Genomic DNA, 72,089 nt, shown 5'->3' on the forward strand with positions numbered 1-72,089 from the left:
GGGACAAGTACCATTCGCAGTCAGGATGGGTCTTTACCCTTAATGGAGGAGCAGTAACTTGGAAAAGTTCCAAACATGAAACTGTAGCTGATTCAACGTGTGAATCAGAGTATATTGCTGCGAGCGAAGCGTCAAAGGAGGCAATTTGGTTGAAGAACTTCATTAGCGATCTTGGAGCTGTGTCTGCCATAAAGGAGCCCATGGAAATTTTCTATGATAATGAAGGAGGGGTTTCCTTGACCAAGGAACCGAGGGATCATGGTAGATCTCGGCATATCGATAGAAAATATCACTTTATTAGGCATCGAGTAGAAGAAGGACACCTCATGGTGTCACACCCCCGAACCAGACGGCGGAAACGTCCGGGGGCTGTCGTGACTCAATTGATTACCATAACATTGAATATATATGAAACATAACAACATTCGTCACCATTCATCAACATAGTACAACCAGTAGTGTTTACATATCATACATTGTTTAAACATTACATTCCCCAAAAATTTAAGTTGTTCAATTCATACAAAAATAAACCGCAACCGTCACTGGATATGATTTCCCTTGATTCACTGGCTCCCTGAGAATACAAGTATTTTGAAAAACGTCAACATATGAAATGTTGGTGAGTTCATAAGTAGTGTTTGAAATCGAATTTTTGTATTGTTTGAAGAACCACCAGAAAATCCGATATTTTCTGAAAAGATAAGTTTCCGAAAACGTTTGTGAAGATCCATAAGTATGCTTGTTTGTTTCTATACTTGTAAAAAAAATGTTCGTTTAGAATGTATGCATTTCAAATTTGTAAGTATTGAAAACCCTAGGAAAACCCGATGTTCTCCTGGTTCCTTGAATTACGTGATGTTACATTGAAACCATTGCATAGCGTATAGTGTCAGTCCCAGGCGACGTTGGAAGGTTTTCGAGCAGGATTATTTACTACAAACCCGCGTTACACAAACGCCCAGTTTATAGTTATACTAACGACTCCGAAGGCGTCGACAGTACTAATCGCGTTATCCAATCGCCCTGACTAGGTGTAGTCCCACATCCGAAGAGAAAGAGGTCACGAAGACCCCGGTAACTCCATTAGCCGGTTGGGGATAAAATGTACGAGGGGTCCCCGACCCGCCTCGCATGAAATGTAGACTTTACTAGCAATACCAAAGGACCCTTGGGGACCGGTGGTATACAAGCCATTGAAAGTCCATTTACGTTGTGTCGGATCGGTAAAACCCAACACACCGTAAAAAAAATGTCTTCGGGCCTTAAGATCAGGTCATTGGGCTAGCTAGGCTCAACGAACAAGATTTTACACTTGTGGGGCCCAAAGGTGGTGCGTAGACGTCTGTGCACACTCGCATGTATATGTATTACCAAACGTTACTTGTATGAATCGTAGTGTCGTAGTGTTAGTAGTTGTGGATTTCTATTGGCTCGAGACCGAGCCAATTCGTTTAACAACGACTTTTGGGTATTGTAATGTATTGTATTTCGTCGATAGTCGCGGTGCCATTATTTGATCAAATTGTGTACATTGAACTAGCCTTGAAATATTCCTGTTTTCAGCCCCTCATTATTTGTAAAATTTACATTTTCAACCCTTTTTATTAAATACTTCCCGGTTTGGTCCTTAAACTATTTTTCTTGACATTTTAACACCAAAAATTATTGAAATTAATATTTTGCAGCATATTTTTCATAGAAAACAGTTTAAGTCCTTGAAAATGCAGTTTTCTCGGTTTTAATCCCTTCTTTTCGCAACTTTGACAATTTTGGCCCAAATTGGAAAATTTTTGCAACTTTGGTCCTTTTTAAATTTAAAAAGCATTTTAAACCTTTGAAAAGGATTTGGAACACTTATAGTCTGCTGTTTTACAGAAAGTTACAGTTTTGGCCCTCCAAAACAGAAAAATTCGCATAATGGGCCTTATTGGGCCGAAATTTTTATTTTTAGCCCATTAAGCTTGGAATTTATGTTTTTAATCCCCTAAATGAGTATATTTCCAGAAATTTATTTATGGAAACTGTTTTGGCACACTTCATCCATCAGAATCTGTGAAATGTCAATTTGGGCCCTTATTTTTGCATTTTTCACATTTTAGGCCCAAAATTTTGTGTTTTTAACCCAAAGAAAATTATTACTAAACCACTTAGCCATTTTTCTTGAAACACTTTGTGTTTAGAAATATATTTGAAGCTAAAATCATTTAACACAAGATATGTCTCGGTTTTGATGGGTTTTAATGCTAGATCCAACATAAAAACACATAAAAGCATACATATAAGCATGGAAATCATACAAGGCATACAAAACACATATAGATCTACACTTTCACTTGTATTCCCCCCCCCCCCCCCCCCACAAAACTCATAAAAACAGAAAATAGGGGGTATGAAGCTCACCTTGGGGTGTTGATTCGGTTTTGCAAGGAAAAAAATGGAAGGAAAATGAAGTGTTTTTGGCCTTAGCTCCCTTTGAAGAAGATCTCGAGTTTTGAGATGGTTCTTAGATGAAGAATTTTGTGGAGATTTCCTCTTGAATGCTTCCTAGAACTCGAGATTTTGGAGAGGGAAGAAGAAGAAGCCTTGAGTGAATTTTAGAGAGAGTTTGTGAGTGTTTTGTGTGTGTGTGGTGTTGCTCTCGGCCGAAACAAGGAGAGAGGAGAGAAAAAGAAGTGATCTTGATATGATGTTTGCTTGGAAACATGAGTTATATGCATGGAAGTCCAACATGTAAAGGTGAGGTGGCAACCCAAGGTCAACTCTCCCTTTTCCTTGGGCTTGGGCCGAGAATGGGGAGGGAAGAAGGAAAAATTGGGCTTTTTGCCCCTAAGCCCAACATTAGGGGTAGTTTAGGGTATTTATTGGCCTTATAAATTAAAATTGTGATTTTTATGCTTTATTAAGCTAGGTTAGTTTAAATTATGGATCAAAGCTTGTGATTTATTTCATTCTAGGCCCAATATGACCTAAAATGTTGAAATAAATTAGTGTGGGTCCAATTAGAGCCCAATTAGGGTCCTAAGCCCATGATAGTCCAATTGGAAGCTTATTGGTCCATTTGGATCCAAATAGGAAGTCCTAGTCCAAAATGGACTTAACAAGAACTTCTAGGGTCTCCAATTGTTTGGTGACTACTTGTAGTGCTTGTATATTGTATTTGATTGAAGTTTTTGATTCACATTAGGTTGAATGTATAGATTACATGACACAAAATTTCCAGTTGTGACACATGGTTAAGAGGATATCATCAGAAGATAACCCAGCAGATCCGCTTACGAAGGGACTGAGCAGGGTTAAGCATTTGCAGCATGCTAGGAGTATTGGGCTGAAGGATGATATTAGTTTAGATTAGATAGTATTAGAAACATGAAATAGATAAATGTAATTGGCATTTGATGATTAAATAAAAGAGTATTGTTTATAGGTAAAGTTGTTGTCTTATGTTAATTGCTTAGTTATTGTTTCACTTTGCATGTTTTGACTTCCATAATAATTGAGTTTATTAAGAATAATCGAATTATTCAAAATGTCCACAATCATTCATATGTTGGAAGTAGGTATGAATGAAGATTGTCGTGAATTGGTCTGTAGATTGTCTAAATGGTATTAGACATAGCAAAGGTTTGCTACAACGTTCATGAGTGCTTATGAACAAGGTTTGAGCATTGGAATAAACGTGCGCTTGCTGGAATCACTTTGGGGTGATCGCAAGACGATAATATCATATGGTCTTAAAACCTAGATATATAGTTTATTATTTACTAATTGGTTGTACATTGATAATGCGAAACCGCATCAGTAAATTGATGTCATAAAACGCATTGTTGTGTATAGTTGGTTACTCGATAAGTAAATGCATATAAGTCGAAGTTTATCTGTTACTTTTACCCTAAGAGGGTAAAAGCGATATCACGGCCGCTCGATGATTTGATTTGACTTATGTGTCGGGCCCGGTTAGGACTGAATAGATGTGTTCAATTAAGTTCTATGTCGAATAAATCTGAGATCGAGAAAATATTTGCTGGACGACAAGTCTAATAATCGTTTGCACGATATCAAAACAAAGGATTGTACGATCCCTTATCTAAAGGACAGGTTACTGATAAGATCAGAGTTGACAGCGTCTTTGAGAGCTACGATTGCTGATCGGATTGTGTTTGCGTTTATAGTTACTAGACTTATCCAAGTGGGAGACTGTTGGATTAGTTTCTAAGGCTATAACTATATTTGGTAAGTATTTGACCCGATTATGCATGGTCATTTTGGGTTGCCTTCACCATAGCAACTTGACAACGTGATTTACATAGAGAGAAGAAATATTATTGTTAATATATTATGATAATAATATATTAAAGGAATAATAATATTAATTTGATTAATATAAGTCATAAATTAATTATGGAATTAATTTGGTGACTTAAAGAGATTAATTGAAGAAAGGGGTATAAACTGTCAAATGTGTGATAGTTGTATTTTGAGCTAAGAATCCTTATGGATAATGGGTTGGATGATTTTAGGGATGTGGATCACCTAGAAATCGTCCAAGGCCTTATCTAGAAGAGGATTTGGATTACTTTGAGGCTAAGTTATCCAATTAGGGTTTTAGGGTGAAACCCTAGGAGCTCACAGTATAAATAGACCCATAGGGTTGAGGAAATCGGCCACTCTTGTGATTGGAGTAACCCTAGAGCCGATTTTCCCCTCCCTCGCCTCTCTCAAATCATCTTCTTGCTAGTTGGTGTTTGTAAACCATTAGAGGAGTGACATTTATGACTCTAAGCTCCAAGAAGAAGAAGGTTTCAAGCAAGTAACTCAAGGTATTATTCTAGATCTGTTTTCATATGTTTTAATTGTTAGTTTACATTAGATCTAGCCATGAAAGTCTTGGATATATTGCATGTTCAATTAGTGAAACCTAGATCCAAGCTATAGGGTTGTATGTGCCCATAGGGAAAGTTCTTATGTTAAAAACCCATCAAAAAGTTGTTGAAATACACTTATAAGATGACACAATTTCTAGGATCTTCAAATTTTGGGAGTTATGCCCCATAAATGATTGTTTTTGCAAACTATTAGGGGGTATTTCATAAATATTTGATATTAATATTTGCGGTAAGAAAATACACCAATGAAGCCTTTGTGACAGAAAATTTTGCATGTCATAAAGTTGTTGTTATAAACTCACACAAGCCAAAGATACATATATAACTCACAACCACGCTTTTCTGAGAATTTAAATCACACAGTCTTTTATAAAGAAAAAGGGGTTGTTTGCCAGCTTTGATAATATTGGGTCATTTTGATAAATATTTCAAAGCAGATTGATTCCAATAAACGAAACGAAATATCTAATTACAACTATAACTATTATTATTATTTATTTAGTAAATAATGATTTTCACGATTTGCTCAAAGATCGGTTAGTATTCTAGTCAGACAAAATCTTCACAGTACATATATTAATACAATATTGTACACTTTAAGTCCTATAAGAGTTATAACTAAAGTCTCCTGGTGGGACAACGGGAATTTGTGTATAGATCTATACGGGGTTGACACCCCGCACCTTCGTTGTTCGCTACAGCTAGACTGGCCAGTCTAGGGTGACAAATCTCTTGAACAAAACTGACGCCTGAAGAACATCATAACAGACACTCCATCATATTAGTATGGTTATAACGACTCACTAGAATACATCAGAAACGTATTTATACACATTTCACCTTCGGTTGAAAATCAACTATTTTTTACTACCTCAATGAGACTTTTCCACACAAGTGTTATGTTTTTTTTTTACCAAAACTACTTTTTTACACATCAGAAAATATAGGATTTTATAGGGAAACGATTTTTACGATTTCGAAAATGATGATTTAAGACATACATGCAACTATACTCGATTTGAAACAAGAATTACAACTATTTGATAAGAAAATATTGGATTTTCTGGATTTCTAATCTATCATCAAAGTTTTTATATGCAAATGCTTATAAGCTCATCAACAAATAATTTATGTTGACGCTTTCCAAACGACTTGTATTCTCAGGAAATCAATAAGCAGATTATGGATCGCGGACTCAAGATTATTTTGCTATATTTTGGATATTTGCTTACTGATGTTTCTTTTGTGTACACTTGAAAACATAAACATGATGTAAAACAATGTAAGCTTGTAATATTAATGTATGATGTATGGGTTTGCTATGTTTCAATTATATACAGTTGTTGAAACATACTAATATTAATGTATGTATTAATGTAAGAGTTATTGTAATATTAATATTAATATTAATATTAATGTAAGAGTTATTTTAATATTAATGTATGATGATGTAATATTAATGTAAGTTGTGATTTAGGGCAATGGGGTAGTACGTTGGGTGTACGTTGTGTATGGTGAGCATACTAGAGCGGAGTCTAGTATGTTGGGCGTACACCTTGTACGCATGACGTACGTGGAGAAACTCCAAACCCTAATTTTTATGGTTTAGTCCATATATAAACACCATTATAGCCTCCTTTGTCATTCTCTCATCACCCCCATTTGAGAATTTGACCCTCTAGCAAACCCTAAGTGAAAAGAGTGTTCTCAGCTCATTTGTGTACCTTTTTGGTGTTCTTAAAGAAGGAGATGTTAGCGTAAGTATCTTGAAGCTTGGAAGCAACTTAGATCTAGGATCTTACACTTGATAAGAACCTCGTGGAGGTAAAAAGTACATAACTTGATCACTCCATCTTTTAGATTTATCCATTTCTTCATTCATGGCACTTTTGGTCCAAAATATGGTGATTCTTGAGCATGGCATGTTCTTTATCAAATAAGTTATCCTTTCAGACCTTATGGGGGAGGGGGTTTAGGTTATAAAAATGTGATCTTGATGGTTGGTTTTCCTCCATGCATGTTATACAAGGTCTTAAGGCGTTAACATGTTGGATTTTTGTGTATTAAGCATTTAATGGACATGCAAAGTCATAAAGTTGGCAACTTTATGACTCTTAGTGGTATTTTTGTTGGATTAGTGTCTAAGACCGTAACTATATTTGGTATGTACTTGACCCGGTTGTGCATGGTCCTTTTGGGTTGCCTTCACCAAAGCAACTTGACAAGGTAATTTATGGAGAGAGGGAGGATATTATGATTTATTGATATATTATTTAATTAATATTAGTCATAAATTAATTAGGAAGTAATTGGTGGCTAAAATAGATTAATTAAATAAAGGGGTTTAAATTGTCAAATGTGTGATAGTTGGATTTTGGGCTGGGAAACCTAATGGACCAAGGGGGGAACGAAATTATGATTAGAGTCCATCAAAATTTCGTCCATAGGCCCTATTCCAGAAGGTTCCATGGGTTGCTTGGTGATTAAGCTGTCCATTAGGGTTTTCACTGAAACCCTAGCAGCCAACAGTATAAATAAGACCCATGGCCTTCAAAATTTCGGTACTTGCTTCCAAGAGAACCCTAGGGCCGAAATTTAGAGCCTCCTCCCTCTCTCATAATATCCTTCTTGCTTCTTGGTGTTTGTAAGCCATTAGAGGAGTTACACTTGTGACTCTAAGCTCAACAAAGAAGAAAGATCAAGCATTCTTAAAGAGGTAATCATCTAGATCTAATATTTTATGTTAATTTTGATTTAGGTATTCTAGATCTAGGGTTTCAAATCTTGGATGAATTACATGTACAACAGAGAAACCTAGATCCAAGTATTAGGGTTTACATGAGCACATAGGAAAGTTCTTGTGTATAAAACTCATCAGTGGTATCAGAGCCTTGATTGGTTTCTGTTGTATGTGATGCAATGATCATTTGTTAATTGAAAAACATTTTTTTCTGCCTCTGCCCAACTCGACTCGGCGAGTCCGGTCATCAGACAGAAGAAAACTTAGGATTTTATGCTGTTTTGCTGAAGGATAATTGCCAAAATCGTTTTTGAATGATAAAATCCGAATTTTATTGTAATTATGAGATTATCCTTACCAAAACATAAGATAATTACAAATTAGTTAAATAATAAATTCCTTATATGATAAAATTTGATTATTTGAATTAATTGATCAATTATCTTGCATGAAATTGGATTAGGTCAAATATAGATATTCACTAAATTAATTGTTTAATTTAAATTATTTGTCATTTGATCCTTTATGTCTTGAAAAGTTCAAAACTTACCCTCAAGTCTTGAAATTTAAATTTTGATTAAAAGTTTAATTTTGAATAATTTAAATTTCAAACCTTTAGAATTTTACAAGTTTAAAATTCAACCTTATACTTTATTTATTATAGGATTTATATATATATATATATATATATATATATATATATATATATATATATATATAAGGATAAGCTAGTCTCATTCACGAATTCGGTCTATATGTGGGTATAAGGTTGTTGCCTATAAAATGACGCTTAATGGGTGTCCACTCTCACCCACCGCTTCCTTGATTGGTGGAGGGTCGTTAGCCGAACGGATAGGATAGGGCATTTAATTCCTCATTATAAGTATAACAAATATTACAAGTAACTAAATGTTTTTCAAATTCCCAATCTTAGTTACTTTAGGATAAAATGTGAAAATGATGTTATTCCATGGAATTACACTTTGTACCCTTGTCAAACGTTAGTAGAGCGCGTGTGGTTAACCGACACACTAATTTGGGGTTGACATTGGTTGCGAATGGTGGCTCGATGTTTATCATAGATCAATGGAGTGTGCGTGGCTAACCAGCACATTGATTAGGTTATAGTGACATTGAGTGCACCATGTTGATTCGCATGGTTATTCACACCTTGTTTGTGATCCTCGGTATCTCAGTCACAAACTTGAAGGGCATATCGAGATTGAAACATGCCATTGAAAAGTTCAATGAATCTAAAAGATCTAGGAGTTGTTCAAAACATTTAAAACATAATCCTCTTTTGTTTTTTCATGGTGGAAAATTAGTGAATCGTCATTCACTTACCTTCAAATTATTTGTTTTTAGAATACAACATCCCTTTTCTAAGTTGTAAATAATGTTGTTGGATCCTAGCCCTAATTCCTCATTTGGGTGATTAATTGGGGATTCATTCTAATCAACTTATCCTTTTCTATTTTCAGATGTCTAACGTAACAACAACAACGCTCCTGCAGCTACTGATGGATTCTCACTCATGAATTTGTGTAGTAGAGTGATCTTTAATGGTAACAACTTCAACGAGTGGATCCGAAACATTCGGATGATCACTAGCTACGAGGACAAGGAGTATATCCTTGACGAGAAGCTTGAAAAGATCGATCTAGAAACTGCCACTGCTGAAGAAATCGTTGCATATGAGGCACATGGACGTGATGCTACGAAGGTCCATTGCATCATGCTCGCGACTATGAATGCAGAAATACAAAATTCCTATGAGGACATGTATCCATTCGAGATGCATCAAGATTTAATGGATAGGTATCACCAAAGCGCGAGGCAAGAGCGCTATGAGATCATCACTAACATGATCATCGCTAGGATGGGGAGTGGAGAATCCCTAACCTCACATCTGCAGAAGATGCAGAGGTATGTTGATCGTCTTCTAAAGTTAAATGTTAACTTTGATGAGGATTTGGCTATCGACATCATCCTCCACTCCTTGCCTCCATGCTACAACCAATTCAGAATGACCTACCACATTGTCACACCCCCGAACCGGACGGCGAAAACATCCGAGGGCTCACGTGACTTAAATTGAAATATCATCACAATGAATATACATGAAACATAACATAAACATCACCATGCATTAATACATTACAACTGACATTGTTCACATCAAGTACATTGTCTAAATATTACATGTCCATAGCGTAAATTGTTTGAGAGTTTTCAAAACATAACTTCCTAACACACTTGGTATTGTTCCTCAACTTATATATTACCTGAGAATACAAGTTATTTTGAAAACGTCAACATATAGAATGTTGGTGAGTTCATAAGTAGGTTTGATATGAAAATGCTTTGTGTAGTTTATAAAACCCATAAAATTCGATATTTTCTGAAACGACAATTGTTTATACAAAAAGTGTGAAGATCCATAGGTATATGCGTGAATGATTTCAAATCGTGTAAAAATGAGAAGTTTTGCATTATAGTTATTGAAAGTACAAGTGAATGATGTTGATTTCCCCGGAAAACCCGATGTTTTCCGATAAAACAGTATAATCGTTTTGTATTATTGTATCGTCGCATCGAATGATGATTTTCCCTAATTACTTAAATGGTATTGGATTTTTATGTGAGTCGTTATAACCATGCATGATAATGACTAGTTCGTCTGTCTTGGCATTCTAGTGAACGCCGAAATTGATCTTAAGATTTTATCACCCTAGACTAGCCGAGTCTAACTGTAGCGAATAACTTAGGTGTGGGGAAGTCACCCCCGTATAGATCTATACACAAACTCCCGCTCTCCCTCCAGGAGACTTTGATTATAACTACAGACTACGACCGACACTTATTGGCGTCGCCCGTTATTACTCACTTAATCTAAATGAATTTGATTAACCTTGATTAATGACTTGATTTTTGTTTACTTGAATAGAAGGTAAGCCTAACAGACGAGGAAAAGAGGGCCACGAGGTCCTACTAATCATGTATGTTATTTAAGGCTGTCGAGTACACGAAGGGTGCGTTGGCCTATTTCGCATATGATTTATTTGGACCTTACTAGCACTGCTAATGGGCCACTGAGGCCCAATAGCATGTGAAAGCCATTGAGGGTCCCTTAAGCATGTAATTGGGTCAAAGGAGGCCCAATAAACATGTATTATTTTTGTTAGGCCCAAAAGTCATGTTAATGGGTCATGAAGGCCCAATAAGCATGATTAGAATCTTTCAAACCCAACAATTTGAATGTTTACTTATTTTGTATAGTATAAATGTTGGGAATTTTGTTTGACAATTGTTGAATCGCAAAGGCACAAACTTTGTCGATTGTTTTATAACGATATTTAAATTTATGAAAATATATGTATATTTTTCATTCTAAATTCGTAAGTTATAATGTGGAATTTTTGACCCAAATATCTTAATAATAAAATAATTGATTCAAAAATATTGGTTTGACCTATTCAACCCTTCTTTAATAAAAATGACAATTTTAGTCCCTTTTTATAGAAAAACTGCCATTTTAGGTCCTTAAACTATTTTTCTTGACATTTTGGCGCAAAGACTTACTTAGATAAGGTTTTCAGCCCAATGTTTACTTTTTGGAAGTGTCAGCCCCTTTAGTAAAAAGATTTTCATTTATAATCCAAACCTTTCACAACTTTTACAAATTTGACCCAAAATACAAAAACTTTACATTTTTAATCCTTTTTGGCAAAAAGGGTCATTCTAACCCCTGAAATAGATTTATTTACTTTTCTACCCACTGTTTTAAGAAATTTACCATTTCAGCCCCTTAAAAATCATATTTTTTGCAAATTTGGGCCTATGGGCCGAAAAGCCCAAAATTTTAGCCCAATAGGCTACAAGTTACATTTTTAGTCCTTTGGAAAGCATAATGTTCATAAAAACTTCTATTTCAACTGTTTTGACTTTTTGATCCTTGTAGAAACCGTGAATGACATCTTTTTCCTCAACTTTTGTTTATTTTTCAAAAATGGTCCAATAACAAATTCTATGTTGTTGTGTGCTTATTATAAAGATTGTATGGTAGTTTATCTTGATATGTTAAGTGAGATATAACCTAGATCACAACCCGAAATTTCCATTCTGAACAAACCATACCAACCCAAGCCAATAGAAGTTAGAACAGTTACAGTGAAATTTCAGACTTTGGGTATAAGTTTGACTATTTCAGGTTTAGCACTTAAGGGGATATCAGGAGAGTGGATGCACTAGGGTTTTGTGCAACACTGTTATTCCAATACTCTATGACATTAGAGTTCATTCCGGGAATAAAATATTTTCTGCCAAAAATCTCAGGACTATATATAGAAATCTGAACCATATTCATTCATTAGTTGCATTTCCAACTAGAGAAAAGTCGAGTTCTCTCTCACGGATCTTCGGGTTTTTATCCCAAATCGTGAATACCTTTCTCTAGTTGTATTATATGGCTCTTAATGTGCTTAATAACATCAATTTCATAACAAAACAACTAGATTCGGGAGTTTACCACCCAAGAACACCTTGGGGAGTAAACTCCTAAAAAGATGCCTAGTCCTTCCCCTGTGATTTGTAACTACCTTAGGCTTGTATGCTAGTGTGTATATGACTAGAAAACATAAAAATAGGATCAAGACCCCAAGATTTGGGAGTTTACCGCCCAAGAACACTTGGAGAGTAAGGGCCAAAAGAGTGCCCAATGTCCCACAAAGTCTTGGAACTCAAACTAGAAGACACCATTACATGTTTAGACCACAAAATCAATTAGAAACAATGGCTAGATGTGAGTTCACGGACAAGGAAGTTCTTGGGATGTGAACTCCATTTTTAAGTGTCAAAAGGCCTCAAAAGCCTTCCTTAAGCCAAGAGACTAAATTAGACATGTACCTAAATGAGTTTAGGACTAGAAAACACACTTAGAACACCAAGAGTAAGGTTTTCATGGCCCAAGAAGTCCCAGGGCCGTGAACTCCATAAAATGGTGCCAAATGGCGCCATAAACTCTTCTAATGTCTAGTACAAGAGCCTAGTTTAGTTCCTAGTTAATTTAGGGACTTGAAAACACCATAAACATCCTCCCAAGGGAGTTTACGGCCGTAATCTCCAAGGGATATGGTCCCAGAGCCATAAACTCTTCAAAGGAGTTAAAAGGGAGCCCAAACACTTGTTTAAGCCTTGAAGCAATTCACCACTTGAGTTGTATTAATGTTAGGCTTCATTTAGGAACCTTATTGAGAGTTTACGGTGAGGAGTTTACTCCCCTGGGCCGTAAACTCCAACATATATGGTCTTTTGACCATAAACATCCATGAGAGGTCTTGCACTCCTTTGTTGCAACCCATTAGCCTCCTAGCACTTGACCAAAGTGTTTACCTCGCATTAGAATGTTTATACATGTTTAATTAGTGTTTTAATCACTAATTGTTTATATACATATGTCTTCATATGTAATTAGGATCATTGTGTGTGTCTAAAGTCTTCACTTGACACCAAGCACTTGTCCGATCCTTCCTTACGATACGGTCCGTTCAATTCCAATCACTTACTACAGGTGAGTTCATACCCCTTAATCAATGTTTTAACTGTTTTTAAACGTTTTATGGGGGGGGATACAAGTAGAATTATGCGAGTTACTATATCAATCACATGTGATTAGTAAGCAGCATTCAAATGATTGGCTACTCATTAGCCATTTTACCAAACAGTTTCCTTCAAATGATTTTCATAAACATTTTATATGATTAAAACTCCTTGTTAAGTTGTATACTTTACTCTTTATGCTTCATTTCAAACTCATTTATAATTGTGTTTCAAACAAATGTTCTTTTATACTTAAAATTGTTTTATCAAACCCATGCTTTCAAACCGTTTTATAGATTGACATCAAGTCGATCTTTTCGTAGATAATAATTATGTTCAAAGGTTTTACAAAACTTACTTTATGCTTTTATATTATAAATTACATGCCTATATATGTATATTTATATGAGGAATGTTTAAAAGACTTAGGAAGGCTATACACCCTATTTCCTTTTCGCGCTTGAGATGTGGTCTGGTGGGATATCGGGTACCCGTCCGAAGGTCATTTAAATATTAGTTATATATCATACGTACATATATAGTCATAAAGGTTCTTCCAGTTCATTCAATTCCCTTGGGTAGCAAGGGTATACATCCATGTTCATATGTACTAGTTAAATTACTAGTAAGCTACCATATGGGTAGTTTTGGAAAATACTAGAACCATTACTAGAACGCGATATCATACAATGAGTCAGTTCATTCATGAGTCAATTACTTGCTAAATAGAGAAAGAGCACACATTACAGCTAGCACACGCAGAACATTACAGTACATTACTTTACACTTACATTGATACGTTTACATAGAGATCCTGTTATAAGCATGCCTATATAGGTATACTTATATAAGCAATGTTTAAAGGACTTAGGAAGGCTATCCACCCTATTTCCTTTTCGCGCTTGAGATGTGGTCTGGTGGGATATCGGGTACCCTTCCGAAGGTCGTTTAAACATTAGTTATATATATCATGTGTACATATATGGACATAATAGTTCCTTTTAGTCAGTTTAGTACCTTTGGGGAGCAAAGGCATACGTTCATATACTTTTACATGATTATGCTTACATAAGTACATATACATGAATACGTTAACAAAATTGTGATCCACTATTTCGGGGCATGCTTTCAATGTCATGGCCCGAGTTGTAGCTAGAGTCTCTTGGAGGGAGAGTGTGAGTTTGCATATAGATCTATAATGGATTGACTATCCTACACCTTGCTGCTAGCTATAGCCGGACCTGCAAGTCTGCGGGTACCAAACGTCATACCTTTTTACGACCTACATTTGTCGTTGTTATCCAGTCAATAGTATGGTACAATTAATCACATGATACCTTAATATAAATCCGATTTAAGGTAGTTAGTACAACAGTAGTTCTTATAGTACTACATTACAGTGCTACATTAATTTTCCTTTTACATATACTTAGTGATCTTTTCACTTAAACATTAAATGTAAAAACTATATTTTGTTAATGATAGTTACACTTGGGAAAATTACACACTTTTACGAGAAACGAACATTTAGAACAGTTAAGTCTTGGTAGAAGGCTACATTCAGAGCAGTTAGGTCTTGGTAGAAGACACCCTTATATACTAGTAGAAATCATAGGGATTTCTAAGGTTTTTCAAACGTTTACAGTTGTTTTACAAACATTTTCATACTTACAGTTCATTTACATTTTCAAATACATACAAGTATTTACACACAAAATAAGACACTAAAATACTTATGATCTCACCAGCTTTAAAGCTGATACTCTCTTTCAAAATTACTTGTATCCTCAGGTCATCAATAGACAGGTACCGATGCAAGGTTTAGAGAAGATGGAGCTCGTTCAAGACTCATCTTTCTTTTGATTTATACTTTAGTGTCTATTATAATTTTTCAAAACACACTTGTATAATAATTACATTATTAATGCAATGGATGATGTTGTTGCTTGTTTACTACTTTACATTGTTGTGATACTGTACATGACGTCCTCCGCCCCAGAACGTTTCCGCCGTTCAATAGTTTTGGGGTGTGACAGCATGCTTATGGCATTGTCGCCTTGGCCATGTGAACAAGAAACGCATAGCCCAACTCCAAAAGGATGGAGTGTTGGAGTCATTTGACCTTAGGGACGATGACACGTGTGAGTCTTTTTTACTTAGGAAGATGAACAAGTCACCCTTTACTGGCACTTGTGAAAGGGTTGAGGGTCTATTGGATCTCATACATACATATGTATGCGGGCCCTTTAGATCCACCACAAGGGATGCTTGCCACTTCTACATGACTTTTATAGATGATTATAGTAGATATAGATATATCTACTTAATCAAGCACAAGTCAGAAACCTTTGAAAAGTTCAAAGAGTTTAAGAATGAAGTAGAGAATCAGTTGGGTAGGAAAATCAAGATGCTTCGATCTGATCGAGGAGGAGAGTATCTAAGTCTTGAGTTTCACGACTATATTAAGGAATGCAAAATTGTTTTGCAATTGACGCCTCCTAGGATGCCACAATTGAATGGTGTGGCTGAGAGACGTAATCGGACCTTGTTGGACATGGTTCATTCTATGATGAGTCGGGCTTCGTTGCCAATAGCTTTCTGGGGGTATGCCTTAGAGACTGTCGCCCATATCCTTAACCTAGTTCCCACCAAGAAGGTTGCCAAAACACCTCACGAGATGTGGAGAGGGAAAGCTCCCTTGTTGGAACATATCAAGGTCTGCGGTTGTGAATCTTTCGTAAGACGTGAGACTTACGACAAGCTCGAACCTCGTAGTGAGAAGTGTTATTTCATCGGCTATCCATAGAAGTCCTTTGGCTATCTCTTCTATAGACGTAGTGACAATGTTGTCTTCGTTGTGAGGAGAGGGGTTTTTCGAGAGAGAGAACTCATAAGCCAAGGGGACAGTGGGAGGCAAATTGATCTTGAAGAGCTTCAAGAGTCGAGCGATGAAGGAACCTATAACACTGGCAATCAACCTGAGGAGGGAACTCCTGTTGAACCTGTTGACGAGTCCTTACCTCTTAGACATTCCAGTAGGGCTAGTTTTCCACCCTAGTTGTATGGATTTCGTATTACTACTGAAAGGGATACATTTATTAGTGATAGTACACTAGTAAATTTGGATGAACCTAGCAACTACAAGGAAGCCATGGCAGGCTCGAAGTCTACTAAATGGAAAAAAGGCAATTGACAGTGAGATTCAGTCTATGTACGACAACCAAGTTTGGAATTTGGTTGATAATATACCAGGTCGTAAGACGGTCGGGTACAAGTGGATCTTCAAGAAGAAGACGGACATGGATGGGAAAGTACACACTTATAAAGAATGATTGGTTGTGAAGGGCTTTACTCAAACTCCAGGAGTTGACTATGATGAGACCTTTTCACCAGTTGTGAAGATAAAGTCTATTAGGGTGATGCTCGCAATAGTTGCGTTTCATGACTATGAAATATGGCAGATGGACGTCAAAAATGCTTTCCTTAATGGGAAGTTGGATGAGGATGTTTACATGAATCAGACAGAGGGTTTTGTCGATGCGAAACACCCCAATAGAGTGTGCAAGCTTGAGAAATCCATTTATGGATTGAAGCAAGCGTCTCGCAGATGGAATCTTTGTTTCGACGAGAAGGTCAAAGAGTTTGCTTTTCTGCGAAGCGAAGATGACTCATGTTTATATGTCAAAGCCAGTGGAGTATAGTGAGCTTCCTCGTATTGTATGTCGATGATATACTATTCATAGGAAACAACAGTCCAACCTTGTGGGTAGTCAAGTCCTGGCTTGGGAAGTGCTTCACTATGAAGGACCTTGGAGAAGCTGCATATATTCTGGGAATAAGATAGGAAGAAACAAGAGTAAGAGACTGATAGGACTCAGTTAGGATACATACTTGGATAAGGTACTAAAGCATTTTAGTATGGAAAATTCCAAGAAAGGGGATTTGCTAATCCAAAGCAATACCAAGCTGAGTAAGACTCAGAGCCCGAGTACAGAGGCAGAGATAGCTGAGATGAGCCGAGTACTTTACGCTTCCGTAGTTGGCTCAATCATGTACACTATGACTTGTACTCGCCCTAATGTGGACTTCTCTTTGAGCATGGTCAGAAGATATAAAGGAAACCCTGGTATAGCTCATTGGACTGCAGTTAAGAATATTCTTAAGTACCTTCGGAGGACCAAGGAATGGTTTCTAGTCCTCGGTGGTAGTGATGACTTAAGGGTACAATGGTACAGTGACACTAGTTTTCAGATGGATCGGGAAAATTACCGATCGTTGTCTGGTTGGGTCTTTACCCTTAACGGAGGAGCAGTGACTTGGAAAAGTTCCAAGCAGGAGACTATAGTTGATTCAACGTGTGAATCAGAGTACATTACGGCGAGTGAAGCATCAAAGGATGCAATATGGTTGAAGAACTTCATTGGAGACCTTGGAGTTGTTTCATAAATAAAGGAGTCTATGGAGATTTTCTGTGATAATGAAGGTGTGGTTGCATTGACCAAGGAACCAAAGGATCATGGCAGGTCCATACATATCGACATAAAATATCACTTCATAAGACATCGGGTAGAAGAAGGAATCCTCGTAGTAAAGAGGTATTGTCAGAATAGAACCCAGCAGATCCCCTTACAAAGGGACTGAGTACGGTTAAGCACTTGCAGCATGCAAGGAGCATTGGGCTGAAGGATGATATAAGTTTGAATTAGATAGATAGGAAACATTTAATAGATAATTTGCACTTGACATTTGATGAATAAATAAAGGTGTATTATTTATGAGTAAAGTTACTATCTTGTATTGATTATTCATATATTGTTTCAATTTTGCATGTTTTGACTTCCTGAATAATAAGATTATTCAAACGGTCCACAATCGTTCATGTTTTTGGAAGTAGATGTGAAAGAAGACTGTCATGAATTTGTTTATAGATTGTCTAAAAGGTTTAGACATGGCAAAGGTTTGCTGCAAAGTTCATGAGTACTTATGCATTATGATTTGTGCATTGGAATAAACCCGCGCTTGCTGGTATCACTTCATGGAATTCATCACGAGTGATCGCAAGACGATAATATCATATAATCTTTAAACCTAGAGATATGGTTATTGTTTATTGGTTAGTTGTGCATTGATAATGCGTAAATGCATTAGTAACTTGATGTTATAAAACGCATTGTTATGTATGATTTAGCCAGTAAATAATAAAAGCATATAAGTAAAAGTTTATCTGTTCCTTTTATTCTAAGAGGATAAAAGTGATATCTGGCCACTTGATGATTTGGTTTGACTTATATGTTGGGCCCGGTCAAGACGAAGTTGATGTGTTCAACTAAGTTCTATGTCAAACAAATAAGAGATCGATGAACAATATGTTGGACAATAAGTATGACTATGTTCCATGTGATTGTCAGCATGATATCTAGAACAGAGGATTATACGATCCCTTATCTAAAGGACAAGATTTTGATCAGAGTTGACAGCAGCGTATAAGAGCTACGATTGCTAACCGGATCCTAAAGTCGTATGTGAGATATAGTTATCAGACTTATCCAAGTGGGAGACTGTTGGATTAGTGTCTAAGCCCGTAACTATATTTGGTATGTACTTGACCCGATTGTGCATGGTACTTTTGGGTTGCCTTCACCAAAGCAACTTGACAAGGTAATTTATGGAGAGAAAGGATATTATGATTTATTAATATATTATTTAATTAATATTAGTCATAAAGTAATTAGGAATTAATTTGGTGGCTAAAAGAGATTAATTAAATAAAGGGGTTTAAACTGTCAAATGTGTGATAGTTGGATTTTGGGCTGGGAAACCTAATGGATCAAGGGGGAACGAAATTATGATGAGATTCCATCAAAATTTCATCCATAGGCCCTATTCCAGAAGGTTCCATGGACTGCTTGGTGATTAAGCTGTCCATTAGGGTTTTGACTGAAACCCTAGCAGCCAACAGTATAAATAAGACCCATAGCCTTCAAAATTTCGGTACTTGCTTCCAAGAGAACCCTAGGGCCGAAATTTAGAGCCTCCTCCCTCTCTCATAATATCCTTCTTGCTTCTTGGTGTTTGTAAGCCATTAGAGGAGTTACACTTGTGACTCTAAGCTCAACAAAGAAGAAAGATCAAGCATTCTTAAAGAGGTAATCATCTAGATCTAATATTTTATGTTAATTTTGATTTATGTATGCTAAATCTAGGGTTTCAAATCTTGGATGAATTGCATGTACAATAGAGAAACCTAGATCCAAGTATTAGGGTTTGCATGAGCACATAGGAAAGTTCTTGTGTATAAAACCCATCAATTTTGGTATTGGATTTGAAAGTTGGACGTGAGAGCTTAACGCATTAAGCTCTTATTGAGGATTTGTGAAGTGTGGGCGTACGCCATGCGTAACCTAGAGTACACAGCACGTATGTGGTCAACAATCTCGAATGCGGTCAAAGCATGAGTACGCCCTATGTACCTCCAGAGTACCCCCCGTGAATGAAGCCTGAGTCGACTCGGTTGTGTTGACTCGGTTGACTTGTTAATTTTGACCAGTTTTGACCAAGGGTATTTTTGGGGAAATGTTATTAATTTAGAATGGAAATTTTTTGACACTTAGGATTTGGGTTGAGCCAGTTGTCGGAGCTAGGAGTTATTCAGACTGCATTCAGACTATAAGGTGAGTTTTCCTCACAGTATTTACGGGTCAAATGCACCAAGGTTGGCTCATTGGATTGATATGCTGGTTATCGTATCTTGTTATGTTGTGATTCGATAGATCCGTATGATTATTTGTATTTTCTGGCTTTATGTTCATGTTTGTTTATTGTATATGTCGACATGTTGGTTTCGGTTGAGGCAAACCTACTTTGTGTTGTAGGCGAAGACACCCGAGGACGACTGAATGGTTGTAGGCCCTGTAAGGCAGTCCAGTCAGACCAACGAGCCATAGAGATGTTCGGATAGGTTATAGGCCATGCGAGGCAGTCCAGTTAGGCCGGATGCTCGTAGAGCGGTCCAGATAGGTTGTAGACCCTACAAGGCGGTCCGGTCAGGCTAAATGCTCATGTTTGCATACTTGCTTGTTTTATGTTGTGTTGGTACTTTGGGGAACTCACTAAGCGCTGGCTTACAACTTTAGTTTTGTTTCAGGTACTTCAGAGGACCGTGGCAAGGTGAATGCGTGATCGTACACATCATTGGTTTTATGTTGATTGGATATTGGGAGACTCTGATTTTAAATAATGTTTTGGAAATAATAGTTTTGTAAACACTTATTTTTAGTAAATGGGTTATTTGAAAAGTTTAAATTTGTTGTGATTTGAGATGTTATAGATGTTCCCATGATGTAAGAGATGAGGTCATACGACGTGACCACAAAGAAATCGAGTTACTAAGTTGAATGAGTGAGGAGTGAGTCACTGATGCGAATTAGATTAGTTCTCATGATATGACCAATGTCTGGTCACGACGTGAGACTCTATTTAGGCTTTTTGGGCCTTAATGGGACACTATTTTTTTTTTACTTTGGGCCTTATTGTGCTTGGGCCCATTTGGATCTTTGGGTGTCATTTAGGAATTTGGGCCTTCTTGGATTTGGCTCATGAGGGGTTTTCGGCCCAATTAGGAATTTGGTCCATATTAGGTTTTTTGGTGCTATTTGTTTGGGCCTTGGATTTTGGGCCAAGTAAGAAAAGGGTAAAATTGACTTTTACCCTGGGTGTTGGACAATCGGACTAGGATTCCAACTATGGGTTGTGGACTAATTATTAATTGGATATTATTTGATGGTTTTAGTGCGAGGATTTTTATCGGAACAACAGTCTGAGATTTTATCTGAGGGGTTCAGCAGTTTGAGGTGAGTTTTCGTGTTGTGTTTAGCAGATCAAAGGCACCAATGCCGACCCATGGTTTATTATGAATAGGATGCTAATTGTCTGTGTGACTCTGCATGTATGATATCTGATATATATACCAGGCAGGGCCCGATGTTAGGCAGGGCCCGATGAATATATTATATGTTATATACTTTTGTGATTCTTGTACATATTATGTGTTTATATGTATACCGGGTGGGGCCTGATGACTACCTTGTATGCTATTTATCTTTTTGATTCTTTCATGTGTTTATATGCTTGTATGTATATGAGGCAGGTCCGATGCCAGTCATGGCTTGATGAATGTGATATGGCGGGGCCCATCTCATATTGTTGACATATCTATTCTGAGTGCGGCTCGATGCCAGGCGGGGCTCGATGCCAGGGGGACAATGTTGGGCCGGACACGATGACAGGCAGGGCCCATTATATGTTTGATATGTATGATATATGGCATTTTGGGGAACCCACTAAGCTTCGTGCTTATGGTTTTAGTTTATGTTTCAGGTGCTTCTGGATCCAAATAGAAGAGCTCGGGGTGATCGCATCACACACACCATATTGTTCCACATTTTTGTTTGACTCTGACGTATCTGGATGTTTTGGTTACAATTTGATTCTATCATGGTTTTATAAATCACGTTTGGGTTGACAGTTTTATCATAATTAAAATAAAACTTTTGGTGTTAATTTTTGGGACGTTTCAAAATTAATCTAGTTAGCTTAATCAAGACTATTCAAGTAACTTATATTAATTCATTTATTATGTTAGCTTTGTCTATTCATGTGTATACTTTCTACGGGTATCATATTTGGTATAGTAGAATAAATTAGAGGGACGCATATCCTATTTGGTATAGTAGAATAAGTTAGAGGGATGGACTAATTGAGGATATCCTTTGCAGAATCAGTGGGAGGGGTAGGGTAAGAGACAATCATGGCACGATGTATGATTAAAAGTCTTCATATATAGGTATAGGTGAAAGTGATGGACTTACTGATGATGTCCCTCTCATAATCAGTTAAGGGTAAGAAAATTATGTCATTAATGTGATTAGTCTTCCCTTGATCATAATGTGATGTGTGATCAATCCTCCTCAATGTGTCCAATACATATTAAGATTCATACATTGTTTGAGTTTATACACTATTTGGAGGTATATGATTAATATAATTGGTGAGTGTTAAATAGGCTCACTAAACATTTTCGCTTTCCCGTTGTTATTAATCTTTTGTAGTATTACTTGAGAAGAATCCAACTTGACTACAACCACATTGCAACTTTGAAAATACAAAGTCTTTTGCTATTTACTCTCAATGACAATGATTTATGTAACACTGGAAGGAATAGTTTTATGAATAAATGCTTTATTATCAGTTTTTAATTGGGACCAAACAGAAGTTTAATTTATATATATATATATATATATATATATATATATATATATATATATATATATATATATATATATATATATATATATATATATAGAAGAATCAGGGTGTTACAGTAATGTTTGTGGACAAGGTTATGACAATGGATCAAATATGGAAGGAAAACACAAAGGAGTGCAAAAAAGACTTCTAGATATAAACTCTAAAGCTTTTTATACTCTTTGTGGTTGTTATTGTTTGAACTTAACTTTATGTGATATAATTAATACTTGTGGTAAGGGTAATGATATTTTTGGAACAATACAACATATCTATACATTTTTTTTGCAAATTCCACCAAAAGATGACAAATTTTAAAAGATAACGTGGAATGATTAACTCCTAAATCTTAGTTATCCACTCTTTGGGAGAGTCATGTTGATAGTGTTAAAGCTATAAGATTTCAAAATTTTGTTATACAAGAAGTGTTACTTTAAGTTGCTAAAAATGATAATGATCCAAAAATAACAAGTAAAGCTAAATCCTTAGCAAAAAATAAATTTGATAACTTTTAGTTTATAATGACACTAGTAATTTGGTATGAAAATTGAAGTACTATTAATTTAGTTAGGAAACAGTTGCAATCAAAAGATATGCTTATTAATGTTGCTATGAAAAAAAAATAAAGGAGTTGATTTCCATTTTTAAGGAATATATAGAAATTGATTTTTTAAATCCTTTACAAATTTCAGAAGATATTGCCTTGGAAATAGAAATTGATCCAATATTTCCTAAAAGACATGAAATTAAAAGAAAAAAAAAAACATTTTGATCAGATTTCAGACAATACTTATCCTTGTGTTTCATAATCCGCACAATCGACTTTTAGGGTTGAATTTTTTATATATATTGTTGATCAAAGTAATTACTTCCCTAACTACAAGTTTTGAATAATATCAACAATAGTTACAATATGACAACATATTCGGTTTTTTATTTTTTAGAAAAATTACTTTCATTAGATGATATAACCTTAAATTCTTGTGGTAAGTCTTCTGAAAATTCACTCAAGAAAGATGAACAATCGGATATTGATGTAAATAACTTATATGTTAAGTTTAAATTACTTATACATCTTCTGCTTAAGAAAAAAATGACAACAATTGATATTCAAAAGTTTTTAAAGCATGTTGATTGTTTTCCTATTACATCTATTACATATAGAATTATGTTGACTATTCATATTACTGTTACATCTGTAAAATTGAGTTTTTTCAAATTGAAGATTTTGAAGTCCTATTTTACGATCTACAATGAACCAAAAACAAATTAATAGATTGGCTTTGATGATAATTGATCGCAATATTTTGGATGAAGTTACTTATGAAGATGTTATTTAAAAACTTATTTCAACGAATATTAGGAGATAATTGTTTTCAAGTAGAAGCAAATTTCTTTTTGTGTATTATTTTGAATAAAATTTTAATTTTTATGTATTTTGCTATAGAAATGAATCTTTATAAATTTTTTGCTTAAAATTTTAGATCTTTCAAGTTTTAGGGCCTATTCTTTTGTTAAACTACATAGAGTGTCCAAAATCTCACGTACAACCCTATAATTTTAGCAGTAATTGTTGAAATTTAGCATAAACTTGTCATTAAAATAATCATTGATTCTCCGTTGGGCTGGGTATGGGATGGGAAGCTTATGGCGATGAGGGTGAGGATTCAGTTATGAGGATGAGATGCATGTTGTCATCTCTAAGTGGTCGTTTGATAGTCGCTAACTAGGTTGGAGCTGACTGAGTTAGAAGTTCTGACTGAGTCCACATCTAACTTAGTTTATGTTGTTTGATTATTTGTTTAACTGAATGTGGTGAATGATGGCAAATGACCATATTACCCTTATACTTTATTTTCTTATTTTCTAGTCGACATACACATTTGTAACACCATAAAATTTCAAACAAAATTTTCATTTAAAAATCACATCAATCTCATTAACAAAATCACAAAATCCCTAAAATATCAAATTATTAAAACACATGTGCATAATAATAATATCCAGGATCCTTAATACAAAACTCAGTCTTGTATGTACAATCAAGCCGACGCCTTCCCGTGATCTTGAGAAGTACCTGAAATACATAACACATAACACGGTAAGCACAAAGCTTAGTGAGTTCCCTAAAATACCACACACATCTCATTAGCCTCTCATGGCTATGCTCGAATAAGACCATTCGGTCAAAACCCTAAAGTCAACAGAACTCAACACTTGAGTCAACAGTCCATGTTGATCGGAATCGTCGAGTACATCTATGTGACTTGTCAAGTCCCCTCGTTTCCTCAGAAATGTCACAAAAATCCAACTTAACTCGTCGAGTTGTCTCATCAACTCGCCGAGTTACTCATGTCCAGACTCATTGGGGAAAACCCTAGCTGACTCGTCGAGTCAGCTCATCGACTCGGCCAGTCCATTTAGTTTATGTGCTCATTCAGACGTTTTAAGGCAGATTCATAACTACAAACTCTAGATCTAGCCTCTAAGGCTGATATACCACGTAAAGCTATAATTTTTACGTCCATGCATGAGACTTTGGGCTTGAAATACAAGTTCCATTTGATGTATTAATCATAAAGGCTCTTCTCAAGATGAATAAAGCTGGGACCTTTGGATTCTAGGGACCTCACAAGGTCCAGATCTGAAGTCTCAATCTCCTGATAAGCTCAACACATTCAAAGTCTCAAGGAAAAGATGAAAAAACCCTAAAAATCGATAATCATGAGATCTAATCAACATAGTGATAAATGTGGACACTTTTTACCTTCAACAGAAGATGTGGACGAAATAACACCAGATCCAACAGTCCTTTCTCATTCCTTGTTGTGATTCTTCTCTCTTCTCTTACAATGATCACAAAAACGCCCAAGATTTAACTCTATTTTCTCTCTTATCTCGCTCTAGACGGTTTAGGGTTTAACTCAAGGGATATGATGACTGGTGAGGATGAAATGAGGGCTTAAGGTCTTTTAAATATGACCCAACCTCGAAGAATTAGGGTTTCCTCACACAGCACCAACTCGCACAGTTGGTCTTTCCGACTCGCCGAGTTGGTTGTAAAACCCACGTGGAAAATTCGTATCTACTTGATGAGTTGGGGCACCCACTCATAGAGTTGCTCACTCAACTCATAAATAGATATATAAATATTATACATAGGAGTCGGGATGTTACAACATTGCTCTCAACTTTCTCCTTCTCTCATCCTCTAAACTCCATTGTTGTTATTCAAATAACAAATCAAAAACCTTGTATTCATTTTGAAAAAAAATAGAAAGTACAAAATCACAATGAGAGTATATTAAAATATTCTTTATCATGTTGTAATGCAGAACACTGAACTTACATCATATTTTTTCTGTGCAAGTGTATAGATATACAATTCATATCACCTTTCTTTTGCAAGATTTGTTTGTACATAAGAGGAGCTACACAAAAAAGACATAAATATATAAAACACAAAATCAACATCCAAACACCACATTCTGGAAAAGTCATTTATCATTATATTCCTTAAGATTGTTCAATAGCCAAGATTAACAACAACATGGAGTAGTGAGATTATGGTGATGGGAAAAGCCATCTGTGAGACCAATTCAATTGTTCTCCCTGCAAAACCATTTTGAGCTTATCCGACAATAATGGTGTTCCAAGCAGGCAATCTAACAAACACCTTGCGGGCATCATCAATCAACCTACAAAATTCAAACAACAAAAAATGAGTAGCAAAAATCGAACATCTCAACAAAAATCAAGCAAAAAAAAAAAAAAAACCAGCAAAACTCATTTGCTCAAAAGAGGATGTTCGTCGGAGGAAGAAGACGTTCACCGAGTAATAGGTCGTCGATGGCTATTGTCGATTTACAGGTCGTCGTTGGTTTCTTTTGTGGAGGCGTTCACAATGAGATAGGGGAAAATAGGAAAGCAAACATATTCCTTAGATGTTGTCCCGGTCCAGCAGTGTAATAGAAGGGACCGAATCAGATCAAATTCTTGGACCGAATCTTATCCTTGGATCGAGTCGTTGATTATAAATTCGATAACAAACACGTTGATTGGTTTTTTTCGGACCGGGTACGGTATTGGACCCAGTTAGCAACTATATCAAACACCCCCTAATTCTTGTTAATCTATCCATAAGGTTAAAGGAAAACACTTAAAGTTGTAAGATTGTAATTTTCGGGAATATAGGGGAAGAGTTTGTTAGTATATAGGACTTTCGGGTTGTTTTTGTAAATTTATACCTTTTGACCTGGGGTCTTTATTTCTCTTGTATATATTCATGAAAAAAGGATTTCTAGTGACAATTTGCCAGCGGACTCGAGAAGTCGAAGTAAACAAGATTCGCGGCGGAAGCAGACATAGGGCGACGCCGGAGCGGCTGGAGGCGCTGCAGCTGGTGGCGACGTTGGTGCTCTTCTCCGATCGGTGGCGCCGTGGAGTTAAAGTGAGAAGAATAGGAGGAGAGAGATGATTTGATTCGCTAATTGCGAGCCCTAATTGTATTAAATTCGATGTGTGCTCACTGAACTATTGAGGCTATCAACAATTAGCGGAAATACATAAATAATAATACGAGATACCTAAAATGGCGGAGATAGGTCAAGAATCGGTGGATTTTTCGACTCTGGTGAGTCGAGCTGCAGAGGAATCATACCTTTCTTTAAAGGAATTGGTGGAGAAATCGAAATCTTCTGAAATGTCGGATTCTGAAAAGAAGATTAGCATACTCAAGTATCTTGTTAAGACTCAGCAGCGTATGCTCCGACTCAATGTTCTCGCGCAGTGGTGCCAACAGGTTAGCATTTTTCCAATCCTTCTTTCTGCAATAGATTTTTCGTATTATTGTTTCCAAAACATAGGTTTGATTTCCCCTTCTTGTTTTGTGATGACATTCTATTTATATTTCCAATCCAACTGAATCTGGGAACTAGATGCCTTTTTAACCAGTCGTTTTAAAATTTCATTGGGAAATTCGAGAAAGGAGAAAATCAACAAGAACGCAGCGCCTCATTGTCCAAATGAGATGATAATCCCTTCTGAATTCTGATATGCAGGTACCACTGATACAATATAGTCAACAACTTGCATCAACGCTGTCAAGTCATGAAACATGCTTCACTCAAGCTGCAGATTCAATGTTTTTCATGCACGAGGGACTACAACAAGCTCGTGCTCCAATTTATGATGTTCCATCTGCCATTGAAGTTCTCCTTACAGGCACATACCAACGTTTGCCAAAGTGCACAGAAGATGTAGGCATCCAAACCACATTAACCGAGAAACAACAGAAACCTGTATTAAAGAAATTAGACACCATAGTCAGATCAAAACTACTCGAAACACCACTTCCCAAAGAGTTCACAGAAGTCAAGATCTTTGATGGAACAGTCCATCTTTTTGTCCAAGGAGAGTTTAAGGTACTACTAACCCTTGGCTACCGTGGGCACCTTTCAATGTGGAGAATCTTGCATTTAGAAGTACTTGTTGGTGAGAGAACTGGTTTAGTTAAGCTTGAAGAAATGAGACGATTTGTTCTTGGAGATGATTTGGAACGCAGAATGGCAGCTTCTGATACTCCATTTGCAACTTTGTATTCTATTTTACATGAATTCTGTGTAGCTCTTATTATGGATACTGTTATAAGACAAGTTCAAGCACTAAGGGCAGGTAGATGGAAAGATGCAATTCGGTTTGAACTCATATCTGATGGTAGTTCAAGTCAAAGTTCTATACAACTTGGTCAAGATGGAGAGACTGATTCTGGTGGTTTAAGGACTCCAGGGTTAAAGATTCTTTACTGGTTGGAATGTGAGAAGAACAGTGGGACATCAGATGCGGGTTCTTGTCCTTTTATTAAGATTGAACCAGGGTTAGACTTGCGGATAAAGTGTCTACATAGTTCATTTGTCATTGACCCTTTGACTAACAAGGAGGCAGAGTTTTCAATTGACCAGAGCTGTATTGATGTTGAGAAATTGCTGCTAAGAGCTATATGCTGTAATAAGTATACTCGTCTGCTTGAAATTTATAAAGAGTTGGGGCAAAATAGTCATATTGGTCGAGCTGCAGGTGATGTTCTTCTTCACACCCCAGTTGATTCACCTGTTGATGAGTACGAAAAGGTCAGTTAAAATGAAACACTTTTGTCCTCTTTTTTTTCCCCCTCATTGATATCATTCTTGTGATTCTATTTTTTTTTCACCTTTTTTCATTTTCATCTGTAATTCATGTAACCAGAGTGAGATACTTCATGTCAGGTTATGTTGTGATTCTTCAAGTTGATAAGTTGATTATGCTCATTTGTTTCTATGTGCAGGACAACCAGTCAGAATCTGAAGGACAGGAAGTACTACGTGTCCGTGCCTATGGTTCATCATTTTTTACACTTGGAATAAATATAAGGTTTTACTCTAATCTGTTAATATATCTATAATTCTATATCTATATCTATATCTATATGTATATATATATATATATATATATATATATATATGTATGTATGTATGTATATATGTATGTATGTATTTGTGTAAATTTATTCTGATAAAATGTTGAATTGAGGTACTGAGGTGCTAAAATATTAGCACTACAAGTGTTATGGCTGGGTATAATGTCGTCTAATGTGTGAAAGCATAAATCATGAAAACTTGTAAAAAAGACTTTGTGTCACTTAAACTTACATACATAGAAATGGGTTATATTGCATTTTTGCATTCCATTCTGTGATGGAAGGAATCACACACCAATGGAATGAACCATTCCATTCCTTTCCAAACACTACCTTCTGTCTTTTACCTTTTTTTTAATATGCAGGAGTGGGAGGTTTCTTCTTCATTCATCAAGAAGTACAGTTACATCTTCAGCCTTAAGAGAATGTGAGGAAGCACTAAATCAAGGAAGTATGACTGCAGCTGAAGCTTTCATAAGCTTGAAAAGCAAAAGCTTACTTCATTTATTTGCATGTATTGGGAGGTTTTTAGGACTCCAGGTAATAACATTTCTTAATCTAAAATCCTTAAATTTCCTTAAAAACTTCCAATCCTCTAAACATATTACCTTTTCAGGTGTTTGAACACGGTTTTTCTCCAGTGAAAGTACCAAAACAAATCTTAAACAGCTCCAACATGCTTCTCATGGGATTCCCAGATTGTGGGAGCTCTTATTTCCTCCTAATGCAACTCGAAGACAACTTTACCCCTATTTTCAAGCTCTTAGAAACTCAACCAGATCCATCTGCAAAACACGAACCTTCTGGTATCTCAAATCTTGTCACACGTGCTAAAAACATTGATATAAATCAAATGCACATTCTTGAAAGTCAACCCAGTTTGACCCTTTCCCTAACATCTGACCCCACTTCTGATCATACTCTTCTTTCTGATTTGGGCAATGAAACCTCTGCTTCTGCTTCTGCTTCTTCTTCTGGTCTTTTATCGGTTTTTTCTTCTATTGTGGATGAAGTTTTTGACCAAGAAAGACGGTCAACTGCCCCTGGCTTTCCTGTTCAGACTTTTGGTAATGCCTTTAGTAATAGCTTGTTGTATAATAATATGGGTAGTAGTTATAAAGGTAGGCCCCAATCTGGGCCCACCACTTCTTCTCTCATTTCTCCCCCTGGAAGGACTACAGTTATGAAGAAACTTTCTGATCAAGATTCGGCTTCTAGATCTCCACATTCTGGTTTTAGAAATTCTGTTGCTGGAACTTCAGGTGTTTTTTTTAAATTTTTTTTTTTTATTTAAAGTTTTTTCAATTCTATCTTACTCTAAATATTCCTCTTTTTCAGCCTCACTATCAGACTCTCCAATCAGATATGATCCCGGATCAAGAAAACGTGCTTTATTAGACATGTTAGACTTACTCCCATCACTCAAACCCTCAGAAACCCTTGAAGAACCCTCAAAAAGAAGGAAAATTACCAAAAACCCCTCGGGGACACTCAGCAACATGGAAAAATACCGATACGTAAACCTTATAGCGGAAGCAAACAAAGGAGATGCCCCATCAAGTATTTACGTTTCTGCCCTTCTTCACGTAGTCCGCCATTGCTCTCTCTGCATCAAACACGCCCGTTTGACCAGTCAAATGGACGCCCTCGACATTCCATACGCTGAAGAAGTGGGCCTACGAAACGCATCTTCAAACATATGGTTTCGACTCCCCTTTGCCCGAGGTGACACATGGGAACATATTTGCTTGCGCTTGGGCAGCCCGGGCAGCATGTATTGGGACGTGAAAATCAACGATCAACACTTCATGGACTTGTACGAACTTCAAAAGGGCAGCTCGGGCAACTCGGGCAGCTTTACCATGCCTTGGGGTTCGGGTGTTAGGATTGCGAATACTTCCGATATTGATTCGCATATTCGGTATGATTCCGATGGTGTTGTGTTGACTTATAATTCGGTTGAATCCGATAGTATTCGAAAGCTGGTTGCTGATATTGAAAGGCTAGCGAATGCTCGGACTTTTGCTTTGGGAATGAGGAAGCTACTTATTGATTCCGATGAGAAAGACGAAAGCCGAAGTAATTCCGATTCCGGAGTTGGGAAGTATCCGGAACAGATGAGGAGGGCGTTTAAGATTGAGGCCGTTGGGTTGATGAGTTTGTGGTTTAGTTTTGGTTCCGGAGTTCTTGCAAGGTTTGTAGTGGAATGGGAATCGGGTAAAAATGGATGTACAATGCATGTTTCACCTGATCAGCTTTGGCCTCATACAAAGGTACAAATGACCATTCTTGTAATTTACTCTTATTATTATTTATTTTATAATTTATAATGTCTGATTGATTAATTTTTCATTTTCAGTTTTTGGAGGATTTCATCAATGGGACGGAAGTTTCATCTCTTTTGGACTGCATCCGTCTGACAGCGGGACCCTTACATGCCCTAGCAGCTGCAACACGTCCTGCCCGAGCTGCCCCTGTTTCTGGGGTCCCCAACACTGCACCTTCTTCATCTCTCTCAAAACCAAACACATACAACAACACTTCTTCACCTGCCGCCACAAATCTCGGAACCCACACGGCGGCCATGTTAACCGCCGCCACAGCCGCCGCCCGCGGCGGCCCCGGAATCGTCCCGAGCTCTCTTCTACCAATCGATGTCTCGTTTGTTCTCCGTGGCCCGTATTGGATCCGAATAATATACCGGAAATATTTCGCGGTGGACATGCGGTGTTTCGCTGGAGACCAAGTCTGGCTGCAACCCGCCACCCCACCGAAGGGTGGCCCTACCGCCGGAGGGTCGCTACCTTGTCCCCAATTCCGACCCTTCATCATGGAGCACGTTGCTCAGGAGTTAAACGGTTTAGACCCGAATAATTTCTCGGGTCAAGGATCGACGAATTCCAGTTCCGGTTTGAATGGAAACAGAGTGAGTCCCGCCGGAATCGCGCGTTCCGGGGTTCAACCGTTTAGTCGGGGTGCAACCGCGATGCCGACATCTTCGGGTTTAGGGAGCCCGGGATTGGGGTTACGTAGGGCGCCTGGGGCGGTTGTTCCGGCTCATGTTAGGGGGGAGCTGAATACTGCTATTATCGGACTCGGTGATGATGGTGGTTATGGTGGTGGGTGGGTCCCACTTGTTGCTCTTAAAAAGGTTCTTAGAGGGATCCTCAAGTACCTTGGAGTTTTATGGCTGTTTGCTCAGTTACCTGAGCTATTGAAGGAGATTCTCGGATCCATTTTGAAGGATAATGAAGGTGCACTGTTGAATTTGGATCAAGAGCAACCCGCTTTGCGCTTTTTTGTGGGGTAAGAAATAATTACTTATTACTTAAATTATAATAAACATATCAATGGAATTATAAAAAAAAAATATTATTTTTTGTTGCAGTGGGTATGTATTTGCAGTGAGTGTCCACAGAGTCCAACTTCTTCTCCAAGTTTTAAGTGTAAAACGCTTCCATCATTCCCAACAACAACAAAACCAAAACCAACAACCAAACGCAATCACAGCCCAAGAAGAGCTCACCCAATCAGAAATCAGCGAAATCTGCGACTACTTCAGCCGCCGGGTCGCGTCGGAACCCTACGACGCGTCCCGTGTCGCCTCCTTCATCACCCTCCTGACCCTCCCAATCTCTGTCCTCCGCGAATTCCTCAAACTCATCGCGTGGAAAAAATCCCTCGCGTCCCAGTCAGCATCCGACACCCCGCCAGCTCAGCGATCGCGAATCGAACTCTGCCTCGAGAACCACACCGGAGTTGAGGCTCTGTCGCCGGAGAACGCAACCGGAAATGGAAACGGAAACGGAAACTCTCCGGCGACGAAAAGTAATATACATTATGACCGGGGGCATAATGCGGTTGACTTTGGGTTGACGGTGGTGCTTGACCCGGCGCTTATCCCACATATAAATGCCGCTGGTGGTGCCGCTTGGTTGCCGTACTGTGTGTCGGTGAGGTTGAAGTATTCGTTTGGGGAGAATCCGAATGTTGGGTTTCTTGGGATGGAAGGGAGTCATGGTGGGAGGTCGTGTTGGGTGAGGGTGGAGGATTGGGAGTATTGTAAGCAGAGGGTGGTCAGGACGGTGGAGATGAATGGTGGTGGTGGTGGTGATGGGAGTCAGGGGAGGTTGAGGGTGGTGGCGGATAATGTTCAAAGAGCACTTCATATGTGTCTTCAAGGGTTGCGGGGTGGCGGTGTTGGTGGCGGTGGTGTTGGTGGAGGGAATGTGACATGACTGGAGATGTGATTTGGGTTGTTGGTTTGTTTGGTTGCTTACATGTAGGGTAAAAGTTTTCCCTTTGTATAGTGTGACTGTTTTGTTGTGTTTGTATAAACATTTTGTGTTTTTCCACCATTTTGAACAATAACAAATAGTAGGTTTTTGCTGCTTTCAAGTGTCATTCAAAGTAGATAGTTATTAGTATGTTCTGATAGGGTTTACTTTTATTTATATAGAAATATTTGGTAAAATTAGTTGCATTTTTTTTTCAGAAATATGTAATATTAAATAAGATAAAAATAATAGGGTTTTGTTTTGGTCCAAAAGCTCTTAAAAGCTCAACGAAGCTCACAGCCAAAACTCACGACCGCTCGTGCGTTTTTATTTCCTTCTTGAAATTTGTATTTTTTTAGCCTTTTAAAACACTACTCTCTATTGTTTTGCATCGGGCCTCCAAAAGGACTTAAAACACTGCAACATAGAGACAATAGAGTAAATAAATCAAAAAAAGGAAAGAAAATACTTCCGAGTTGCTTTACGGTTAGTCGTTTTTGGATTGACTTTTACTCTTCAAATGTTATTTGACATAGTCTCAGCGTTTCAAGCAATCAACCTACACGTCCTATTCTTGGAAACCTTCATAAAACAACTTCAACATTTGACCATTAACTTTGATCACTTTTTTCCTATATATTACTTTTAACCTCGACTGCACCAAGATCATAGACATTAGTAACAATGAACGGTCCCATCCACTGAACCGTAACTTACCAAAAAAACCATTTTAGACGAGGGTTGATATGTGAATACTAATTCATATATTTTATGCTTTATCTTAAATATTTTTAGCTATAATTATGCTTATTATAGGACGAAAGGTACTTAATTTGTTTAAATTCAATTTTGTAGCAGTGAAGACATGCTTAGATGAAAAGAAAGCAAATGCAGAGTTGTATGTAGGAATATTGAACCAAGTCAATCAGAGTCAAAGAAATCAACAGTTTTGAAGCCCATGGCGTGGAGATTCCTAGCCATGCCGTGGTGAGTTTGTTATTCACGATCTGATCTACATGCCTTGGAGAATACGCGTTTTAAGTGGTTGCCACGCCGTGGAGCCTGTTTGCCACGACGTGGGATGTGATTTTTGGCAGCTATTTATTGATCGTTTTGACTCTCAACCCTAACATATACTGGAAGTTATTGACGGCTTCTAGTTACTCTATTACTTTGTTTTGATCATGTCTATCAAAGTGATTTTCGTTTTTACTTCTGTCAAGTAGTATGTGTTGATTGAGTGGATTTGGATTATTGCTAGTTGTTTATTTATTATTGTTGCTTGTTAAAAGAACCTTTTATGTTAATGACAACTTCTTTTCTGTTTATTGTTGAGTTTAATTGAGACTTGATGAACTATCTTTCTTAGTTGGCTTTAATCTTATGATTTTGTGAGTAACAAGGTTATAGGACTAGTGTTTTGATAAAAAACCTAGGATTAAATAGAAAAGTTGGTAAATTGATATGAAAGCTAATATACGAAGAACAATCATGTATTGAATTAATATTTATAAACCATTTATGTTAATCAAAATTACAAGTCTTCCATAATTCAAACTTATGACTAGCTTACTTGTTTATTTGTCCACTTGATATCTGAATGAATGAACTTGTTTAGCTAAATGATTAGTATTTTTTATCATAATTCTAATCAATCTAGGAATCGGTAAACAACAACACTATAATCCATTGCACTTTCCACGAAATCAACCATATGAGTAAGTGAATCGTATCTAAATGAAAATCTTTTTTATATCTTGATTTCAAAACCGTTTTCTTGTTTCTTCTTTAGTTTAAAGTGCTTATTTGTTAATTGCTTTTACGTTTCTAAACTTGCAAAACTGGAAAACCCCCTTTTATTTGCTTAATTTACTTAGATAACTTTAGTAGGTAATTTTAGCTGTTATTTTTGTTTCCTGTGTTCGATACTCAACTTACCTGAACTATCCTATTAATCGATTAGGTACACTCCTATCGCCTATCAATTAGTCTAAAGTAGTTGGTTTAAAACTAGTACTTAAAATACGTATCAAGAGTCATAGTGTAATGTCTTTTGACCTATCTTAAAGGTCTTACATGAAATGTACTTTTCGTTAAATGATTTGGTCTTGTTCTTGTAGATGTGTGAGTTCTTGGGTACCTTATTTCTTCATATATATTGAAGTTAATGACTTCCCCATCAAATTCCATTGATAAAGTTCCATTGTAAACATCGATTTTTGTTTTTTCTATTTTAAGATAAGGTTTACCCAAATGTATGGAACTTGAATTTGGGGAGTCATCATCTCCCATATCTAGAACATAAAAATCAGTCGGGATAACAAGTTCATTGGTTTGCACTAACATGTCCTTTAGGACACTTTTTGGGTGTACTATCGACCGAATGACAAGTTGTAAACGGATTATGGTAGGACATTTATAGATGTGAACGGAGTATGGTAGGACATTTATAGATGTACCCAAGTCAAGCATAGCTCGAGGCACATTACACCAATTTTTCTTAATGTTCCTACACTAATTAATTTGTAAACGGAGTATGGTAGGACATTTATAGATGTACCCAAGTCAAGCATAGCTCGAGGTACATCAAGATTCCCCAATTTGCAAGGTACGGTAAAGACATTGGGATCCTTTAATTTCAGGGCATCATTTTTGCAAAACCGCTGAATTGTTCTCATCGAATTTTAGTATTTCATTACATTTGAGTTTCGTTTAGATATGCAAAGTTATTTTAAGAGATTAGCATATCTAGGAACCTTTTTGATGGCATCAAGGAGTGAGATATTGACTTTTAGAACATTTGCATGATTGCGTTATCTTCCCGTTCCTTCTTCATGCTCACCAATCTTTCGGGAAATGGAGTGACTGGAGTATATTTGTGTCACACCCCCGGCCGAGGCACCGAAACATGTTGGGCTGTGCGACTTAGTTCATGGATCTCAGGCAATTGGATATATAACACAAGTACAAAAATAACGAAACAGTAGTTGTATTTCATCTTGAAGTTTGAATAAAAGGTTCTTACAGATGATAATAAAGTACATGAATTTCCTTAACAACTAGGCAGCTATAACAAAAACTAGAAAAACTAGGTCACCAGAAATCCATGACTATTCTGTCATCTGAAATGCTTGTCTAGTGATTTCTTGAGAATACATGTAGTTTTGTGGATCAACACAAGGTTGGTGAGAGTTATAGGTTTTCTGCTAGAGCAGTGGTGATGCTTTTAAAATAACCAAAAAGTACTTTCTTTGTAAGTAAAACCATACTTAAAAATGTGTTTGTAAGGAGCCCTCTAAAGAAACTTTGAAAACCAAAAGGTGTTTTTCCATAAAACCATACTTATAATTGTTTTTGAAGTGGGAGAGAAACCAAATCAATGGTTTGTAGAGAAACTATCAATGTTTATAGTGAGTTCTATACCGAGCTATATGACTAGAGTACCCTCTACGACACTTCATTGGATGTCGTAGCGCTGATAATATAAATATCACCTGCTTCGATTTGCCTTCGTGGTTGTAGCTAGCAACCACAGGTGAGGTTGTCAACCCTTATAGATCTATACATATGTATCTCGCTCCGAATGATTAACAGTCATAGTAGTACGAGTCTTATAAGTATTTCTACCTAGGGGTATGAATAGCATCTCACTATAAAAACCACTGAATGATGTATACGAAAAGCTCCCAGCCCTAACTGATACGTGGATAAGTCATAATGATTTACCTTGCATAAAGTTTATAAAATCCGAGCATGTTAGATAACTATATACGTAAAAGTGTATAATACTCGCTTAAATAAGTGGTGATGTGACACCCCTGGGTAGAGGCGAAATCGCCAAGCTGTGCGACGTTAGGATGTTGGGATCTCAGGCCAAGATACACATTGAATAATACACAGGATGTACAAAATAACATAGCTATTTATTTATCAAATAAAAGATGTTACACAATTTTTCTAGGTACAAGTAGGTTACAAAAGAAAAGCACATAAGTCCCGAGCTGCATCACCGGGGTTATCTCGTTCTTCAGGCGGGTTCATTCTCTTGAAAATACATGTTGTTTGAGAGGTCAACATCATGTTGGTGAGTCCATAGGTTTTATTGTTATAAAACACGTGTGGGTATTTTAGTTGTTTTTCTTATCCTAAACTCGCTTCCTTGAGTTTGTGAGTACTATCACTATTGCCATAGGTAGCTTCCTAGTGGGAGTCTTAGATAGTTGAGTGTTGGTTGACCTAAAATCGCTTCCTTGAGTTTGTGAGTACTATCACTACATAGTTGGATTTATCCTAATAGTAGTTTATGGGAACTAGTTTTAGTTTGAAAAAGTTATGATGAGTTCCTATAATCGAGCTATGACTGTTGATACCGAAAGAAATAACATGACACTTCATCAGACGTCACTATGGTAAGAAAGTTATGCCTGCTTCGACTTGCCGTCGGGTTGTAGCTAGAAACCACAAGAGAGAGTGTCAATACCGTGTATATATATATATATATATATATATATATATATATATATATATATATATATATATATATATATATATATATATATATATATATATAGTGACAACCTGAAATTTCCATTCGGTCAAACCCTAGAAGTCAACCACTTCGTACAATAAATTAATATCATTATTTCTTATTTTAAGAAATATAAAGTTTGTTTGATTATTTTAATATTATTTTTAAACGAACGGGTGAAAAAAAGTGTCGTCTCGGGTTTTAAATTTTAAAAACCGCAAACACCTCGCGTCTTAGAAACTCTCGGCCAAACTATTTCGTTTGAGTCGAAAAATCATACCAAAATCCGAAAACTCATGCTTATCCATGAGTTTAGTCCTTAAGTCTAGTCAATATGAGTTTACTCCCGATTTATCCAAAAGAGTAAACTCCCAAAAGAGTAAACTCAAGAAAACCTCTCAAGTAGCAAACTAGAAACAATTCAAGATCTTCAAAGTTGTAAGTGTTCTATCCATTTCAAGTTGATTAAACACTTAATCTAGTGTTTGTGCATCTATTCACCCATTCACTTTTGTGTTTTGATTAGATTTCCAAAAACACCAAGAACACCAAGAACGCACACTAAGTGTTCTTGGACTTTTAGCTAAATCCAAGCTTCCTTATAGTAAGTACTTCCATCCTTGAGTATTCTTAAGCTTATAGTACATATTAACATCAAAGAAAATTCGCAAGAACACCAAGATCAAGGTGTTCACGGTTTTGGGAGGCTCCCAAAACCGTAAACACCATTTATGGTGCAAAGTGGTGCCTTAAGGTGCCTAGATGATTCACCATGCCTTAGGGACTTGTCTAGCTTCATCCTTAATGAGTTTATCACAAAAAAAGCACCAAATACTTCCATTTTTATTTGTTTACGGTTTAGGGATCTCCCAAAACCGTAAACACCCCTAAAAGTGCATAAAAGTCCCATAAAAGTTCAATGGTTATTCCTTATGTCTAAATCTAACCTAGACTATTTCCATGACTAAGCTAAGGACTTGAAAACCCACCAAATACCAAACTTATGAGTTTAAGGTAGTAAACCCAAAGAGAAATGACCATGAGGCCGTAAACTCCTCAAAGGAGTGTAATGATGCCCTAATCTCTTCTAAAGGCCAAACCACCAAGTAGAAATGCTTGAAAGGACTTGTAAAACCTCAAATCATCATATGGTCAAAAGATTTAGAGCTTACGACCGTAAACCCTTGAGTTTACTACCGTAAACTCCTAGGGTAAAGGTCATCAAATCCGTAAACTCCAAAGGAGTTTACCCTTGAACCCCAAACACAATAGCAAGGTCCTTTAGCACTTAGATGCAATCCTTATGGCTTGTAGCACTTATATAAGGTGTTTTACATGCCTTAGGATGTCTTAACTTTTTTCAATTAGTGTTTTAAAGTCTAATTGGATACATATATGTGTGATTATATGTTAACTAGGATCATTGAGTGTGAACAAGTCTTCACTTGTCACCTAGCAATCCTACATCATTCAGTTCATCCAAACCACCATCTACAGGTGAGTTCATACCCCTAATCAATGTTTTAAATGATTTTAAATGCTTTAATGGGGGGGGGATACAAGTAGAAAACAACATGTTATTAAATCATTTATATGTATTTTATAACTGTGTTTTCATTCAACAGATTTCACATACTACAAAATGTGATGCATGAAATGGTTTTCTATCTTTAAAATACTTTGTTATCAAATGTATTACTTTTGAAATGTTTATCAAAATGAAATCAAGTCACTTTTTATATTTGTTCAAAATCATTAGATGTCTTACAAAACCATTTTACATTCTTGAACTAAACTATGCATATACAGTTATATTCTTATATATGTATTGATGTTATAGTTGTCATCTTTCATTTAGTTTCCCACACCCTTGAGTAGTAAAAGTGTATAAACCTACTTGAATAATCAATTACCTTTCAGTAAATTATCATAGGGATAATTTGAAGATATCAAACATTATTCCTATTACAAGGAATCACACAAGAGTCAGTTCATTCATGATTCTACACAAGTACATTACCTGATACATGAGTACATTTATATATGATTACATGATACATGAGTACGTTTACATATGCTTACATGATACATGAATAAGATACATGAGTACTGTTACATAGATACATTATCCTGTATTCACTTACCTGGATACTTGTACCTAGAGTTATGAGGAAGATTTATTCGTACCTTCTGTGTAAATTTTCCTGCCTATCCCTGTTCGACGGGATGTCTAGACGGGACTAACCATTCCGGAACCCAGCTGTTAGCACCACTGGGTGATGAACATCCACGAATGTCTAAGGTTATCACTTATAATAGATAGATTGATATAGGAACTAACCATTCCTCCATCCTACTGTTGCAACAGAGGATGAGATGAAAATCTTCGGATGATCATTAGGTTACCACTTATATTAGGAGTCAGCTACGGGACTAACCCTTCCTCCAACCTGCTGCTGCTACAGAGGACAATTGGACAATCTTCGGATGTTCATTATGTAACGACCCGCTCCCGGTATGTTGATTTATTGGTAATTATAGTGAGTTTTCCTAGAGGGACTCGGCGAGTTCTAGCCTGACTCGCCGAGTCGGGTCGCGTCTGAGGGCACGCGTGAGCCGGCGACTCGACGAGTCCATATTATGGACTCGGCGAGTCCATCTGTTTGGGTGAAACCCTAAAATCCCCGGGTTGCCCACTATTTATACCACCTTATAGCCCCATTCTCGCCTCCCTCACCCTGAGAACACAGTTTTAGAGCCCCAAACCTCCATTGAAGAGCTTATTTGTGTTTGGTGCCCTCTTTGTGAAGGTGTGAAGAAGGAGAAGAAGGAAGAAGCAAGGAGAAGGGTTGGAGTGCAAAGATCCAAGGCCAAATCAGAGTCTATTGAGGTATTTTCGGAGTTCCATCTTATTTTATGCTTTAAACTTCCATTAGGGCTCTCCTAAGAGCTAGTTGGTGCTTGTTTCAAGCCTTACTCTTGCATGAACGTCTTATTAAGTCGATATATCTATGGATCTGTTTGTTGGGGTGTTGTAGAGCCCAGATCTACTGTCTTTTTGGGGTTATATTGCATGTTAGCCATAGATCTACTCATTTTATGCATCTTTTAGCCTTATTTCCCTTATTCATGAGGTTGTGCACGTAAAGTTGGAAACTTTACGTGGTAAAACAGCTTATTGGACTCAGATCTATCAATTGTATGCATTGGATTCAAACAAAATCAAGTAAAAATCTGTTGCATGGCGGCGACTCGGCGAGTCGGAAGAACGACTCGACGAGTCGGGTCGCGAGTCCCGAGTCCTTCAGTTTTATCAGTGTCGAGTGGACGAGGTGAGTCAGGAAGTGGACTCAGCGAGTTGAGAGTGGACTCAGTGATGGAGGGACTCGACGAGTTTGTTCATACAACTCGGCGAGTCCAAGGCAATCTTCTTGGGATCAAGAACAACTCGTCGAGTATGTTCATCCGACTCGGCGAGTCGGATGAAGATTGTCTGAGTTCTTGGATCAAGAGGGTACTCGTCGAGTCGATGCCAGACTCGACGAGTAGCAGTGAGTAAGGGGGTAAATGGGAGTAGGACTCGGCGAGTTGGGTGGCCCAACTCGGCGAGTCAGCCCAAAGGAGAGTTGACTTTGGCCAAGGGTAAAAGAGTTATTTTACCCCAAGCGCAGTGTTTAGTATTTGATTGAGTGTGTTTATGAACTTGTAGCCGAGGAGATTCAGGAGCAGTCGCCGTTAGCTTTCCGAGCCACACACTCAGCAGCCAGCTTCCGAGGTGAGTCTCCTTCCAGTAGGGACGGGTCTAAGGCCACAATGCCGGCCCGTCCAGTTAGCAGTAGTTTCCGGACTTCGGTCCGATGTAGTAGTTAGTATGTTTGATGCCTTCGTGGTTCAGACAAGATTTATGCGCTATGTGTTATGTGTTTTATGTTATGTGTTCCGGGCTATGGCCCGATGCAGTATGCAATACATTTGTTCATGCTAGATGATATGCTATGCTATGCTCAGTCAGTTCCGGACTTCGGTCCGATGCAGGGGACACGGTCCCAGTCAGTTCCGGACTTCGGTCCGATGCAGTCAGTTCCGGACTTTGGTCCGATGCAGTTAGTTCCGGACTTTGGTCCGATGCAGTTAGTTCCGGACTTTGGTCCGATGCAGGGGACAAGGTCCCAGTCAGTTCCGGACTTCGATCCGATGCAGTTTCCGGGCTTCGGCCCGATGCAGTGGGCAAGGCCCAATATGTGTTTATATGTTATTGTATGGTATGTGGTATTTTGGGGGAGCTCACTAAGCTTCGTGCTTACAGTTTCAGTTCTGGTTTCAGGTACTTCCACAAGCAAAGGGAAGAGCTCGGGGTGACAGCATCGCACACAAACTATAGCACAACTTTTGTCCTGGGGATAACTTTTTGATATTTTGGAATTGATGTAGTATGATACAATCTTCCGCACCGTATTTTATTATGTTTTAGGGATACACCGCGTATGATTTACGTTATGACACTTATATTATGGTTTGATTATATTGAAAAACGAAAATTTTTGGGTCGTATTTTTGGGTCGTTTCAAGTTGGTATTAGAGCCCTGGTTTGAGGGATTCGGATACACTTCCGGGTGTATCTGAACTCAAAATAAGGGAAATAAAAGATTTTAATAAAATAAAAATGTTTTACAAAAAGAATTTTGAAAACACTTAGAAAGAAAGAATTGTTTTAACAAGATAGAGGTGTGTGCATGCGGTCAGCCGAGCTCAAGTAAGTACTCCCAAATTACCCATACAAATTATTTGTTCAGTTTCAGTTTCAGTAGAACAGCATGCTAGTGTAGGACTAAGGATCTAGGGTATGCCTTATGTGCCTGCTTATGTGTTACAGTTTTATGAATATTGCATGCTAGAATTGAGTAGACAACAGTAGGATAGCCTGTTTAGGTTATGCCTGATAGTATGAGCTTAGCATCCTATGCTAGTACAGTTTCTTGTTATAAGAATAGTTTTGCTTGAGTCTGTTTCCCTTATCCGAATGCTGCTTGCTTCGTGCTTGGTGGGGCTCCGAGTAATGGGAGTTAGCCATTAGGTGGACATGTTACACCACATGTAATCAGGTTTGAATAATACCAGAGTGCTGGAACTGGCCCTACTGCGCAGCTCTTGTTTGAGTCCAACCGTTGTAGGGACGGATCTTTTACTTGAAGGATTATCCGATCCTCATCACATGTGATGGTGTTCAGGTGGTGGCTAACTGGCAGTACGAGGAGACCTACAGCAGCTGAGGACCAGTCGTATTGAGCTTGAGTTTTCTCTAGGGCGAGCCTAGGATGAGAGTAGCAGAGAATAGCAGCGGTAGAAGTGACTTGGGGAGTCAAGGCAGTTCTTGAGGAAAGTACGGATAGATGTGGAAGGTAGTAGGGGCCCATACTACTGAAAGCAGAGGATCCGTACTCGAATTAAGGAAGGCCAAGACAAGACCAGGAAGCTAGTAGTAGTATCATGATCCCTTGAGATATTTCAGTGTTCTGATGTTGTTATGATATGTTTCAGAATGGTAGTTTTGCGTCCGAGGCCAGCAGCCGGCAGTTCAGATGCCGGAGGGGGATCAGGATCGGGATCAGACCCGGAGGTCGGATAGATGGATGAGCAGACTAGAGAGTTTCTTTTTCTGAGGTTACTCGCATCATACTAGAGCAGACTCCTGTGATCTTCGGTTCGATCAAGGAGGGTATTTTAGAGCTGATGGATGAGCGATTGAGTACTTTCCGTGCTGAGATGGCGGCCGTGATGTGGTCGCGCACACTTACGTTCAGAGAGTTCAGGGCATGCGGGGCTCCAGACTATCATGGGGCGCGGGACCCCATAGCGAGTACCAGGTGGTTGGCGGATGTGGCCAACGCATTCCGCACTAACAGATGTCCCGAGGGGGACAAGGTCAGATTGGCATCCTGTCTTCTGAAGGACAGGGCACGAGACTGGTGGGAGGAGGTCGGACATGCCATCGGGGATGATGTGGCACTGGATGCCATGACCTGGGCTGATTTCTCTACCAGGTTCAGAGCGGAGTTTGCACCGGTCATCAAGGTGCAACAATTAGCTAGGGAGTTCCAGGATCTTACCCAGACTACCGAGACAGTGGCGGAGATCACCGCCAAGTTCAGGGAGAGGGCCCTTCTTGTTCCTCAGTATGCAGCCGATGAGGAGATGAAGAAGGCCCGTTATCATGAGATGTTGCGGAGTGACATTCGTATGTTTGTGAGCTGGTCCAGTTGCAAAACACTGGACGACATGATTGCTAGAGCCAGAGAGAGGGAGATTGATCTCGAGATGGAGAAGAAGAGGAAACCGGAGGCGGTTTCGGGTGCAGGCAGTGTGGGAAAAAAGCCCAAGGTTTCAGATCACAGGTCCAGGGGTCAGCAGAGCCACGGTCGGTGTGGCAAGTGTGGGAGGTTGCACGAGGGGGCGTGCAAGGCAGGGAGTTCCGGTTGCTACAAGTGCGGTCGGACCGGGCATGAGTAGGGATTGTACGGCCCCTGCCACTACGGTTACAGCATCGGATCTGATTTGCTTTCAGTGCAATCAGAGGGGACACAAAAGGTCCCAGTGTCCCAGTTTAGTTGCAGCAGGGAAGGTGCTTGCACCCGCCCCTGCCACCTTGAGGATCACGGATGGCCGGCAGGGCCGAGCTGATGCGCCAGTGGCGAAGAGCAGGGCATTTCAGATGACAGCAGAGGAGGCGCGAGCGACTCCTGATGTGGTGACGGGTATGTATATTTCTTTCATCTTTTAATTATTAGTATATCGTTTGAATATTATTTGATGGTACGTTTTATTTAGGGTCGATCTCGGTGAACGGCATCCCTGCTTTGGTATTGTTCGATTCGGGGGCCACCCGATCATTTGTATCGCTTGCGCTTAGCAAGAGATTTAGCAGAGCTCCAGGGGAGCTGGATTGTCCATTAGAGGTTGAGATAGCAGATGATAGGACCGTGAGGGTCGACAGAGTACATAGAGGGTGTTCCCTTCAGATATTTGAGGAGCAGTTTTCAGTGAATCTGGTTCCTATTCCCCTGCGCGGGAATAAAGTTATTGTGGGCATGGATTGGCTAAGCCCCAATGGGGCGGTGATTGATTGTGAGCTTCAGCTAGTGAGGGTTCGCACTCCCAGGGGGGGGGAGAGATAGTGATTCAGGGTGAGAGGCCCCAGCGAGGACCGACCTTTTGTTCTGCCGCAAGGGCGAGGCGCTACGTTCAGCAGGGTTGCGCCGGTTTTGTAGCCTACGTCTTGGATGCCCGGGATAAGGGCAAGACGACAATTGATGATGTTCCTGTTGTTCGAGATTACCCGGATGTGTTTCCCGAGGATTTGCCGGGGATACCTCCTGAGAGGCAGGTTGAGTTCAGGATCGACCTAGTTCCTGGTGTGGCTCCGATAGCCAAAGCACCATATCGACTTTCTCCCCCTGAGATGCAGGAGTTGTCTACACAGCTTCAGGAGCTGTTAGACAAGGGTTTCATTTGGCCGAGCAGTTCGCCTTGGGGAGCGCAGATCTTATTTGTGAGGAAGAAGGATGGGTCGCATCGGATGTGTATTGATTATCGGGAGTTGAACAAAGTAACAGTGAAGAACCGTTACCCACTTCCGAGGATAGACGACTTGTTTGATCAGCTTCAGGGAGCGTCTTGGTTCTCCAAGATCGACCTACGCTCCGGTTACCACCAGATGAGGGTCAGGGATGAGGATGTACAGAAGACTGCTTTCAGGACCCGGTATGGTCATTATGAGTTCGTGGTGATGCCATTTGGGCTCACCAATGCCCCAGCCGCGTTCATGGATCTCATGAACCGCGTGTGCAGACCGATGCTGGATCGGTCGGTGATCGTGTTCATAGATGACATCTTGGTATATTCCAAGACACAGGGGCAGCATGAGGAGCACCTGCGGGAGGTGTTGGAGACTTTGAGGAGGGAGATACTTTTCGCTAAGTTCTCCAAGTGCGAGTTCTGGTTGCGCGAGGTGCAGTTTCTTGGGCATCTCGTTAACCAGAAGGGTATTTTGGTTGATCCGGCCAAGATTGAGGCCGTGATGCAGTGGGAGGTCTCGAGGTCTCCATCTGAGATTCGGAGCTTCCTAGGATTGGCAGGGTATTATCGGAGATTTATCCAGGACTTCTCCAAGATAGCGGTGCCGCTCACCCGACTAACCAAGAAGTCGGTGGTTTTTCGTTGGGGGCCTGAGCAGCAGGCGGCGTTCGAGACTCTCAGGCAGAGATTGTGCGAGGCTCCGATCCTTACCTTGCCAGAGGGTGTAGAGGACTTCGTAGTCTATTGTGATGCTTCGATCACCGGTATGGGAGCAGTATTGATGCAGCGAGGCCATGTGGTGGCTTATGCCTCGAGACAGTTGAAGCCTCACGAGGCTAATTATCCTACCCACGATTTGGAGCTGGGGGCAGTTGTATTTGCCCTCAAGATTTGGAGACATTACCTTTATGGGGTCCGCTGTACTATTTACACGGATCACAAGAGTTTGCGATATCTTATGGATCAGCCGAGTTTGAACATGAGATAGAGGAGATGGTTAGACGTACTGAAGGACTATGACTGTGAGATCCTTTATCATCCAGGGAAGGCCAATGTGGTAGCCGACGCCCTAAGCCGCAAGGTGTCGACGGCCCCTATCAGAGATCTGTGTATGAGGATGACAGTGATCACTCCCTTGTTGGAGCGGATCAAGGAGGCTCAGATGGAGGGCCTCAAGGAGGAGAGGCAGAAGTGTGAGAGGATAGTGGGCCGAGTAGCTTCATTTGATTACGACAGTCGTGGTTTGTGGATGCTTCATGGTAGGATATGGGTACCGTACTGGGGTGGGGTACGGCAAGTATTGATGGAAGAGGCTCATAAGTCTCGATTTTCTATCCACCCAGGAGCGACGAAGATGTATCGAGATCTTCGACCTGATTATTGGTGGCCCTGCATGAAGCGAGATGTCGCTTGGTATGTGGAGAGATGTTTGACCTGCCGGAAGGTCAAGGCGGAGCACCAGAGACCTCACGGCAAGATGCAGCCGTTAGACATTCCCGTGTGGAAATGGGAGGACATCACCATGGATTTTGTCACCAAACTCCCTAGAACCGCACGCGGGGTGGACTCGATATGGGTAGTAGTGGATCGATTGACGAAGAGTGCCCATTTTATTCCGATTCAGGAGAGTATATCGGCGGAAAAGTTAGCCGATATCTATGTGCGAGAGATTGTGGCACGTCATGGAGTGCCGGTATCGGTGGTGTCGGACCGAGATGTTCGCTTCACGTCCAGATTCTGGAAGCGATTCCACGACGAGATGGGTACTCGTCTCCATTTCAGCACCGCTTTCCATCCTCAGACTGACGGGCAGAGCGAGAGGACGATTCAGACTCTCGAGGACATGCTTAGGGCATGTGTTCTAGACTTTGGGGGCAGTTGGGATACGTATCTTCCGTTAGCGGAATTCTCGTATAACAACAGTTATCATGCAAGCATTGATCGACCTCCTTTTGAGATGTTATATGGCAGGAAGTGCAGGACCCTGATTTGTTGGGGCGAGGTCGGTCAGCGAGTCATCGGGAGCACCGAAGTGGTGCTCAAGACGACTGAGTTGATCCAACAGGTCCGTAGTAGGCTGCAGACTGCGCAGAGTCGGCAGAAGAGCTACGCCGACAGGAGGCGTTCGGACTTGGAGTTCCAGGTGGGAGATATGGTTCTTCTGAAAGTCTCACCTTGGAAAGGTGTCATCAGGTTCCGGAAGAGGGGCAAATTGGGCCCCAGATTTATTGGTCCCTTCAGGGTTTTGGCCCGGGTGGGTCGGGTTGCTTATCGGTTTGATCTTCATGAGGAGCTTAGTCTGATACACAACACCTTCCACGTGTCGCAGTTGAGGAAGTGTTTGGTGGATGAGACAGCAGTCGTTCCCTTAGAGGACATTCAGGTTGATAGTGAAGGTGCAGTGGCAGCACCGGAAGGGGTCTGAATGGACGTGGGAGGCTGAGGAAGAGATAAGAGCGCACTACCCGAAGTTATTTGCAGATCCAGCCGTAGCAGACTTCGAGGACGAAGTCTGAGACAAGTGGGGGAGAATTGTAACGACCCGCTCCCGGTATGTTGATTTATTGGTAATTATAGTGAGTTTTCCTAGAGGGACTCGGCGAGTTCTAGCCTGAATCGCCGAGTCGGCTCGCGTCTGAGGGCACGCGTGAGCCGGCGACTCGACGAGTCCATATTATGGACTCGGCGAGTCCATCTGTTTGGGTGAAACCCTAAAATCCCCGGGTTGCCCACTATTTATACCACCTTATAGCCCCATTCTCACCTCCCTCACCCTGAGAACACAGTTTTAGAGCCCCAAACCTCCATTGAAGAGCTTATTTGTGTTTGGTGCCCTCTTTGTGAAGGTGTGAAGAAGGAGAAGAAGGAAGAAGCAAGGAGAAGGGTTGGAGTGCAAAGATCCAAGGCCAAATCAGAGTCTATTGAGGTATTTTCGGAGTTCCATCTTATTTTATGCTTTAAACTTCCATTAGGGCTCTCCTAAGAGCTAGTTGGTGCTTGTTTCAAGCCTTACTCTTGCATGAACGTCTTATTAGGTCGATATATCTATGGATCTGTTTGTTGGGGTGTTGTAGAGCCCAGATCTACTGTCTTTTTGGGGTTATATTGCATGTTAGCCATAGATCTACTCATTTTATGCATCTTTTAGCCTTATTTCCCTTATTCATGAGGTTGTGCACGTAAAGTTGGAAACTTTACGTGGTAAAACAGCTTATTGGACTCAGATCTATCAATTGTATGCATTGGATTCAAACAAAATCAAGTAAAAATCTGTTGCATGGCGGCGACTCGGCGAGTCGGAAGAACGACTCGACGAGTCGGGTCGCGAGTCCCGAGTCCTTCAGTTTTATCAGTGTCGAGTGGACGAGGTGAGTCAGGAAGTGGACTCAGCGAGTTGAGAGTGGACTCAGTGATGGAGGGACTCGACGAGTTTGTTCATACAACTCGGCGAGTCCAAGGCAATCTTCTTGGGATCAAGAACAACTCGTCGAGTATGTTCATCCGACTCGGCGAGTCGGATGAAGATTGTCTGAGTTCTTGGATCAAGAGGGTACTCGTCGAGTCGATGCCAGACTCGACGAGTAGCAGTGAGTAAGGGGGTAAATGGGAGTAGGACTCGGCGAGTTGGGTGGCCCAACTCGTCGAGTCAGCCCAAAGGAGAGTTGACTTTGGCCAAGGGTAAAAGAGTTATTTTACCCCAAGCGCAGTGTTTAGTATTTGATTGAGTGTGTTTATGAACTTGTAGCCGAGGAGATTCAGGAGCAGTCGCCGTTAGCTTTCCGAGCCACACACTCAGCAGCCAGCTTCCGAGGTGAGTCTCCTTCCAGTAGGGATGGGTCTAAGGCCACAATGCCGGCCCGTCCAGTTAGCAGTAGTTTCCGGACTTCGGTCCGATGTAGTAGTTAGTATGTTTGATGCCTTCGTGGTTCAGACAAGATTTATGCGCTATGTGTTATGTGTTTTATGTTATGTGTTCCGGGCTATGGCCCGATGCAGTATGCAATACATTTGTTCATGCTAGATGATATGCTATGCTATGCTCAGTCAGTTCCGGACTTCGGTCCGATGCAGGGGACACGGTCCCAGTCAGTTCCGGACTTCGGTCCGATGCAGTCAGTTCCGGACTTTGGTCCGATGCAGTTAGTTCCGGACTTTGGTCCGATGCAGTTAGTTCCGGACTTTGGTCCGATGCAGGGGACAAGGTCCCAGTCAGTTCCGGACTTCGATCCGATGCAGTTTCCGGGCTTCGGCCCGATGCAGTGGGCAAGGCCCAATATGTGTTTATATGTTATTGTATGGTATGTGGTATTTTGGGGGAGCTCACTAAGCTTCGTGCTTACAGTTTCAGTTCTGGTTTCAGGTACTTCCGCAAGCAAAGGGAAGAGCTCGGGGTGACAGCATCGCACACACACTATAGCACAACTTTTGTCCTGGGGATAACTTTTTGATATTTTGGAATTGATGTAGTATGATACAATCTTCCGCACCGTATTTTATTATGTTTTAGGGATACACCGCGTATGATTTACGTTATGACACTTATATTATGGTTTGATTATATTGAAAAACGAAAATTTTTGGGTCGTATTTTTGGGTCGTTTCAAGTTGGTATTAGAGCCCTGGTTTGAGGGATTCGGATACACTTCCGGGTGTATCTGAACTCAAAATAAGGGAAATAAAAGATTTTAATAAAATAAAAATGTTTTACAAAAAGAATTTTGAAAACACTTAGAAAGAAAGAATTGTTTTAACAAGATAGAGGTGTGTGCATGCGGTCAGCCGAGCTCAAGTAAGTACTCCCAAATTACCCATACAAATTATTTGTTCAGTTTCAGTTTCAGTAGAACAGCATGCTAGTGTAGGACTAAGGATCTAGGGTATGCCTTATGTGCCTGCTTATGTGTTACAGTTTTATGAATATTGCATGCTAGAATTGAGTAGACAGCAGTAGGATAGCCTGTTTAGGTTATGCCTGATAGTATGAGCTTAGCATCCTATGCTAGTACAGTTTCTTGTTATAAGAATAGTTTTGCTTGAGTCTGTTTCCCTTATCCGAATGCTGCTTGCTTCGTGCTTGGTGGGGCTCCGAGTAATGGGAGTTAGCCATTAGGTGGACACGTTACACCACATGTAATCAGGTTTGAATAATCCCAGAGTGCTGGAACTGGCCCTACTGCGCAGCTCTTGTTTGAGTCCAACCGTTGTAGGGACGGATCTTTTACTTGAAGGATTATCCGATCCTCATCACATGTGATGGTGTTCAGGTGGTGGCTAACTGGCAGTACGAGGAGACCTACAGCAGCTGAGGACCAGTCGTATTGAGCTTGAGTTTTCTCTAGGGCGAGCCTAGGATGAGAGTAGCAGAGAATAGCAGCGGTAGAAGTGACTTGGGGAGTCAAGGCAGTTCTTGAGGAAAGTACGGATAGATGTGGAAGGTAGTAGGGGCCCATACTACTGAAAGCAGAGGATCCGTACTCGAATTAAGGAAGGCCAAGACAAGACCAGGAAGCTAGTAGTAGTATCATGATCCCTTGAGATATTTCAGTGTTCTGATGTTGTTATGATATGTTTCAGAATGGTAGTTTTGCGTCCGAGGCCAGCAGCCGGCAGTTCAGATGCCGGAGGGGGATCAGGATCGGGATCAGACCCGGAGGTCGGATAGATGGATGAGCAGACTAGAGAGTTTCTTTTTCTGAGGTTACTCGCATCATACTAGAGCAGACTCCTGTGATCTTCGGTTCGATCAAGGAGGGTATTTTAGAGCTGATGGATGAGCGATTGAGTACTTTCCGTGCTGAGATGGCGGCCGTGATGTGGTCGCGCACACTTACGTTCAGAGAGTTCAGGGCATGCGGGGCTCCAGACTATCATGGGGCGCGGGACCCCATAGCGAGTACCAGGTGGTTGGCGGATGTGGCCAACGCATTCCGCACTAACAGATGTCCCGAGGGGGACAAGGTCAGATTGGCATCCTGTCTTCTGAAGGACAGGGCACGAGACTGGTGGGAGGAGGTCGGACATGCCATCGGGGATGATGTGGCACTGGATGCCATGACCTGGGCTGATTTCTCTACCAGGTTCAGAGCGGAGTTTGCACCGGTCATCAAGGTGCAACAGTTAGCTAGGGAGTTCCAGGATCTTACCCAGACTACCGAGACAGTGGCGGAGATCACCGCCAAGTTCAGGGAGAGGGCCCTTCTTGTTCCTCAGTATGCAGCCGATGAGGAGATGAAGAAGGCCCGTTATCATGAGATGTTGCGGAGTGACATTCGTATGTTTGTGAGCTGGTCCAGTTGCAAAACACTGGACGACATGATTGCTAGAGCCAGAGAGAGGGAGATTGATCTCGAGATGGAGAAGAAGAGGAAACCGGAGGCGGTTTCGGGTGTAGGCAGTGTGGGAAAAAAGCCCAAGGTTTCAGATCACAGGTCCAGGGGTCAGCAGAGCCACGGTCGGTGTGGCAAGTGTGGGAGGTTGCACGAGGGGGCGTGCAAGGCAGGGAGTTCCGGCTGCTACAAGTGCGGTCGGACCGGGCATGAGTAGGGATTGTACGGCCCCTGCCACTACGGTTACAGCATCGGATCTGATTTGCTTTCAGTGCAATCAGAGGGGACACAAAAGGTCCCAGTGTCCCAGTTTAGTTGCAGCAGGGAAGGTGCTTGCACCCGCCCCTGCCACCTTGAGGATCACGGATGGCCGGCAGGGCCGAGCTGATGCGCCAGTGGCGAAGAGCAGGGCATTTCAGATGACAGCAGAGGAGGCGCGAGCGACTCCTGATGTGGTGACGGGTATGTATATTTCTTTCATCTTTTAATTATTAGTATATCGTTTGAATATTATTTGATGGTACGTTTTATTTAGGGTCGATCTCGGTGAACGGCATCCCTGCTTTGGTATTGTTCGATTCGGGGGCCACCCGATCATTTGTATCGCTTGCGCTTAGCAAGAGATTTAGCAGAGCTCCAGGGGAGCTGGATTGTCCATTAGAGGTTGAGATAGCAGATGATAGGACCGTGAGGGTCGACAGAGTACATAGAGGGTGTTCCCTTCAGATATTTGAGGAGCAGTTTTCAGTGAATCTGGTTCCTATTCCCCTGCGCGGGAATAAAGTTATTGTGGGCATGGATTGGCTAAGCCCCAATGGGGCGGTGATTGATTGTGAGCTTCAGCTAGTGAGGGTTCGCACTCCCAGGGGGGAGAGATAGTGATTCAGGGTGAGAGGCCCCAGCGAGGACCGACCTTTTGTTCTGCCGCAAGGGCGAGGCGCTACGTTCAGCAGGGTTGCGCCGGTTTTGTAGCCTACGTCTTGGATGCCCGGGATAAGGGCAAGACGACAATTGATGATGTTCCTGTTGTTCGAGATTACCCGGATGTGTTTCCCGAGGATTTGCCGGGGATACCTCCTGAGAGGCAGGTTGAGTTCAGGATCGACCTAGTTCCTGGTGTGGCTCCGATAGCCAAAGCACCATATCGACTTTCTCCCCCTGAGATGCAGGAGTTGTCTACACAGCTTCAGGAGCTGTTAGACAAGGGTTTCATTTGGCCGAGCAGTTCGCCTTGGGGAGCGCAGATCTTATTTGTGAGGAAGAAGGATGGGTCGCATCGGATGTGTATTGATTATCGGGAGTTGAACAAAGTAACAGTGAAGAACCGTTACCCACTTCCGAGGATAGACGACTTGTTTGATCAGCTTCAGGGAGCGTCTTGGTTCTCCAAGATCGACCTACGCTCCGGTTACCACCAGATGAGGGTCAGGGATGAGGATGTACAGAAGACTGCTTTCAGGACCCGGTATGGTCATTATGAGTTCGTGGTGATGCCATTTGGGCTCACCAATGCCCCAGCCGCGTTCATGGATCTCATGAACCGCGTGTGCAGACCGATGCTGGATCGGTCGGTGATCGTGTTCATAGATGACATCTTGGTATATTCCAAGACACAGGGGCAGCATGAGGAGCACCTGCGGGAGGTGTTGGAGACTTTGAGGAGGGAGATACTTTTCGCTAAGTTCTCCAAGTGCGAGTTCTGGTTGCGCGAGGTGCAGTTTCTTGGGCATCTCGTTAACCAGAAGGGTATTTTGGTTGATCCGGCCAAGATTGAGGCCGTGATGCAGTGGGAGGTCCCGAGGTCTCCATCTGAGATTCGGAGCTTCCTAGGATTGGCAGGGTATTATCGGAGATTTATCCAGGACTTCTCCAAGATAGCGGTGCCGCTCACCCGACTAACCAAGAAGTCGGTGGTTTTTCGTTGGGGGCCTGAGCAGCAGGCGGCGTTCGAGACTCTCAGGCAGAGATTGTGCGAGGCTCCGATCCTTACCTTGCCAGAGGGTGTAGAGGACTTCGTAGTCTATTGTGATGCTTCGATCACCGGTATGGGAGCAGTATTGATGCAGCGAGGCCATGTGGTGGCTTATGCCTCGAGACAGTTGAAGCCTCACGAGGCTAATTATCCTACCCACGATTTGGAGCTGGGGGCAGTTGTATTTGCCCTCAAGATTTGGAGACATTACCTTTATGGGGTCCGCTGTACTATTTACACGGATCACAAGAGTTTGCGATATCTTATGGATCAGCCGAGTTTGAACATGAGACAGAGGAGATGGTTAGACGTACTGAAGGACTATGACTGTGAGATCCTTTATCATCCAGGGAAGGCCAATGTGGTAGCCGACGCCCTAAGCCGCAAGGTGTCGACGGCCCCTATCAGAGATCTGTGTATGAGGATGACAGTGATCACTCCCTTGTTGGAGCGGATCAAGGAGGCTCAGATGGAGGGCCTCAAGGAGGAGAGGCAGAAGTGTGAGAGGATAGTGGGCCGAGTAGCTTCATTTGATTACGACAGTCGTGGTTTGTGGATGCTTCATGGTAGGATATGGGTACCGTACTGGGGTGGGGTACGGCAAGTATTGATGGAAGAGGCTCATAAGTCTCGATTTTCTATCCACCCAGGAGCGACGAAGATGTATCGAGATCTTCGACCTGATTATTGGTGGCCCTGCATGAAGCGAGATGTCGCTTGGTATGTGGAGAGATGTTTGACCTGCCGGAAGGTCAAGGCGGAGCACCAGAGACCTCACGGCAAGATGCAGCCGTTAGACATTCCCGTGTGGAAATGGGAGGACATCACCATGGATTTTGTCACCAAACTCCCTAGAACCGCACGCGGGGTGGACTCGATATGGGTAGTAGTGGATCGATTGACGAAGAGTGCCCATTTTATTCCGATTCAGGAGAGTATATCGGCGGAAAAGTTAGCCGATATCTATGTGCGAGAGATTGTGGCACGTCATGGAGTGCCGGTATCGGTGGTGTCGGACCGAGATGTTCGCTTCACGTCCAGATTCTGGAAGCGATTCCACGACGAGATGGGTACTCGTCTCCATTTCAGCACCGCTTTCCATCCTCAGACTGACGGGCAGAGCGAGAGGACGATTCAGACTCTCGAGGACATGCTTAGGGCATGTGTTCTAGACTTTGGGGGCAGTTGGGATACGTATCTTCCGTTAGCGGAATTCTCGTATAACAACAGTTATCATGCAAGCATTGATCGACCTCCTTTTGAGATGTTATATGGCAGGAAGTGCAGGACCCTGATTTGTTGGGGCGAGGTCGGTCAGCGAGTCATCGGGAGCACCGAAGTGGTGCTCAAGACGACTGAGTTGATCCAACAGGTCCGTAGTAGGCTGCAGACTGCGCAGAGTCGGCAGAAGAGCTACGCCGACAGGAGGCGTTCGGACTTGGAGTTCCAGGTGGGAGATATGGTTCTTCTGAAAGTCTCACCTTGGAAAGGTGTCATCAGGTTCCGGAAGAGGGGCAAATTGGGCCCCAGATTTATTGGTCCCTTCAGGGTTTTGGCCCGGGTGGGTCGGGTTGCTTATCGGTTTGATCTTCATGAGGAGCTTAGTCTGATACACAACACCTTCCACGTGTCGCAGTTGAGGAAGTGTTTGGTGGATGAGACAGCAGTCGTTCCCTTAGAGGACATTCAGGTTGATAGTAAAGGTGCAGTGGCAGCACCGGAAGGGGTCTGAATGGACGTGGGAGGCTGAGGAAGAGATAAGAGCGCACTACCCGAAGTTATTTGCAGATCCAGCCGTAGCAGACTTCGAGGACGAAGTCTGAGACAAGTGGGGGAGAATTGTAACGACCCGCTCCCGGTATGTTGATTTATTGGTAATTATAGTGAGTTTTCCTAGAGGGACTCGGCGAGTTCTAGCCTGAATCGCCGAGTCGGCTCGCGTCTGAGGGCACGCGTGAGCCGGCGACTCGACGAGTCCATATTATGGACTCGGCGAGTCCATCTGTTTGGGTGAAACCCTAAAATCCCCGGGTTGCCCACTATTTATACCACCTTATAGCCCCATTCTCACCTCCCTCACCCTGAGAACACAGTTTTAGAGCCCCAAACCTCCATTGAAGAGCTTATTTGTGTTTGGTGCCCTCTTTGTGAAGGTGTGAAGAAGGAGAAGAAGGAAGAAGCAAGGAGAAGGGTTGGAGTGCAAAGATCCAAGGCCAAATCAGAGTCTATTGAGGTATTTTCGGAGTTCCATCTTATTTTATGCTTTAAACTTCCATTAGGGCTCTCCTAAGAGCTAGTTGGTGCTTGTTTCAAGCCTTACTCTTGCATGAACGTCTTATTAGGTCGATATATCTATGGATCTGTTTGTTGGGGTGTTGTAGAGCCCAGATCTACTGTCTTTTTGGGGTTATATTGCATGTTAGCCATAGATCTACTCATTTTATGCATCTTTTAGCCTTATTTCCCTTATTCATGAGGTTGTGCACGTAAAGTTGGAAACTTTACGTGGTAAAACAGCTTATTGGACTCAGATCTATCAATTGTATGCATTGGATTCAAACAAAATCAAGTAAAAATCTGTTGCATGGCGGCGACTCGGCGAGTCGGGTCGCGAGTCCCGAGTCCTTCAGTTTTATCAGTGTCGAGTGGACGAGGTGAGTCAGGAAGTGGACTCAGCGAGTTGAGAGTGGACTCAGTGATGGAGGGACTCGACGAGTTTGTTCATACAACTCGGCGAGTCCAAGGCAATCTTCTTGGGATCAAGAACAACTCGTCGAGTATGTTCATCCGACTCGGCGAGTCGGATGAAGATTGTCTGAGTTCTTGGATCAAGAGGGTACTCGTCGAGTCGATGCCAGACTCGACGAGTAGCAGTGAGTAAGGGGGGTAAATGGGAGTAGGACTCGGCGAGTTGGGTGGCCCAACTCGGCGAGTCAGCCCAAAGGAGAGTTGACTTTGGCCAAGGGTAAAAGAGTCATTTTACCCCAAGCGCAGTGTTTAGTATTTGATTGAGTGTGTTTATGAACTTGTAGACGAGGAGATTCAGGAGTAGTCGCCGTTAGCTTTCCGAGCCACACACTCAGCAGCCAGCTTCCGAGGTGAGTCTCCTTCCAGTAGGGACGGGTCTAAGGCCACAATGCCGGCCCGTCCAGTTAGCAGTAGTTTCCGGACTTCGGTCCGATGTAGTAGTTAGTATGTTTGATGCCTTCGTGGTTCAGACAGGATTTATGCGCTATGTGTTATGTGTTTTATGTTATGTGTTCCGGGCTACGGCCCGATGCAGTATGCAGTACATTTGTTCATGCTAGATGATATGCTATGCTATGCTCAGTCAGTTCCGGAATTCGGTCCGATGCAGGGGACATGGTCCCAGTCAGTTCCGGACTTCGGTCCAATGCAGTCAGTTCCGGACTTCGGTCCGATGCAGTCAATTCCGCACTTCGGTCCGATGCAGTCAGTTCCGGACTTTGGTCCGATGCAGTCAGTTCCGGACTTTGGTCCGATGCAGTCAGTTCCGGACTTTGGTCCGATGCAGGGGACAAGGTCCCAGTCAGTTCCGGACTTCGATCCGATGCAGTTTCCGGGCTTCGGCCCGATGCAGTGGGCAAGGCCCAATATGTGTTTATATGATATTGTATGGTATGTGGTATTTTGGGGGAGCTCACTAAGCTTCGTGCTTACAGTTTCAGTTTTGGTTTCAGGTACTTCCGCAAGCAAAGGGAAGAGCTCGGGGTGACAGCATCGCACACACACTACAGCACAGCTTTTGTCCTGGGGATAACTTTTTGATATTTTGGAATTGATGTAGTATGATACAATCTTCCGCACCATATTTTATTATGTTTTAGGGATACACCGCGTATGATTTACGTTATGACACTTATATTATGGTTTGATTATATTGAAAAACGAAAAATTTTTGGGTCGTATTTTTGGGTCGTTTCACATTAGGTTATTCATATCGCTTACTGCGATGGCGTGTTAGTCCTGGTATCCAGGGATAACACTTTCATGGTTATATTTTTCCTATTTACTTTTTTTTGTGATATATTCACATAAACGATGAGTTAGACCAATTACTGTTCGTAGTAGTCAAAAAGAAGGAAAAACTATCATTTTACTTACAAAACATTCGGGTCTTGGTAGAAGACTTCATTGTCATAACAAAACATTCGGGTCTTGGTAGAAGACTAGATTGTCATAACAAAAGATTCGGGTCTTGGTAGAAGACTACATTGTCATAACAAAACATTCGGGTCTTGGTTTCGGGTCTTGGTAGAAGACTACATTGTCATAACAAAACATTCGGGTCTTGGTAGAAGACTACATTGTCATAACAAAACATTCGGGTCTTGGTAGAAGACTACATTTCATACTAGTAGGAAATAAGGGATTTCTTAAGGTTTTTATACTTATATCAACTGTCTTACTCAAAGGTTATACATGACATTCATAACAGTTTATCAAATCAAGACAATGACACTTAAATACTTATGAATTCACCAACTTTAAAGCTGATACTCTCTTTCAAAATAACTTGTATTCTCAGGTCATCAGTAGACAGGTATGGTGGCCAGGTTTTGAGAAGACGGAGCAGACAAGTCTCGTCTTTTATTTTGATTATGAATTTTTGGTGTCTTATTACAATGAAAGAACACACATGTATTAAAACTTTAATTATAATGCAATGGATGATGTTGTTGCTTGTTTACTATCTTACACTGTTGTGATACTATACATGACGTCCTCCACCCCTGAACGTTTCCGCCGTTCGTGGTTTTGGGGTGTGACAGATTGGTATCAGAGCATTGTTTATAGTGAATATAGTATATCAACCCATAAAAGATATACTAACTATAAATACATTGGGATTAAAAAACTCTGTCTAAGAGTTATACTTTTAAATAATAAAATATTTAACAAAGTATATGTGCCTGCATTCATACTAAAACCAGTGTCACAATGACAAGAACAAAAGTATTATGATTATTGAATATCAAAAGTGAGCCTGGGGATATATGGTCAGTCTTGGGAATAACATAGCCTGATCAACTATGTTGGTTCGAGGAGTGATTAGCATATGCCCAAGAATGGTTGTGATGTGGCAACAAGTCTAAAAACTTACCAACACAACCATCAAGAAATACCATAGGGGTATTTGGTCTTACTGTAATTATCTTAGTTAGTTCATCTATTTTAGCTATTTCTTATATCCCTTTTCTCACGTAGATTAAAATGGCTGGATTTCACCATGGCGATCTGTACTTCCCGAACCAAGGCAATGCTGGTTGGCTAGAGGTAGAACCAGAAGATGATCACCAAATCCCTTTGGATGATGACCATGCTGAAGGTTTTTTCGATAGTTTTGACTCAGAGCCTGAAGTCAATAACCTACCCCTAGCTGCTCAAAATCCAAACCTAAACCCACGTCCCGCATTTCAAGGACCCACACCTCAGTGGGCCACTAACTTGAATACATGGAGTCATGAACAGGGTCAACCCATTCCCTACGATGGAGACCGAAGTTTCTACTACCTCACTGAAGGAGGTTCTACTGACAGAGTCCTACCAATCATGGTTCGTAGGATTTCTCGAAACACGATAATGGCTCAGGCGACTATCAATCAAGTTTTGGAAGTTGACGCCAACTCTGGTGTTAACACTGTCCGCATTCGCCAACTAGAGTCTGCTCACGAAAGAACTCTAGTCCGCAATATAGCTGTACATAGGGAACTTGCTGAAACTCGAGCTGAAGTTTGGGAACTTCAAGCTCAGCAAGCCAGAGCTGACAGGCGTATGAGGGACATGGAACGTCTACTATCAGGATGAAGGACTTAAGCTAGCAGTTTTCGTCCCTGATAGAATCTCGACGACTCATCTTTTGGATATAACCTAGTTTATGTAAAACTTTGGTCTAATTTCCTGTCTTTATAAATCTTAGACCTGTTAGGTCTTGATCTAATCTTATTTCTGTCAAAATTTTCCATCTTGGTTGATGTAAGGCCTACTTCTAGGCCATTTTTCCCGAACTTATTACATCTGTAATTCCAGTATTATTGACAGATATCTAATCATATGGAAATTATTATCCAAATACTGTCATCTTCATTTAGTCATTCTATTCATTTGTTGTTGGGCTATGGGGAGTTAGTCCATGATACACAATCATTATTCATTTATTCTTATCCATGTCATCATCTTTTGAACATATAGTTAAAGATGCCGCCACACAAAAATCCTAGGCTTAACCCAAACAACGAAGCATCGATACCACCACCTCCACCACCACCACAACCTCAACCTCCTCAACCACCTAACCCCTTTGATGCCAACATGTTCTAGGCAGCTTTCACAGCAGCAGTTGCAGCTGCTGTGTCAACAATCAACAGTCCTGTCCTAGTGGATCGGGAACAGGTGCACCTCCCTTGAACCACGGCGAAAGCCATGGACACCCTCAGGAATGCACCTATAAAGACTTCACAAACTCCAAACCCCGCAGGTTCAATGGTACTGGTGGAGTTATGGTGTTAAGGCAGTGGATTGAAAAGATGGAATCTGTCTTTTGAGATCTGCGCTTGCCAAGAAAGCAACAAGGTCAAGTTCGCAGATTGTACCTTCTCTGACAGGGCATTAACATGGTGGAACGACCATGTTAAATACCTGACTATGGTGGTGGCATATTCCATCAGCTGGGAACACTTGAAGGACATGCTGATGAGAGAGTACTATCCTCGGAGAGAAATACAAAAACTCGAGCAGGAACTCTGGAGCCTGCAAATGGTTGGATCAGACATAGGAACCTACACGAATAGGTTCTGTGATCTAGCAATCCTATGCCCTGATATGGTTGCTCTCGAAAGCAAGAAGATAGAGAGATATATCTGGGGGCTGTCTCCCCAGACCAATCAAGTGTATTAGCTTCCAAGCCTGTCACTTTTGATAGTGCTAAGGAGATGGCACAGTCTCTCATAGACCACGAGAAACACAGGAACCCAACAATCCCTGCATCCGTACCACAAAAGTCCAACCCCGACAACAACAGGAAGGGGTGGAATAAGAGGAAAAGAGGGGCTTCACAAGGATCCTCCAAGAAACAACAACTTGTGGCGATCAATGCTGTCATAGTGACTCCCATTGTCCCTGCGAACCCCTTACCAGCAAAAACATATGCTGGAACTCTTCCGAAGTGCACCAAGTGCAACTTCCACCACCACGGACCTTGCAAGGAGATGCAGTGCTCTAACTACAACAGACAGGGACACACTTTCCCTTTCTGCAAGACTCCAACAACTCAGGCCGCCCAAGTTCCTAACGCCGGTATGGGCCAAGCTTGCTACGGTTGTGGCAAAGTGGGCCACTACAAGAGGAACTGCCCTAAAACGGGGATGGCTGGAGGAGTAGGAAGAGTTATGGCCCTAGGCCATGAGGAAGCGGTAGCTGATCCTACGATAGTTACTGGTACGTTTCTCCTCGATAACTCATATGCTTGCATACTTTTCGACAGTGGAGCAGAGAAAAGTTTCGTAAACCACAAATTTGCACACATGCTTAAACAAAAACCATGTGCATTAGATAATTCATTCACGGTAGAAATGGCTAACAGGAAAACGGAGAGTACTAATTGCATATACGTAGGTTGTACTTTAACTTTAGATGGCCATACTTTCAAGATAGATCTCATGCCAATCTAAATTAAATGTTTCGACGTTATCATCGGTATGGATTGGTTGAGTCTTCTTCGCGCCGACATCATGTGCTTTGAAAAAGCAGTTCGTCTTAACCTTCCTAACAACGAAACATTAGTTATCTACGGCGACAAACCTAGTACGAGTCTTTGCATCATTTCGTGCATTCAAGCCCAGAAGTGCTTGCGAAAGGAATATCATGCATTCCTCGCACACGTCGTTGATACGAGTCAAGAAATGAAAGACATTCAGAAAATCCCCGAAGTACGCGACTTTCCCGACATCTTCCCAGAAGAACTTCCCGGTTTACCACCGCAACGCTAAGTCGAGTTCAGAATCGACTTAGTGCCAGGTGCTACCCCAGTAGCCAAATCTCCTTATCATCTGGCACCGACCGAGATGCAGGAACTTTCCAGTCAACTTAACGAACTTCTCAAGAAGGGATTCATTAGGCCAAGCTTTTCACCATGGGGAGCACCACTCTTGTTCGTCAAGAAGAAAGATGGATCGTTTCGCATGTGCATCGACTACAGAGAACTCAACAAACTTACTATTAAAAATCGTTATCCCTTGCCCCGAATTGATGATTTATTTGATCAACTTCAAGGAGCCAACTACTTCTCGAAGATAGATATGCGATCCGGATATCACCAACTGCGAGTGTTAGATGAGGATGTTCTCAAGACAGCCTTCCGAACTCGTTATGGACACTATGAGTTTGTGGTTATGTCGTTCGGATTAACAAACGCGCTCGCCGTATTCATGGATCTGATGAATAGGGTGTGTCGTCCTTACTTGGATTAGTTTGTCATCGTCTTCATTGATGACATACTCATATACTCTCGAAGTAAGGAGGAACATAGTCAACATCTCCGTAGAGTCTTAGAAACATTGCGAGCAGAGAAGCTCTATGCGAAGTTCTCCAAGTGCGAATTTTGGATCCGACGAGTCGAATTTTTGGGCCATGTTGTTAGCGAAGAAGGAATACACGTGGACCCTTCCAAAATCAAGGCCATTGAGAACTGGTCAGCACCGAAGACACCTACAGAAATTTGTCAATTTCTAGGTCTCGCTGGCTACTATCGTAGGTTCATTAAGAACTTCTCCAGCATAGCGAAACCTCTAACAACCCTGACCCAGAAAGGCGTGGCCTTTGATTGGGAAGAGAAACAGGAAAGAGCGTTCCAAACGCTCAAACGAGCCTTGTGTACCGCACCGATACTATCCCTCCCCAAAGGGATAGAAGACTTCATTGTCTATTGCGATGCATTCAATCAAGGACTCGGATGTGTTCTGATGCAGCGAGGTAAAGTCATAGCCTATGCCTCGAGACAGCTGAAGACACATGAGGTTAACTACACCACCCATGATCTTGAGCTAGGAGCAGTCGTATTTGCTCTAAAGATCTAGAGACACTACTTGTATGGTACAAAAAGCACGATCTTTACAGACCACAAGAGTCTAGAACACATCTTCGACCAGAAAGAGCTCAACATGAGACAACAACGGTGGGTAGAGCTACTCAATGACTACGAGTGCGAAATTCGTTATCATCCGGGTAAAGCCAATGTAGTAGCCGACGCCCTGAGTCGGGAAGAATATACTGGTCGTAGAGTTAAATCTTTGACTCTAACTATCCATTCACACTTGTCCACGCAAATTAAGGAGGCTCAGCTCGACGCTTTGAAACCTGAAAACGTGGCAGGTGAATCCCTTAGAGGGATGGAGAAGAACTTGGAAGTCAAGGGTGGTGGAGCGTTATACCTCATGGATCGGATCTGAACTTCGAAACACGGTGGCTTCAGTGACTTGGTCATGACGGAAGCTCACAACACACGTTATTCCGTCCACCCAGGTTCAGATAAGATGTATCTGGATCTTAAAAAGTTATACTGGTGGCCTAACATGAAAGCAGATATTGCTACCTTCGTGAGTAAATGCCTTACTTGCGAAAAGGTCAAGGTCGAATACCAGAAACCCTCTGTTCTTCTACAGCAACCGGAGATACCAGAATGGAAGTGGGAGCGGATCACTATGTACTTCATAACCAAGTTGCCCAAGACGATGGGTGGACTTGATTCCATATGGGTCATCGTCGATAGACTGACCAAGTCTGCACACTTCTTCCCAATCAAAGAAACATACAAGATGGAGAAACTTACAAGAACTTACATTAGGGAGATTGTAAGACTGCACAATGTTCCCTTATCTATTATCTCAGACAGAGATAGTAGATTCACTTCGAGGTTCTGGCAGTCATTACAAAGTTCCCTAGGAACTAGGCTGGACATGAGTACAACCTACCATCCATAGACCGACGGGAAAAGTGAGAGAACTATCCAAACCTTAGAAGATATGTTGCACGCCTGTGTGATTGACTTTGGGAAAGCTTGGGATACCCATTTACCCCTCGTCGAATTTTCCTACAACAACAGTTATCACACGAGCATTAAGGCAGCTCCATTCGAGGCCTTCTATGGCCGAAAGTGCAGATGCCCTTTGTGCTGGGCTGACGTGGGTGATACCCAGTTAGCTAAGGGATGAGTTCCTGAAAGCACTCTCACGGGTCCGGAGATCATTCAGGAAATGATAGAGAAGATCGTTCAAATTTGTGAACGATTGAAAGCCTCTAGAGACCGACCGAAAAGCTACGCTGACAAGCGAAGGAAACCATTGGAATTCCAGGTGGGCAACCGAGTTCTACTGAAGGTCTCACCCTGGAAGGGCTTGATATGCTTTGGAAAGCGTGGGAAGCTCAATCCAAGATACATTGGGCCTATTGAGATTCTCGCGAGAATCAGCCCTGTAGCTTACAAACTCAATCTACCGCGTGAACTTAGTAATGTAGATCCTACCTTCCACGTGTCGAACTTGAAAAAGTGTCTATCCGACGAGAATCTTGTTATTCCGCTCGACGAGATCGAGATCAACGAGAGCTTCAACTTCGTGGAGGAACCCGTAGAAATCATGGACCGAGAAGTCAAGCAAACGAAACGAAGCCGTATCCCAATAGTGAAGGTTCGCTGGAACGCAAAACGAGGACCTGAATTCACTTGGGAACGAGAGGATCAGATGAAATGGAAATATCCTCATCTTTTTCCTTAGTTGCCTGTAAATACTTTATTTGCTTAGACTTTAATTTCGGGACGAAATTCCCTGTAACAGGGGGATGATGTGACAACCCGAAATTTCCATTCGGTCAAACCCTAGAAGTCAACCACTTCGTACAATAAATTAATATCATTATTTCTAATTTTAAGAAATATAAAGTTCATTTGATTATTTTAATATTATTTTTAAACGAACGGGTGAAAGAAAGTGTCGTCTCGGGTTTTAAATTTTAAAAACCGCAAACACCTCACATCTTAGAAACTCTCTGCCAAACTATTTTGTTTGAGTCGAAAAATCATACCAAAATCCGAAAACTCATGCTTATCCATGAGTTTACTCCTTAAGTCTAGTCAATATGAGTTTACTCCCGATTTATCCAAAAGAGTAAACTCCCAAAAGAGTAAACTCAAGAAAACCTCTCAAGTAGCAAACTAGAAACAATTCAAGATCTTCCAAGTTGTAAGTGTTCTATCCATTTCAAGTTGATTAAACACTTAATCTAGTGTTTGTGCATCTATTCATCCATTCACTTTTGTGTTTTGATTAGATTTCCAAAAACACCAAGAACACCAAGAACGCACACTAAGTGTTCTTGGAATTTTAGCTAAATCCAAGCTTCCTTATAGTAAGTACTTCCATCCTTGAGTATTCTTAAGCTTGTAGTACATATTAACATCAAAGAAAAGTCGCAAGAACACCAAGATCAAGGTGTTCACGGTTTTGGGAGGCTCCCAAAACCGTAAACACCATTTATGGTGCAAAGTGGTGCCTTAAGGTGCCTAGATGATTCACCATGCCTTAGGGACTTGTCTGGCTTCATCCTTAATGAGTTTATCACAAAAAAAGCACCAAATACTTACATTTTTATTTGTTTACAGTTTGGGGATCTCCCAAAACCGTAAACACCCCCAAAAGTGCATAAAAGTCCCATAAAAGTTCGATGGTTATTCCTTATGTCTAAATCTAACCTAGACTATTTCCATGACTAAGCTAAGGACTTGAAAACCCAACAAATACCAAACTTATGAGTTTAAGGTAGTAAACCCAAAGAGAAATGACCATGAGGCCGTAAACTCCTCAAAGGAGTGTAATGATGCCCTAATCTCTTCTAAAGGCCAAACCACCAAGTAGAAATGCTTGAAAGGACTTGTAAAACCTCAAATCATCATATGGTCAAAAGATTTAGAGCTTACGACCGTAAACTCTTGAGTTTACTACCGTAAACTCCTAGGGTAAAGGTCATCAAATCCGTAAACTCCAAAGGAGTTTACCCTTGAACCCCAAACACAATAGCAAGGTCCTTTAGAACTTAGATGCAATCCTTATGGCTTGTAGCACTTATATAAGGTGTTTTACATGCCTTAGGATGTCTTAACTTTTTTCAATTAGTGTTTTAAAGTCTAATTGGATACATATATGTGTGATTATATGTTAACTAGGATCATTGAGTGTGAACAAGTCTTCACTTGTCACCTAGCAATCCTACATCATTCAGTTCATCCAAACCACCATCTACAGGTGAGTTCATACCCCTAATCAATGTTTTAAATGATTTTAAATGCATTAATGGGGGGGGGGGATACAAGTAGAAAACAACATGTTATTAAATCATTTATATGTATTTTATAACTGTGTTTTCATTCAACAGATTTCACATACTACAAAATGTGATGCATGAAATGGTTTTCTATCTTTAAAATACTTTGTTATCAAATGTATTACTTTTGAAATGTTTATCAAAATGACATCAAGTCACTTTTTATATTTGTTCAAAATCATTAGATGTCTTACAAAACCATTTTACATTCTTGAACTAAACTATGCATATACACTTATATTCTTATATATGTATTGATGTTATAGTTGTCATCTTTCATTTAGTTTCCCACACCCTTGAGTAGTAAAAGTGTATAAACCTACTTGAATAATCAATTACCTTTCAGTAAATTATCATAGGGATAATTTGAAGATATCAAACATTATTCCTATTACAAGGAATCACACAAGAGTCAGTTCATTCATGATTCTACACAAGTACATTACCTGATACATGAGTACATTTATATATGATTACATGATACATGAGTACGTTTACATATGCTTACATGATACATGAATAAGATACATGAGTACTGTTACATAGATACATTATCCTGTATTCACTTACCTGGATACTTGTACCTAGAGTTATGAGGAAGATTTATTCGTACCTTCTGTATAAATTTTCCTGCCTATCCCTGTTTGATGGGATGTCTAGACGGGACTAACCATTCCGGAACCCAGCTGTTAGCACCACTGGGTGATGAACATCGACGAATGTCTAAGGTTATCTCTTATAATAGATAGATTGATATAGGAACTAACCATTCCTCCATCCTACTGTTGCAACAGAGGATGAGATGAAAATCTTCGGATGATCATTAGGTTACCACTTATATTAGGAGTCGGCTACGGGACTAACCCTTCCTCCAACCTGCTGCTGCTACAGAGGACAATTGGACAATATTCGGATGTTCATTAGGTTATTCATATCGCTTACTGCGATGGCGTGTTAGTCCTGGTATCCAGGGTTAACACTTACATGGTTATATTTTTTCTATTTACTTTATTTTATAATATATTCACATAAATGATGAGTTAGACCAATTACTGTTCGTAGTAGTCAAAAAGAAGGAAAAACTATCATTTTACTTACAAAACATTCGGGTCTTGGTAGAAGACTACATTGTCATAACAAAACATTCGGGTCTTGGTAGAAGACTACATTGTCATAACAAAACATTCGGGTCTTGGTAGAAGACTACATTGTCATAACAAAACATTCGGGTCTTGGTAGAAGACTACATTTCATACTATTAGGAAATAAGGGATTTCTTAGGGGTTTTCATATTTATATCAACTGTCTTACTCAAAGGTTTTAGATGACATTCATAACAGTTTATGAAAGCAAGACAATGACACTTAAATACTTATGAATTCACCAGCTTTAAAGCTGATACTCTATTTCAAAATAACTTGTATTCTCAGGTCATCAGTAGATAGGTACGGTGACCAGGTTTTGAGAAGACGGAGTAGACAAGTCTCGTCTTTTATTTTGATTATGAATTTTTGGTGTCTTATTACAATGAAAGAACACACATGTATTAAAACTTTACTTATAATGCAATGGATGATGTTGTTGCTTGTTTACTATCTTACACTGTTGTGATACTGTACATGACGTCCTCCACCCCTGAACGTTTCCGCCGTTTGTGGTTTTGGGGTGTGACACACACACACACACACACACACACATATATATATATATATATATATATATATATCATTTAAGAATTAAAAATTATAGGTCAGATGCTAGCTGAATATCAATCAACATGTTGATGAATCGTGTCTCATCTAACTCTTCTCGTGGGGGCCTCCCTTCATTGTTTGTTTTGTTATTCGCGTTTATGTTTTAATGGTATACTTCTTATATATATATATATATATATATATATATATATATATATATATATATATATATATATATATATATATATATATATATATATATATATATATAGTGTGTGTGTGTATGTTCAGCGTAGCCGAGAATTTGGGCAGAGTATCACTAGGTACTAAGCTTATCCAAAGATGGCTATAATAACTAGTTTCAGCATTTCCTGGAAACTGGCCAACATCATAACTATGTATGATCTTATTTATCATTACAGCTCAACATAAGAACTAGGCATAATATTAGCTAAAGAGTTTGGGCAGAATAACTATCGACATAATATTTTCCTAATGTATCGGCCTAATCATCTAACTATAATTAGTGATAACTACGTAAAGTTGTAATTTAGACATGTATTCCCCCTGAAATGTAACATACCGTTTAAAATAGAATAATTAAATAATAGACACAGGACCCTGAGAAGTGATTTTTATTATTATTTTATATTGTTATAGTCCAAAATCAAATAATAATTATCGAGATGTTAGTTTCGGGGGTTAAAGTGTAATTTCGGGACTTATTTTGAAAAGTTTCCATAGAGGAGGGGCTATTTGGTATCATTTGGGCTTAATATAATTTTTTTTATTGAAGTAGGGGTTAAAGAGTAAATATCGGACTTAATTTGAAAGGTTTTGGATGGCTGGGGTTAAAAGGGAAAATTGTAGGTTTGTTTTGAAAGAAATTGGAGAAGGAAGGGTCATTTATATCATTATGGGTTGAAGTTGTATGAGATCCGGGTATATAACCCTTTCATTCCCATCAAACCCTAACCCTAAACAACTTATGTTGCAGCCGTCACCCCACCTTACCTTCCCAGCCACCACCCTACACCTTTACTCCCTTCAACCGTCACCCTTTTCGCTGTCGGAGATCAACGGAGTGCCAACATTAAGCGCTGTTAGGGAGGGGTTTCCAGGACCCGGGGATCAACAACGGCCAACAGGCACCCTTGGGGTGCTGTTGGATTCGTATCTCCACCATTACGCCATATCTGTTGAAGATGGGTTACCACCGTTGTTGCTGTTCCGCCGAGGACAACGACCACAAGAAGCTACTGCCTTCTCTTCTCCTTCTTCAGCCGTCAACAGTGAAGAGTCTCACGTTGAGACTGAATCTGTGAGCCACTGCCAGAGACCATTATACATGAGGTTGAATCGGTGCTGTGGTCATGAGAAGGGTAGGTCGAACCTATTGTTGTGGGTCTCAATGTCGCTATTGCCGACACATAACCGCCATTGTTAGCCGTTAGCTGCCATCGTTAGTCACGGTTGTAGCCATTAAGGATGCTGCCGCCATCATCACGCGCCACCAGGTGGGTGGCTGGGCCTATCTTGCATCAGAAGTGTGTGTGTTATGTGGGTGCCATGTGTGCGTAATTATCTTGCTCGGAGTTACTAAAAGGCCACCACGACCACCGTGAGGTGGTGGCTGCCACTCTCTACCATCGTTTGCCACCACATGGTGGTTGTAGGTGTAATTATTGGACATTTATTTTGGGCCATTGTGTATTATTGTAATTGTAACCGAAATAATAATAGAAAAACTTGAAACCACCACCGTGAGGTGGTGGTTGTCGCCACCAGCAGTCGTGTTGGGTGGTGGTGTGCCTTGTTGTGTTTTGGACTTGTTTGGGATGTTTGGACTCTGTGGGCCCAATGAAACCCTAATGGGCCCATTGAAACCCTAATTGACCTAATAAAACCCTAATAGGCCCAATAAACCCGAAATTTACTTGTAAGCCCAACCATTTGATTAATGGGCTAGTAATTGGTTTAAAAAACACTAATATTGGATTTATGGGCCTTGGACTTATCGGAACCCACATTTGGGACATTGGAATGGGAGTTGTGTATAAAGCCCAATCAAACCATATGAATTATTTATAAGAGTGATGAACTTAATGGATTAAGTCCTTAATGGGTTAATTGAGAAACACTTAACCCTAGTTGTCATTTTATGTGAAACCCTAATTTTGGGAATTTGATCGGGACCCATACTTGAATCATTCACTAAACTTAATATATTAATTAATAATCATTTGTAATCAACCTAAAGCAATATTGTACTTCATGGATTAAGTCCCTAATGGGTTAAGTAGGAACACTTCAACCTAATCATCATTTCATGTAAGAAACCTTAATTTTTAATTGGGCCTTTCTATTAGGCTTTGGTAATTGGGTTATTAATGGAGCATCCAAGAACAAGGAAATGGACTAGAATAATTTAATGGGCTTTAGGGTAAGGCCCATATGAGGGTTTGGGCCAAATTTGGAAAATTAGGCTGTAGATGGGTCATAGTTTGGGTCGTGATGATTGTATGATATTGGGCCATCAGAAATGCCAAATGTTTGGACTGGACTAATTAGTTGGGCCTTTAATTATGACCATGTAAAGGTTTGGGCCTAATTTGGAAAATTAGGACAATGTTGGGCTTTGACCATTACTTGACTTTTGGGACTTTGGATTGTGAGTTGGACCTTGGGCTTGGAACCCAATTATTAATTGGGTGTTGTTTGATGTTGGTAGTTTGGGAATCTGTCAACCAGCAGCTAGAGTTTTATCTGTGAGACTTCAGCAATGCTAGGTAAGTTATCCTCACCATATCAATAGGGTCTAAGGCACCAAGGCCGACCCTTTATGGATTTGGATTCGGATTATGGCATTTGATTAATGGGCTGGTAATTGGTTTAGAAAACCCTAATATTGGATTTGTGGGCCTTGGACTTATCGGAACCCAAATTTTGGGCCATTGGAATGGGAGTTGTGTGTAAAGCCCAATCACACCATATTATTTATTTAGAAGAGTGACGAACTTAATGGATTAAGTCGTTAATGGGTTAAATGAGAAACACTTAACCCTAGATATCATTTTATGTGAAACCCTAATTTTGGCAATTTGATCGGGATCCACACTTGAATCATTCACTAAACCTAATATATTAATTAATAATAATTTGTAATCAACCTAAAGCAATATTGGACTTGATGGATGAAGTCCTTAATGGGTTAAGTAGGAACACTTAACCCTAATCATCATTTCATGTAAGAAACCCTAATTTTTAATTAGGCCTTGAGTTAGGCCTTTCTATTGGGCTTTGGTAATCGGGTTATTAATGGGCCATCCAAGAACAAGCAAATGGACTAGAATAATTTAATTGGCTTTAGGGTAAGGCCCATATGAGGGTTTGGTCCCAATTTGGAAAAGTAGGTCGTAAATGGGCCATAGTTTGGGCCTTGATGATTATATGATATTGGGCCATTGGAAATGTTAAATGTTTGGACCAGACTAAGTAGTTGGGCCTTTAATTATGACCATGTAAAGGTTTAGGCCCAATTTGGAAAATTGGGCCAATGTTGGGCTTTGACCCATTACTTGACTTTTAGGCCTTTGGAGTGTGAGTTGGACCTTGGGATTGGAACCCAATTATTAATTGGGTGTTGTTTGATGTTGGCAGTTTGGGAATCTGTCAACCAGCAGCTAGAGTTTTATCTGCGGGACTTCAGCAATGCCAGGTAAGTTATCCTCACCATATCAATAGGGTCTAAGGCACCAAGGCCGGCTCTTTATGGATTTGGATTCGAATTATGGCATGATATGTTATTGGTTACATCCTAGCAGTTAGGATGATGATATGCTTATGCGTAGTGACCTGGTTTGGTCAGTGTCCTAGTTATAGGATGATGTTATGTTAGTGACCGATTAGGTTTGTATCCCGATTATTGGGATGTTGCAATGATTAGTGATCTGTTAGATCGGTTTGACTGTTATATGATATGAGCTAGCGTATGATATTTATGTGCACATGTTTGTTTGATTGGGGGTTGGGTTGAGGCGGTCCTGCTATGTGTTGTAGGCCAACATACCCGATGAGCGGTCCAGATAGACTGTAGGCCCTGCGAGGCGGTCCAGTCATGGCGACGGCTCGGGAGCTGTCCAGATAGTCTGTAGGCCCTGCGAGGTGGTCCAGTCAGGTTGAAGGCTCATTATGCATGTTGTTATGTATTTGTTATATGATATGGTTATATTTGTATGGTGTTGGTATTTTGGGGAAACTTACTAAGCTTCGGGCTTACAGTTGTTGATTATGTTTCAGGTACATCTGATAATCGCGAGAAGGGGAAGGTGTGATCGTACAACTCC

The 72,089-nt window shown here is 40.6% G+C and overlaps 1 protein-coding gene across 1 annotated transcript; it reads left to right on the top strand.

Moving 5' to 3' along the window:
* Positions 1 to 26,839: 26,839 nt before the first annotated feature.
* SWP (RNA polymerase II transcription mediator) lies at positions 26,840 to 33,379 on the top strand. The gene is made up of 8 exons (XM_078958233.1): positions 26,840 to 27,328; positions 27,588 to 28,655; positions 28,850 to 28,935; positions 29,347 to 29,521; positions 29,598 to 30,243; positions 30,320 to 31,254; positions 31,341 to 32,287; positions 32,370 to 33,379. Exons 1-8 carry the CDS (start codon positions 27,119 to 27,121, stop codon positions 33,217 to 33,219), a joined length of 4,917 nt encoding a protein of 1,638 aa, XP_078814359.1. The 5' UTR covers positions 26,840 to 27,118; the 3' UTR covers positions 33,220 to 33,379.
* Positions 33,380 to 72,089: the final 38,710 nt, after the last annotated feature.

The sequence above is a fragment of the Lactuca saligna genome, chromosome 5, assembly GCF_052625555.1.
Source record: "Lactuca saligna cultivar CGN05327 chromosome 5, ASM5262555v1, whole genome shotgun sequence".
In the NCBI taxonomy this organism is placed as follows: domain Eukaryota; kingdom Viridiplantae; phylum Streptophyta; class Magnoliopsida; order Asterales; family Asteraceae; genus Lactuca; species Lactuca saligna.

Bases quoted from the DNA above. Each gene is read 5' to 3' on its own strand.
- SWP (XM_078958233.1), top strand. From the start codon at position 27,119: ATGGCGGAGATAGGTCAAGAATCGGTGGATTTTTCGACTCTGGTGAGT. The intron at 27,329-27,587 runs GTTAGCATTTTT...TCTGATATGCAG, and splicing joins TCGCGCAGTGGTGCCAACAG to GTACCACTGATACAATATAG. The intron at 31,255-31,340 runs GTACAAATGACC...TTTCATTTTCAG, and splicing joins AGCTTTGGCCTCATACAAAG to TTTTTGGAGGATTTCATCAA.